The 72,089-nt window shown below is 34.6% G+C and overlaps 2 protein-coding genes and 1 long non-coding RNA gene across 3 annotated transcripts; all 3 read left to right on the top strand.

The window, feature by feature from the left end:
- Positions 1-5,218: 5,218 nt before the first annotated feature.
- On the top strand, positions 5,219-8,252 carry LOC139429386 (uncharacterized). The gene is made up of 4 exons (XR_011640028.1): positions 5,219-5,405; positions 5,461-5,595; positions 6,158-6,235; positions 6,304-8,252. It is a non-coding gene; the product is annotated as an uncharacterized lncRNA (long non-coding RNA).
- Positions 8,253-40,674: 32,422 nt separating this feature from the next.
- LOC111413160 (Toll-like receptor 6) lies at positions 40,675-66,031 on the top strand. The gene is made up of 2 exons (XM_023044043.2): positions 40,675-44,654; positions 65,266-66,031. Exon 1 carries the CDS (start codon positions 40,798-40,800, stop codon positions 44,635-44,637), a length of 3,840 nt encoding a protein of 1,279 aa, XP_022899811.1. The 5' UTR covers positions 40,675-40,797; the 3' UTR covers positions 44,638-44,654; positions 65,266-66,031.
- LOC139429338 (uncharacterized) lies at positions 56,922-69,174 on the top strand. The gene is made up of 4 exons (XM_071195022.1): positions 56,922-57,101; positions 57,707-58,088; positions 68,590-68,730; positions 68,822-69,174. Exons 1-4 carry the CDS (start codon positions 56,922-56,924, stop codon positions 69,172-69,174), a joined length of 1,056 nt encoding a protein of 351 aa, XP_071051123.1.
- Positions 69,175-72,089: the final 2,915 nt, after the last annotated feature.

The following is a 72,089-nucleotide window of genomic DNA, read 5'->3' as shown; positions in this document are numbered from 1 at the left end:
ATTAAATCTATTTTTGAAAATATCTTACATCCATGCAAGTGCAGATTGAAATCTTGAATATGAGGCAATGAATATCGGTCAGACACCGTAACTAAATTCATGTGGCGATAATCACCACAAGGTCGCCAATCATTGGAGTCTTTCTCTGGTACCATATGAAGTGGGGACGCTGTTGAAGATGATGAAGGTCTGCAAATACAAAGCGAGACCATCAGTTCAAATTATTTTTTGACAATCACAAATTTTGAGCTATCTAAACGTCGAGGACGGGAAAATGGTAAAGGAGGATTTGTTATTATACGATGTTTAACGTTTGTAATTGTTGTTCATTCTTCTTAACATCGTGAGTAATGGATATGAGGTCAAATTATTTTCTTTGTACTTATCGCTGTTATTTATTTTTTGTATTTTCTATATGTTTCGAGGAATCTGAGCCCTCCTTCCTGATGATGAGCACTCAGATTCCTCAAAACATAGTTTTAATATTTTATTGTTTAATGTTTTATCCATTAGCTGCTGAAAGAAATGGAGTTGAATCTCTTTTTAAGGATGAGAAAAGTTTAAATGGAAAAACTGAAATGTCAGCACCTGTATCAATAAGAAAATTTAGTTTGTTGACAAAAAATAGTTGTGAAAATTAGTTCGTAGACAAAAAGACGATGACTAATAAGATTAATTGATGGTTGAAGTCAATTACGTTTAGTTATTAAAACAAAATTGCTACTTGAAGAACTTTTTTCTATTACAACTCTATTCAATTTTTTGAACTTCGATTTGGATTGGATGATTTCGTTCTTTCATTGAAGGAATTAAAGAATTTGCACCAGGAACCTAGACAATTGATAGCTTTATCGCAAAACTTTGTATGGTATGTACAAATGGAAAATGACAATGTGACAAGAATTAGAAAAATCTTGCAATGTCTTAAGAATTTCTGAATTATTATTTATAGTAGAATTTGAAAATGGCGATGTTGATGGGTTATTAACAAAGGAGTTGAGAGGTTAGAAGATAATGATTCCCAAATTTTATCAGCAATCGCTAAAAGGTCATTAACTTCCTCCTTGCCTGAGGCAAGCAAAACAATTGAAATAATTCGTGGTAACCTTCTCTGCCAGAGTTTGAGTAACAAACTCTGCCGTACTATTGATGAACCACCAACTGTTGATAATATGCCCCTGTAGTAGTCAGATGGGCGTTGGTCACACATCTGAGTGGCAGACAGGGATCATCGAGAGGTTTCCCTTCTGAAAGAAGAAGTCTTTCCAACAAAACTCCTTTCAAAAAAGAATATAAATCTCTTTCTGGTGGATTATTTATCACATCATAAATAATTGACGGTATTTCAGGAAGCATCTGAGCAATAACTAAATTATATTTACTTCTGTCGCTCGTGACTCTTGACATAGCGAATTGTGCCTCTACTTGTTTAAACCAAATCGCTGGTTGAGATTCCAGAATGCCGGTAATCGGATATGACTGAAATTTTCCAACGATTGATTATTGTTATTTACGTTCTCACCGTTTATTTTAATATAAAATTTATATCATAAATGACTAATGACAATAAAATGGGTCACATTACGTAATTACCCCATGTTGTGAGGTAATTACGGATACCAAATTTTATTTTTTTGTTAATATGTGATTTCTATTGAAAATTTATTTGCGTTGTTTATGAGAAATTAAGATTGATTAGTTTAAGTAAAGTCTCAGTACTAAGTAACATTCGTAACTTTATCAGGTTATGTTTTATTTCAATTTTCCCTTAAGTGTTCGCAATTACCCCACTTTCCCTTCTACATTTAGTTCAATAGTAATATGCAACAATCTAGCACTGAGTAACAACTAAAACTGGAACGAACACTAGACCTATAACTAGAAAGTTTCAGGTTTAGCCGTGAGTCTTTAGACGCAGGTCTAGTATTGGTTCTAGTGATAGTGCTAGTGTTAGATCACAAGACTTAGAAGTTCTACTTTTTAAGACATATACAACAATCTATTTGCGTTAATAATGCTTGTTCTTTAATGAAAAATGATGTAGCATTTGGGATAATACACCAAGATCAACACATACATACATTTACAGTACTAACCCATGTCGAATGATATTTGTCCATTATACGAACATAAATACAGATTATATTTGCTCAGCATCGTCAATTTAGCAGCCGAGAGAGCACATCGGCCTCAGTATTCCAAGGGTCGAGAACGCACAATACGTGAAATCGAAGGGTACACGATAAACATACCATTAATTAATTGTGGCTGTTGAGTTTCTAAACGAAGTTAAAAAAAAAACTTGAAACAATCGAGACGGTATTTGTTTCCTTTCTGGTAATTCCGAGGACATCATAAGCCTGAACTTCGCAAATTAAAAGAACCGCGTGGTCAGGGAGAGCACCTGACATCAGATCGCATTGTCTCGAGTTACGTGCCGACAGGACAAACTGCTTTCGGCCGTCTGATAATCAGATAAGCGCCGGTCTTGTAGCGACCGCCGCGATTTTAATTGATCGTAGAGATACGACCATCTCGTCGGTTGTCGGCAAAGTTCCTTTTGCAAAAACCGTACGCGATCCGACTTCGCTAATTCGACAAGCTGTGAGAGAAAAGAAGTCTGGACCGCCCTTTAAAGGCGGAGACGTACTAACCCGCGCGCGGATCGCCTTCCGCGGTAATTCTTTCGGATAAACGACTTTTATTGGGGCGCGATTTATTATGAACCGACGGAATTTATACGGCGAAGCGCGATGCATTTAAATGGGGGCATTAGAAGGAAAAAAAGGGTGAAAAAATCCGGTCGTGATATATAGCCAATGAAATCCTCTTTATCGCAACCAACACGACATCCCTTAATTTTACGTTATTTCAGAAGAAAAAGCATTGTCTAAATACTTTTATTTTAAGTTTATGAAATTATTTACAGCTGGAAAATTTGTTATAGTCCATTTAATAGTAATTTCATGAGTCGTTTGATGAGATCTGATCGTTAGAAATAAGCCTAGTTTGATGGTATCTGTGTCGCAACGTCGGTTCGTGGTATCCCTGGAGGCGGCGTCGTCAGCAAATTTACCGGAAACTGTTAACCGTGGTAAATGGACCGGTGAGGCGTGGAGGCAGCCTATATCGAGCTGCTCTTTCGCCTTCATCCCAAGTTTGCAGAACCGAATATTCTAGTTTAAACTTTAATTTATGAACGAAAAAAATGATCAATCATTATTTTAACACTTCAGAACTAACATCGGTCTGACAGACCGACTCTTCACTACTATACCGGAATAATGACGAATCCGGCGTTAGTGTTAAGCTGGTCTAGTTAGGTTAATTTCACTTAATTACCAATCAATTTTCTTGATTTACACTGTGTAACACTTAAGCAAAAAAGAATAGTCTTAAAAGTATGAATCGACTCTGTTTAACACTTAACGGTGTTAAAAACTAATTTCGAGGAGGAACGGCTATAAAAAGGAAGGAAAAGAAGTAAATAAGTCAGTTATAGTTTAATATTTACCCCTTTTTGATAATTGTGTTATATTTTGATAAAACGTTTACATAATAATACTAAATTAGAGTTTGTTAGAGATGAGTTATGAAAAAGATCAACAATTGAGGAGAGTTTGGGAACAATTAGAAGAGGAGGAAAATGAAAATAGTGTTCAAGATGAGTAAGATGATTCTAGGGAGGAAGATAATGTAGAGGAGCGCGAAGAAGATTTTGAGTCGGAGTATGAACTTCAATCAGAATTGGAGGATAACACTTCTTATGATTGTCCTGCACCAGTGTTGCTACAGAGAGGACGCTGTAGTACCGTACATGAAAACGAAAATTACCGTATTTTATGTAAAAATACCGTACATGTAGTTACTAAAAATTGTTGTGACAAAGAAAGGTTTTGCGAAATAAATGAACTGTGCAAAAATATAGGTGCAAACAAACCAGTCTTCCTCTGAATCAACAAGCTCTGAAATATCTTCTATTTTATATAAATTGACGCAAGTCATTCTGCGTAACGTCTTTATCGGATGTAAAGTTAATACAATTTTCATTTTGTGCCACACATTCTTTTGTTAATAAGCAGCCATTTATAGTTTATAATTATAATAGTTACAATTAATTTATTTTGTGATTTTGTCTTTATATTATTAACTCTACTAAACAACAGATATGTTGATGACATTTTTATAGTTTACACGGGGAACCCAGCTAAGCTTAAAGCTTTGTTCAACGTGTTCAACACCATCAATAATCTAGAATTTACCATGGAAAAGGAATGTAATAACCGTATACATTTTTTGGATCTTACCCTCATAAAAAATAATAAGGATGGTTTTGTCAATTTCGACATTTACAGAAAACCGACAACTACAGACTGTATCATACCCAGGAACTCTTGCAATTGTACTGCTCATAAAAAAGCTGCATTTAATTTTTTGTTCAACAGATTATACAACACCCCCCTTAATAAAAATAACTTTCAAACAGAACTAAAAAATATTATAAAAATAGTGATTAATAACGGTTATAACATCACCTTTATGCAGGATATCATTAACAATATACATGACAATAATATTAGAAAATTAGTTTACCCAAGTTTCCAAACCAAAAAACAATACTTAACTTTACCCTACAGCCACAACATGAATAAACTTAACAAAAACGTTAGAAAATATAACATCATCCCAGCGTTCTTATCGGGTACAAAAATCAGCCAGATAATTACCAACAATAAACATAAATTCGATGAAATGTAAAAGAGCGGTGTATATCTGATACAATGTGAGGAATGCAATTGTAAATACGTGGGACAAACGGGAAGGAATTTAGCATCTAGACTAAAAGAACATAAAACGAAACAAACATCTAACGTGTATAAACACTTACATACACACAACCATTCAATCAGCAGTAATAATATCTCACTCCTTAAAAATATTAATAAATCTAAAAAGCTTGATCTCTATGAGGAATATTTCATAAACAAATATAAAAAAGATAATGTAGAAAACCTACTCAAGGACATCTCCGAATTTAATAACCAGAGGTTTTTTCTAAAAATGTTACAATAGCTGTGTTTATCTCAAATATTCAGGTTCAATTAGGGAACTACATTTCGAATTTTCCTAACGTTCAACTTTCCTTAACCTACAACCAGTTTCAACTACGCATCCTCAGTCCGCTCAAAGATGTCGTGAAGAAGAGTGTGACTCAAGTTAAAGTTTTTGTTTTTCGTTCAATAATTTTATATTTTGTAAAATTAAGTTGATCACCCAAATTTAATTTTTATTCCACATCGTTTCAACTTAATTCTGTTGTAAATTTCATGTTTTTCTAAACATTTTTTGGCTTAACCTATGCATAATATAACTTTGAGGTTATACAAGACGTGGATGACTTGGAGGTAATACGTAGATAACAATACTTTAATTTGAGATGTTTACTTTAATATTTTGCAGTTTTAACGTCAATAATACAAAACAATCTGTTTCAAAAACCTAAATTTAATCGTACAACGAATATTCACTTCTACATTCGGAAGGTATTTCTCATATGTCCACTCTCTCGTTATGTACATCAATTGTCCGATGACGGTAATTATAGAAACTTTTTATAATTTTTTATGATAATTAACTTAAATTGTTATACTGATCTCTCTATTTTTGTTTTGTATGCCAGTCGTGCCCGTAGATGCCTCAACGGCGAAACACGTGTCTTACCGAACTTAATAAATAAAGAAAAAATACATCGTTCAAGCCAAACATAAGCTTTTATTTCATACTGAAACACGATGAATCTGGAAAAACCCTTTCATTACTACTAAACAACGTTTGAATAGTAAACACAACACATTTACCACAAAGGTCACCAAATTTCTAAACAAATACTCATTTCCAACATTTCTATAATTATGTAGTGTAATCCAAAAGACATCGATATCTACGTTAATGTGAATTTTGTCATCATCATAAAATGTATAGTTTGCCAATAGCCGCCACTCATCATCTACACACTGTTCCGTACTTTTTTCCACTAATCTTTTTAATTTTTGTAGAATTGACTGTAATGACATTATTTCACGTGTTTGGTTTGAAAATGTGTAGATTAGGTAATATATCATCGTTAAAATCATATCGTTTTCTTATTTCTTTACAGAGATTTATATAGAATTGAAGACAACCTTAAAAATAATTTAGCAACCAACAACTGACAACCATCTCGTTTAGCTTGGATGTAAGATTTTGTGAATATCAACTTAAAAAACTTGTAAATATTTCTCGCCAAATCGTCACATGTTCTAGGCAATTTCTTGCAAGCTTCACAAAGCTACACAAATGTAATGAGTGGCAAATACATTTCATTATGAAGATGCCTGGGCAAGATTTTTTAAATCTAGATGACACCGAATTGTGTTGCCCCATCATCAAATTGCAACCATCAGATGCAAACCCGATGATATTATCATTGGGAATATCTGTTTTAGCAAAACTATTCATTATAAAATTGTACAAATGGTTTGCCGTTCTATCTGCTTCTTCATTCCCATACAAAGGAATTAATTCCCATAAGGTACTTTCTATGGTACAATTAATGGAATTGTAGTACCTTACTATAATACAAACAGTTTTTACAGATGATCTATCAGTCGATTCATCTGTTAGATCTACAAAACAATCACTCATTAAACTCACACCATGCTGCCTATAGTACGTATTTTCTTAAATTAAATTACAGATTTCAAAATTACCGTACATTTTTGTACGGTATTCAGCTTTGGACCGTACACCGTACATGTATTACGGTAATTACCATACGTATGGCAACACTGTCCTGCACCTAACAATTGGTTATCCTTCTTTATCAGAAAAGACAAGCTAACAAAATAGAACAAGCATCCATCTAATAAGAAGATAAAAATTCGAGCTAAAAATATAATTACAACCTCAGCAGGCGTAAAAGAACCAGCACATAATTCATCAAATATTTTGGATATTTGATCATGGTTACCGATCAGATTATAAATCTTCTTGTTGAATATACTAACTTATCCATTAATCAACATTAGTGTTCTAGTGAATATCAAACAGCAACTACTACCAATATAATTTAAATAAAAACATTGTTAGGGCTCGCCGTGCGTAAAGTCAATCATTTGAACGTAGAAGATTTATTGAAAACTAACGGCACATCAATAGAAATGTTCAGACTAACGATGTCGTTAGAAAGATTTCGATTTTTATTAAAACGTTCGAGGTTTGATTATAAAAATACTCGATCTGAGAGTATTGATTTGAGAGATGTTTTCGAATTGTTTATTTATAACTGCAAGAAAAATTATACGCCATCAGAGTATACTACTGCCGACGAAATGCTCCTGGGCTTTCGTGGAAAATGTAATTTTCGGTAGTATATTCCAAGTAAACCTGAGAGATACGACATCAAAATATTTGCTTTAGTTGATACTAAAGTTTTTTATACAATGAATATGGAGGTTTACATTGAAAAGCAACCCTCTGGACCCTTTTGTCTCGAGAACAGCGGAAAAGCAGTTATTGAGCGTCTTGTACAACCAATAGCGGACTGTGGGAGAAACATCACCATAGATAACTGGTTCACTAGAATACCATTATGCGAAAGTCTGCTGAAAAAAACGTTAACTGTAGTGGGCACCATAAAAAAGAACAAGCGAGAACTACCACGTGAGTTCATAATTGATGTAAGACCAGTATATATGGATTTGTAGAAAATTGTACATTAGTGTCGTACATTCTAAAAAAAGGAAAAAATGTTCTGCTCATATCCACTATGCATGACGATGATAGCATAGAGGAAATTACTATTATTGGTAATTTTCGTGTATTGAACATAGCTGCCATAAACGCTTTTTTGGTGTTCAATTCAAAAAATTCTAGTTCAAATAACCTTCGAAGAGTTTTTCTGGAAAAACTTTCCTTTGATTTGGTAACAGATCATCTGAAGAGGCGTGTTCTCAACTCAACAAGTGCCATATTTAACCCGAATGCGCATAAAAGAAATCTGCAACATGGGACCTGAAACTGTTGCCCAAGAGCAAAACACAGAGTATAGTAGATGTTAAAGATGGTAGAAATATAAGTGCACTGTATGTAAAAAATTTTATATTTAGAACATGTTACTGCAATGTGCAGTGATTGTGTTAGACATTAATATATGTATCATTGAGTTTGAAAAACATTTACATTAAGTTTATTTAATAAAATGTTACGTTTTTTAAAATGTCTTAATAAATAGTTATTACAGAACCTAATTATTTTATGGACCACTTTAGATCTACTGACTATATATTAAATATCAATCAATCATTTATTTCAATAAAGTACAGTAGTACAATACATTCATCAAAACAAAAAAGTAAAATTTCAGTAAAAAGAAATGACTATACCAAAATACATCAACGATTATTTACATACATATTTGTAAAATATTTATTACTCCTGTAATCTAGTACACTATAAAATTCACCATCTAAGAATTGCTTTTTATTTCGGTTAATTTTTTTATATGATATGTATACCATATCATTAATGTATGTCAAAAACAAAGGTGGCTCAAGCACAGAACCTTAAGGAACACCAATAGCAATTTCCTTCCTCGTCGATACTGATTCTCTCCAATGTACGTGTTAATTAGTTTTAAAGCCGTAGAGCTTATACTGTAGTTGTCTAATTTTCTTAATAATATCTCATGACTAACTAATATTCGCGCTGATCCAATCCTTTTATTATTTCTTCAAACCTTCAAGAATTGCAGTTATTATCGATCTCCTGGGTTGATACCCATTTTGACAATACATACATTGAATACACCAAAATACATCAACAATTATTTACATACATATTTGTAAGATATTTATTAATCCTATAATCTAGTACACTATAAAATTCACCATCTAAGAGTTGCTTTTTATTTCGGTTAATTTTTTTTATTACTCAATGAGTTACAACATCAATTTTATTTTCTATCCTATGAAAGGGAAGAGTAAAGTCATCTCTGTGCCTTGTGTTATACATATGAATGTACTTCTGAATTTTTTGTGTAAGTATGGACACTTCTATGTTAGTACTCCAGACATGTTAATATAAAACAGCACGGTAGTGTTAATATGTTTAGTCTTTTAAAATATGTTCTACAACAGTCCCTATGTTGCAGCGCTGCCAATATCCTCACCGCATTTTTCTGTAGCTTAAAAGTGGTTTCCATTTCACTAAAAGTTCCCTATCCTATTATTCCAAACGTTGTGTTACTATGAAAATAAGCGAAATAAATGTTTCTCGCATCTATGTAAATCGCATCTATAAAAGTACACATAAAGGACACATTGAAAGTATATCCACATTTAGACCATATCATTAATGTATGTCAAAAACAAAGGTGGCTCAAGCACAGAACCTTAAGGAACACCAATAGCAATTTCCTTCCTCGTCGATACTGATTCTCTCCAATGTACGTGTTAATCAGTTTTAAAGCCGTAGAGCTTATACCGTAATTGTCTAATTTTCTTAATAATATCTCATGACTAACTAATATTCGCGCTGATCCAATCCTTTAATTATTTCTTCAAACCTTCAAGAATTGCAGTTATTATCGATCTCCTGGGTTGATACCCATTTTGACATTTATTTAGTAAATTATTTTTGCATAGATACTGCATCAATTTATTGCATATTGCCACTTCAAACATTTGTTACTGGGATCATTGACGTTCCCTTTTTTCTTCACAGGCATAACTTTCGCACACTTTAATTCAGATGGAAAAATACGATGTTGTAGACTTTTGTTTATTAAAAAACATAAATGTTTCTCTATCACTTCCAGCAGTATTCTAGCAGTAATTTTACAAAGGTCCATACACATCTTTCGAATTTTTCACTTATAATTTCTTAACTATATTTTCAAAATCATTTCTCTCTAAGTGACTAAAGGTCGTTAATTGGACATTAGCAGGAGTTAATTTGTTCACATAGTTCGTTACATCAATATTGACTATTGAATTGCTTATATTGCTGAAGAAAGTATTTAACTCATTTGCATTCAGCCGTCCTTCAATTTGTTCACATTTCTTTGCCTTGCCTCTCCTTTTTTACTATATTCCAAGCCGCTCTAATTTTATTCTCAGCTTTATTTATAAATTTAGAATAAGCTTTTTATTACCTTCATCATTTTTCGCTTTATAAAACACTCTTAGTTCTTTATAAGTTTGTATGAGGTTCTTTTCCTTAGTTACTTCAATAACGGTATGCCAGATAATTTTTTACTGCTTGTAGGTACTTCGTATTCCAGTTTAGGTGAAGGTCATTTATTGGTCTTTTTGTTGTGACTTCTGAAAAAGCATCATTATAGTATCTCATTAGTAGATCATGAAAAGCAGTATAACACAACTGTGTATTCATAGTCTGATCATATATCACCGACTAATCACACTCACTTAGCTTCGTTTTAAAATCATTTATTGTTTTCTTATTAAGTTCCGTATGTTTTATTAATTTATCTATTTTATTTTCAGATTTCACGAAAAAAGTAGACAGTCCCTAGACAGTTTTAAATTCCATCACATCAATAAAAGAAGTCTACAAACATATACACGCAACGGTGTCCATTAATTCTTGAAGGATCAGTAAAAATAAGATGTAACCCATATTCCCTCATTAATCTCAAGAAATTCTCATTAATGCTTGCTTGTTCTTGTATACAGATATTGAAATCCTCATTTATAAATAACTCAGAAAAAAGAAAAATCTGTTTCAATCTGCTTCAAGTAAGGTGATATACCACTATGATTCAATGTTTTGTTTCCGAAAAACGACTCCACATATTTCTAGATATCTCTCTTTGTTAAATTCAGTAACATCTAGTTCCGCAGTTGCAATTGAATTTTTAACCGCAATTAGAACACCACCACGTGTATTTCTTTTAGGTTCTCTACTACTACAAGCGGCAACGTTGTAGTTTGGAATCCAGTGTTCGGTTATGCACAATACATCCATGATCGCATCATTTATTAAGTGATTTTACAAAAATCATGTTAGTACTGGAGGGTTAAGAATAATAACGATGTAAACAGCTTTAGAACATTTATTTTCATCCTTATTGCTTTAACATCGGGAAGTTTACGAGTGATAAATTCTCAACACAGCGAATTGTAGTCGGTAGTCAGTTGGATTGTGCAAAATAGAAGGAGGAGTAATTGATGGCCATTGTCCGGGGCGTCTTGTGGTTTGATCTATCCCTTAGTCGACTTAACAAGGACGTAAATCGTGTTGCGACGGCGGTGTCGCGAAATATATTATGGGGCAGATCCTCGCCGACAAATTGTGTCAATACCAAAGAAATTAGCATGAAAATTGCGGTCTGCCCATCAATCCTGCTGCCGCACCGGACCCGATTGTCCTGACAGAACAGCGCCGGCCGTTAATTACGCTCGTACGCGTTTCGGCACTGCGCGGCCCCTCCTCAGGGTCGTTGTTCATTATTTATGTTTTCTTGCGTGCAAACCGGTCGTTTATTCGGCGTTTTATCGTTTAAAATCGGCAAAACGCTAGACAACCCGAAAACGGTTGGGGTATTTAATTCCGGGGGCCATTGTCCTGCGGCCACGGTATAGTTTTCCGTTAATTAAAAATTCCTAGTCGCCGTCAATTAAGTCCGAATTGGGCGATTGGACAGTTTTTGCTCGCATCTGGCGTGCGGCAACCGCACCAGCTAGCGCCCGATTTTCAGTAATTATATTTCCAATTACTGACCGAGTATTTATCGGGCACTTCACCATTTCGAAAAACCAGCATTCGCGACCCCTCTCGAACGTGCGGCAACTGCACGCTTATTTTGGCATGCTGCTTCGGTCGGAATTAAAATTTGCCGATAGTCATTGCTGATTGGGCATGGATTTGTTTGGGTTGTTCTGCTGTAATCAACTTTTGGCGTGCCAATACACTCGTATCTGTCGATGGATTTTTAAAGAGCACATGACTAATTATCTGGCTTTACATGCACTGTTTTGATTTAACTCTAATCACATATTTTAACCCAAATATCAAACCATAAATTTCAATGGAAATTCCTAATTGTTCTTATTACTTTCCTAAAGATAAAATTAAACTGGTTTTGATTTAAAGCCATAAAATAAGGGAAAAAATGGGTATAGCCATAAATCGTCCAATTAGACACATTTCTGGACCGATCCAATTACCGTAAAGGCGCGTAAAGCGCCCCCTAGAGAATTATCTCTAATTTCTCGTTCGAACGAACCGGGGGCAGGTGTTTTAATGGGGCCCCACGCGGCCAGCCTTTTAATTTTGCCCCATTTCGTTCCCACCCGTTCAAATTAAAAGCCACTGAAACAATGCGATTCGAATGAGCTTCGATAAGCTTCCCTAAAATTAATAGTACAACTCTCATTTTGAATGTGGTACAATTTGGAATAGAAAATCCATGATATTTTAAGTCTTCGGGTGAAGTAAAATTATTCTCGGTCTACATTCGGTTGGGTACAAGAACGAGGGATGAAAAGGGCGAAAGGAAAGGTGGAGTTGGTTGTGGAAAAATGGCCGGAAATTACGTACACGCTCGCGGGCATTGCGAAATGAGGTCGGTGACGTTGAGATCCGCCCCCTCTGGCTGTTTTCTGCACGAGGGCGTCCGGTGCGACCGTGGACAATAAAGGAACAGTAAAGCGAAGCTGCTGAGACTCTCTTCCGGGGGGAACCGAAAGAAATTCGCCGGATTAATTAAAAGTTAAACAGATGTGCGGGTTTGCTGGAACGAAGGATTAATGGCGGTTTTATGGTGATGGAAACCTTCGCTTACCAATAAGGTTTAAGAAAATAAACTTTTACAACTAGAACTTAATCAAGTTTTATTTTTGATATTCGAAATAATTTAGTTTTAAAACTATATTTGTATAACACGACCACCAGTTAGATGGTATAATCTTTAAAACGTTAAATTTAAAAGGATCCTTAAGAGCGCACTTCATGGCATCCTTAAAAACGACAAGTTGGTCTTAAATCTTGAAGATAAAGACGAAAAGAGCCCGAGTTCGGACCTTAAGTGGACCGTAATGAAATTAATTAACGCCCCGATTAGATAGAACCAACCGACCGGTACCAATTTACGACACCCGATGTAAACACACCGCAGAAGAACTCTACAAACGAAGACGCACACACCTGAAGCGTGCTGAATCAAAACTCCAGCTGCCCTCGAAAAAATTGTAATTGTTTGGACGCGTGATCAACAAACCTGGTAGCCTTTTGGGATCCTGTAATTGAAGTGGAGCCGCTAATGATTCAACGGGGGCGAAGCCTAAATGCGCGAGATGGGTTTTTGATTGGTGTTACAGCTGTCTTGAAAGGGTCTAACAAAAAAAGGCGCCTGTCGTTGAGGTTTTTAAAGAAGGAAATTGCCTGATTCCGATTGTAATAATTATTTTCGTCTTAAATTTTTTTTTAGATCAAATCGCCTGGTAGATTTTAGGCACGAGTTTATAAAATATATTCTAAAGATGGTCCTAGAGGTGTTAAAAAACCTTTTACCTTAAATCTCGTAACTGGGTGGGCGTAAAAACGAGATGTGAAAACCCTAATGCGGTTTTGTCATTAACCTCGTTATATATTTTTATTATTATTATTTTCACAAAAAAAAACGAAAACCTTTTTTCTCTTCGGTTATTTTTATAAATTTATTTTATTTAATATGAGAGAAAGGATGGGTTTCACGTCTCCGGGGTGTTAGCAAATCTGATACGCAAATTCAGTCATTAGCCCGTCTTATCTCCCAATTAACTTTATTGTGGATTTAGTAACATTTCAGCTCGACATTAATCTAAGGGGTCCCATTGTCGCGAGCAGGTAATTAGAGATAACGGCCTCGCTGTGGCAATTTTCTTAAATCAAGACAACGAACGGGTTTTGATTTAGAGTAATCGAAATTTTAATCTAAACTTATTACTTTATTATGTATTTTGATATAATAACCAGATCAATTTACTGATTTATTTAGGTTGCGTTTTAAATAATGTTCATAAGCGATTTACTCATTTCTGTAACATTATTAACATTGTAATACAAAGAATAAATTTTCTAATGAAAGAAACGGTTTTTCAAAATATCTTTTAATTTTTATGATATTAATTCTTAAACACAAGGCATTTATTAGTTTTTGGGTTAATATTGGGCAAATATCTTCACACATTTTCAAAAAATCAAAACAAATTGGAATTACCACAAATTATTATGAAATTGTCACATTTTGTAGTACCTATAAATTATAAGGTTTTCATTGCAAAAAAACAATTTTCAAGATATGTTTTAGTTTTTGAGATATTAATGTTTAAACACAACAAAGCATTTTCTCATTTATCGAGTCAATCAATTATTTTCAGTCATTTTCAAAAAATCATAACAAATTGGAACTACAATAAATTATTATGACATTATCAGCATTTATACTATAAATTACAAACTTTCCAATGAAGGAAACTGTTATTCAAAATATGCTTTAGTTTTTAAGATATTAATGTTTAAACACAATAAAGCACTTTCTCATTTATCGGGTCAATCAATTATTTTCACTCATTTTCAAAAAATCATAATAAATTTAAATTACAATAAATCATTGTGAGTATATGAGCATTTATACTACAAATTATAAACTTTCCATTGAAAGAAACTGTTATTCAAAATATGTCTTAGTTTTTAAGATATTAATTCTTAAACACAAGATATTTTGAGTTAAGCAAATATTTTCACAAATTTTCCAAAAATTATAACAAATCGGAATTTCAATAAATAGTTATAAAATTATTAGCATTTGTAGTACAAATTATAAGCTTTCCACCCGAAGAAACAGATTTTCAAAATATGCTTCAGTTTTTGAGATATTAATGTTTAAACAGAATAATGCATTTTCTCATTTATCGGGGAAATCAATTATTTTCACTCATTTTCAAAAATTCATAACAAATTGGAATTACAATAAATCATTATAAAATTGTTAGCATTTATACTACAAATTATAAACTTTCCAATGAAAGAAACTGTTTTTCAAAATATATCTTAGTTTTTAAGATTGGTATTAAATCTTAAACACAAGATATTTTGAGTTAAGCAAATATTTTCACTCATTTTCAAAAAATCATAACAAATTGGAATTACAATAAATCATTATAAAATTATTAGCATTTATTCTACAAATTATAAACTTTTCAATGAACGAAACTGTTTTTCAAAATATATCTTAGTTTTTAAGATTGGCATTAAATCTTAAACACAAGATATTTTGAGTTAAGCAAATATTTTCACTCATTTTCAAAAAAACATAACAAATTGGAATTACAATAAATCATTATAAAATTATTAGCATTTATTCTACAAATTATAACCTTTCCAATGAAGGAAACTGTTTTTCAAAATATATCTTAGTTTTTAAGATTGGTTTTAAATCTTAAACACAAGACATTTTGAGTTAAGCAAATATTTTCACTCATTTTCCAAAAACCATAACAAATCGGAATTTCAATAAATCATTATTAAATTAATAGCATTTGTTGTACAAATTATAACCTTTCCATTGGAAGAAACTGATTTTCAAAATATGCTTTAGTTTTTGAGATATTAATCTTTAAAGACAATAAAGCATTTTCTCATTTTTCGGGTCAATCAATTATTTTCAGTCATTTTCAAAAAATCATAACAAATTGGAATTACAATAAATCATTATGACATTATCAGCATTTATACTACAAATTATAAACTTTTCAATGAACGAAACTGTTTTTCAAAATATATCTTAGTTCTTAAGATTGGTATTAAATCTTAAACATAAGATATTTTGATTTAAGCAAATATTTTCTCTTATTTTCAAAAAATCATAACAAATCGGAATTTCAATAAATCATTATGAAGTTATCGGCATTTGTAGTACAAATTATAAGCTTTCCATTGCATGAAACCAATTTTCAAAATATGCTTTAGTTTTTGAGATATTAATCTTTAAAGACAATAAAGCATTTTCTCATTTTTCGGGTCAATCAATTATTTTCACTCATTTTCAAAAAATCATAACAAATTGGAATTACAATAAATCATTATAAAATTATTAACATTTATACTACAAATTATAAACTTTTCAATAAAAGAAACTGTTATTCAAAATTATATGAATGATATGAATTCTTAAACACAAGATATTTTGAGTTAAGCAAATATTTTCACTCATTTTCCAAAAATCATAACAAATCGGAATTTCAATAAACCATTATGAAATTATTAGCATTTGTAGTACAAATTATAAGCTTTCCATTGCATGAAACCAATTTTCAAAATATGCTTGAGTTTTTGAAATATTAATGTTTAAAGACAATAAAGCATTTTCTCATCTTTCGAGTCAATCAATTATTTTCACTCATTTTAAAAAAATCATAACAAATTGGAATTACAATAAATCATTATAAAATTATTAGCATTTATACTACAAATTATAAACTTTCCAATAAAAGAAACTGTTATTCAAAATTTGTCTTAGTTTTTAAGATATGAATTCTTAAACACAAGATATTTTGAGTTAAGCAAATATTTTCACTCATTTTCCAAAAATCATAACAAATCGGAATTTCAATAAACCATTATGAAATTATTAGCATTTGTAGTATTTCCATTGAAAGAAACAGATTTTCAAAATATGCCTTAGTTTTTGAGATATTAATGTTTAAAGACAATAAACCATTTGCTCATTTTTCGGGTCAATCAATTATTTTCACTCATTTTCAAAAAATCATAACAAATTGGAATTCCACTAAATCATTATGAAATTATCAGCATTTATAGTATAAATTATAATCTTTCCAATGAAAGAAACCGATTTTAAAAATATCTTTTAGTTTTTGAGATATTAATCTTCAAATATATCGTGGATTTTTTTTCATTTTACTAGAGATCAATTATTTCCACTAAAGGTTCAAAAAATCATCTAGCCATCATTATGAAATTATCACCACATCTAGTTCAAATTATGCTCTTTCCAATGAAACAAGCAACGAATTCCTTTTTAATTCTTGAGATACATCTAAATACGTCTAAATAAGGTTTGCTGCTTTCGCATAGGTACTCTCTAGGTTGGATGTATGAGTGGGTTATGGTTATAGAGATTAATTTGATCTCTCCAGATTTGATACAAGTTGTATTCAAACCTGATTATTCACCTGATGATGGGTTTAAGACTCGAAACGGGTAAATAATACCGTATTTAATTTGATGTATGATGTTAATGACGATTATATTAAAACTTTTTGATTTTGATAACTTTTCTCGTTACTTGTATTCAATTTGTAAAAGATGTATCGATAGCGATTTTCTTTACGAATGTTTTTCCACGTTATTTGGATAGCGGTTCGTCGTTTTACCATTTATTTCCTTCCATGAACGGTGGGAGCGTTTAATTACGACCGGTCACGTTGTCGGAGGCTTCGACGCGCGTCCAAAAACAACGGAAAAAAAACAGAGCCCCCAGGGCACATAAATCAAAGGGACGGACTCTTGTTAAAAATTCACAGGCCGGCCTCGTTATTAATCTTTTTTCGTGTCCGGGTACAAAAGCGACTGCCATCAATCTTCCGGTTCAACCTCGTATGCACATCTTCGTAGGATCCGGAAGTATTGTTCCGGCAGATGATAAAAAAGGAGACTTGAAAACTTTTGCTTTTAGTTATTTTTACTTTTGCTTTCGTGCTTTTCCCCCGAGGCTTCGTTTCGATGCGACGATAGCGCCTTGCAAAGGTGTTATAACGAGCACTAAGCAGGTGTCGAAAGAGACCCCGGTCATTCTGCCGGTCCGCTTATTATCTCCTCGACCGACCGTCATTATGTTGTTGCGTCGGGCAGCTCTTCGGTGCCTTCTTCGCCTTTCTGACACGCCTTCACCTCCTCTTTCCGCCTTCCTCCTTGTTTGATGTCTACTGATTGGAGACCTCGACAGGACGAACTCTTCTCTTTCCACCGACATCAACCACTTATCCTTTTACCCTTTTGGGCTTTCAACTTATTTTTCTATCACACTTTATTTCGCGTTTGTCCAAAACATTTTTTCTAATTCTTTTCATTCTTTTTGCTGTTTTTTTTTTGCATTATCTCTCGTTCCCGATAATTACATTGCGTTGGTCGCTAATTGCTAGTTTTTCAGTGCAATAATCTTAATTAACCGGCGCGGCGTTATTATAGGACGCCTGTGCAAAATTCCTAAGGAGCTGGGTACTCGGCCAATTACGGCGACTGGTGCGGATTAATTCCTGGGGTCTACTCCACCACGTTCGACTCCATAATTAAAGCACTTAGGCGCGCAATTAATGCGCCGCAGCTGGGTCCCCACGACGACGCCTATTGCGTTTTGTTTCGCGGTGGCAATAAAGTTTAAATAATATCCACTTGATTTATAAATTCTACAACCACCGCCGCGGCTAAAGATAATTTAATTAAACCTAATTAGCAATCTCTTCCATCTTGAATCATTATTATTTTAAGCAGAGGAAGCTTTAAATAATTAATTTTGATTCAATAAATTTAATTAGAATATATTTTATAATAGCCATTCACTGGACATACCCTTACAGAGAAGAGATTTTCATGGAAGCGCTCAATTTGCTGCTCATTTCTGTTGGTTGAGAAGAGCTGAGGGACTTTGGAGTGGTTTTTGCGAAATCAGCCGTTCGTTAAAGGGCCATATTCAAAGCGAAGAGAGAAGGGTGAGATAGCCTCGTAGGCTCTCGACCGTTGAAAACTCGCCCCTTAGACGCTTGGGTCCGATTACGAGCTCGGTATTCATCGGTAAATTGACTTGGAAGAGTGAAGGACGACGAATTCGTTTGGAAAATTGAGCGAAAAGATCGGAAAAAAAAATATTGAAACGCCTTTAAGGTTGCAATATATCACCGGTCGTTTGGCAATTGGTCCCCCTGGTAATTTTTACTGCCGCAATCCTGCAGCGACCCCGCGGCATCGCGCAGTAAATAATACAACACCTGTGGCTGGTGAACGAGGCGAAAGAAAGAGATGGAATTATGGTGTAATGACTCGGTTGCGAGAGAGATATCATCTCGGAACGATAAATAATCGTTTGCCGCGGTCCTCAGGTTTAACTTTTTTAATTAATTGCCCCTGGCAGGTTTTAATCAGTCGCTAAACCGTTCTAATTCGCATTAATTAATGTTGAACGGTTTTTAATAAAAGATAACTTCCTTTTTTATATCGCGAATTTTATATAACTCGCAATGTATGAATACAGTAACCATTATTATTATTATTGCTGCCGGGCTGAGAGAAGCGGCCCCTCTCGTTACCGCGACTTATAAGATCTATTGTAACTTTCGCCCTCCAAAAGTTTAGGGCAAATGTAGGTCCTTGATGAACCTTACTCTTGCCCTGAGGTCTTGAACCTTTATGTCACTAGGTGTTAAGCGAGTTTTAACGAAAATTTTATATGTTCAGCTGTTTCTGACTCGTCGTTGCAAAGTCGACAACTTCGATCCTCAGCTTGTTCGATGTGGAAGAGGTGGTAATTTAGGGGCGCATGGTCGGTCAGGTAAACTGAGACCGTAGTTAGATCCCCTTTGCTGAGGCATAAAACCTCTTTGGTTTTGTTTTGCGACGAAATTATCATACTCTTCGCTTGTCTGTGACCTAGAAGTTCTTTCCAGCGTAAAGGTGGCTACACACGTAACTGCAAACTTGACAAGCATGCATGATCAATCTTTTTGTACAAGCATGTAAAATTTCCCTTCGACACCACACGATACAAGTATGCTTGAACAAGCGCCAATATGCGCTTGGACTATGTCGAGCTCGGACGACGATGCGCTCGCACTGGCTGCTTTTTGCCTTGTCCATAAGAGGAAAAGGCGGAACAAGAAACGTGATATATGGTGTAAAGAGTGGTTATTGAAAAGAAAAACCTACTCCCATATTAATTTACTGGGTGAATTGAAGATAGATCATGCATACTCGTCAAGTTTGCAGTTATGTGTGTAGCCACCTTAAAGCTACCTTTGAGACCTCCCAACTGTTGATTATTTTGTTAGGTTCAAAAATTTAAAATTTGGTTTGTTTTGTTATGTGTTATTTATTGTCTTGGATTGTTGTGGAGAATTATGGGTTGCATAATTACGGAATTATTAAATTTATTTTTATTTTTCGCGTTATTTACATTTTATTATGTTATTAATTTTTTCTGTTACAGCAGCATACTTCTGGTATTCCCAAATTTTTTTTCTTTCCTTGTTCTTTTAACAGTTCCCTAATTTTTTTTTAATCCAACTTGTATAAAAGTGTTTTCCAAAGTCTTCGAGCTCTCTCTTTTTTAGAAACCAGATGGAGAATACTAATCACGAGTGATTTTTGGAAATTGTCGTTGAATCGCCATTTTTGGAATATTGTCTTTGAGAAAAGAGATTTTATTTTCTCATAATTTTCGGTATATCCGGATCTCAAAGTATTTTCCACGTTTTCTTCTGGTTAAAACCTCGAACACCGGAGGTAAGTTCTTCCACATTTCTTTTAATTCACACGCCCTTTCACCTTTCAACTAATCAACCTTTCAACAACCATTCAACCATCTTTCGCCTATTCATTCGTTCTAACTCCTAAAATCTTAAATGTTTAAAAAAATTAAAAAAAACTAACACCATCCAAAAATCTAATTTTCTAAGTATCTTTTCTTATTCTTCTTAATTCTCTATCCAGGTTTTATTGTGGGGAGCAAATTTGGCATCCTATTTTGTTTTGGGGATTAAATCCATTCCAAACATTCTCTTCGGAGAACCATATCCACATGGAACGGATTATTTTGAGACGATCTGCTCCTCCCAAACATACTGGAAATATCCTGACCATTACCAGAGGTGCTGCTGTGGAACTCCACCATCAAATCAGTTAAGAAGTGTCAACTATCTTAAAGGTCAGATAAATATTTTATTTTGTGAGAGAACCGTACACCAATTTGGTTCTCAGCCAGAAGTTTTCTTATAGTTCAGTATCGTTTTTGTTTCGATATATTTTTCTTTAGTTGAAGTTAGATTTTAGGTTGAGCTCAACTCTACGGAGTCTAGGCGCGGTAATTTAATTTCCCTTTTCATTTCATTTTGGCAAATTTGTCTTTTTTCCCTGGTTATTTTAATTAGAGTCCTTTCATTTTGTTTTGTTACTCGCTAACATTAATAGTCCTGGTCAAATCTTTGTTTTAACAAAAAAAAAAGAATTTATTGAGTTTTGATCGTATTTATATACTTAATTTTTTTTTACTTACCTTTTTTTATTTCATTTGAATACTTTTATATTTTTTTTTATTTTAATAAATTATTGCAACTCATAATTCCGTTGTGTTGTGTTGTGTATGTTTGCATCTTACCATTTCACTATCACACGTCACAGTTCGTGAACCACGCGAGGTTAACTGTGTGGCGTCTAAAACAAATAACCTCTCCATTCGCCGATGAGCTGGTCGAGGACTCGCGTAGGTACTTTTAGGTGTAAACATTGTCCTTTAATTGTTTCAATTTTGGTTTTGCGAAATTTTTGAGAATTAGGTGTCACAATTTGTTTTAGACGGCTTTTTTGTAGTCCACAACTAGGTTGGGGTATAATGAAGGGCGTGTTCGCTGCCTCTCTGGCCAGCTTGTCCGCCTTTTCATTGCCCTCAATGTTGCTGTGACCTCGAACCCACCATAGTAGAGATGTGTAACACTGCGCTGGGCGACGCAATTGAGTTAACTCAGTACAGTATGTTACGTGCGCTGATACCCAACTTTAAAATGAGTCAACTCAATTGCGCCACCGTTGGCATAGTAGCGTACGCTGGTGTGGCTCACTAGATAGGTGCAACACACTCGTAGACCCAAAGTTTAACGCACAACTGCTATGGTGCAGGCGGCATAAGACTTAGAGCTGGTATTTTCAACTATCTATAAAGTCTTCAATAGGTATGCAACAGATCTGTCAGATTTATCACCCTATTATAGCCCTTCAAATGAGCAAATATAATGGCGACATTGTGCGCCGGCGCAGCTAGCCGATAGATATGATGCATCAGCAACTGCGTTATGGCGCAATTGAGTTGATACATTGCGCTAACTCACTTAGGTGCGCCAGTATCAGTTTGTCAGCGCAGCAAATTTTGCTGAGTTACCATAGGGTAACATCATTACCCCTAGCAAGTTCTCTCAGGTTGCTCTGATCAGTGCGGAGTCACACAGTGTAGGCCTGAATTGCCTTTAAGGCGGCCCGACGGTCTGTGAAAATGTTTATGTTGTAACCATAGTTACGAAACTACTGTGCACTTGCATTGTCCCACATAGAATGCAACATAGCTTAATAGTGTATTTGTCGCAGGCAAATGGTTCTGTCAGGTAAATAGCTTTTTCCTACTCAGATACTATCTACCTAGGCAAAATAGTTTTATTCCATTTATTCCACTTTCCTAGGCAAATAGCATATGGCTAAAATATTTTCAGGTAAATAGCTCTTTATACCAACCCTACCCAACCCAACATCAGGAATGCTTTATTTCTTTAAGAGAGGCCTACACTTCACAGTCACTGTTTTCTGGGCAAGGGATGTCAAAATGCCAGTACCAGCCTTCGAAATTTCAGTGCAGTACAAAAAGGTATACTTGTTTCAAAAATAAGGTGATGTGCATAGTAGATGCCATTCCAACAACAATTGCCAAGACAAGCAAGTATATTTTAGTATTTAAGTCTTCAAGAAATAAATCGTTTATTTGTATTTTTATTAAACTTAATAAAAGTATATGAAACTGATATGCATTTTTTGAAAATGATACGCGAATAATTTGAATCGTTTGACACTCATTACTGACTTTAATTTAAGAAAAGTAGGTTGATAACAATAGGAACTGCTTTATTTTATTGTGAACAGGTACCTACCCGCAGTGTTGTATCGAAAAAATTCTATTTGCCTAAAATAGGCACAGAGAGGTATAATAAGCAGACAGTATCTGACTAGGAAAAAGCTATCTACCTGAAATAACCAATTGCCTGCGACATATACATAAAGCGATTTATACTGAGGTGACCGATTTATTTATTTATTTGTCTGAACCTGATTTCGGGTCATGCCCTTCTTTAGTAGACCCTAAAAACTTATAAAGAAGATTCTTAGATGATGTTAATGCAAACTAAAACTAAACTTACGTCTAATTCAAAACACTAAAACATACAATCCAAATCTCAAAATAATTTCATGAACATATATTTAATTACATGTTTCAGTACACTAACAATTTCATTTATCTAAATTAAGCAAAGGATTAAAAATAAAACAACCAGAAGCCATAAATCGATGAAAGAACAAAGCAGGAGCAAAAAAGAGAAAAGAAAAGCAACGTGCGAATAGAGAACTTCTAGAGAACTGCTTAGGAATTAAGAACTTGCGACGCAACAGCATGGAAATCTAATCGAACAGTTACACGGTCAAACGGTTAAATGACTGGAGGTAGCGCTAAATTCAGACAATAAATGTCTCTAACAATATTACGCTAGCACCAAATAATGGGATAGAGAAGGTAAGAGATAATGTGTTGTACAAAATAAGGACTTTAACAAGAAGGGAACTTTTTCTAAGTTCCGTGGTACAGTAAGGAACACTGAATAGATTTTTGCATCGTCCACAAAACGCAGGCACATACAGACCGATCCTTCCCAAGATTAAAGGGGCGCCTACATTATTATTAAATATTTTGAACAGGAAACAGAGCGATAGTATTTTCCTTCTAATTGATAGTTTAGTCAGATCAAACAATACATACGATCTAAACCCAATGAAAACATGATATTTTTGTAATATAGATATTTAAAAAACTTGTTCTGAACAGCCTCCAATAAATTTGAGTAATGAGTCGTCCCAGGATCCCATACGTCCATAAAGCAATGAGCATTTCTAATGACGAAGCCTAACAATCCTTCTTAGCAACAACTGAATTTAGATTGACATTGTTAATTTTATATATAAAATGTATTGGTTCTCTTCTTAATGCGTATGTCATAGACTCACATTTAGAGATATTAAAATGTTTGTTTACCTGTCACCAATTAAATACATTATCCAGATCAGTCTGCAAAGAATGGCAGTCCTTCAAACTACGTATAGTTGTAAAAATTTTCAGATCATCGGCAAAAAGCAAGCATCTTGATGAATCAATGACCAACGGCAGATTATTTATAAATAGCAAAAACAATAATGGTCCCAAGTTACTACCCCGCGGAACCCCCGAATCAATTCCTAGCTTATCCGATACTGCATTTTTATAAATTACATAAAATAATCTATAGGACAAGTAAGAGACAAAGAACTTAAGGGTTTCCACAAAAAAACCATACAGTGCCAGCTTGCGTAAGAGCACGTCATGATCCACCCGATCGAACGCCTTTGCAAAATCCGTATAAACTACATCAACTTGCCCCTTACAATCAAGCACTCATACAGCCCTTCACAATATAAGACGGGATACCATCAGGCCCCTCAGTGCGTTTAGATTTTAATTTATCGATAGGATCACCAATCTCATCCATTGAAATAGTGTGCAAACTAAACAGGTCTAAAGTACTATTCTTAATTGCTGCATCATAAGACGATAGCGAATAACAAGATGCAGGGCTATATGCGGATTTAAAATAGTTATCAAAAGTGGAACTTATTTCATCCGCAGATGTAAGAGAATAGTAGAAATCTACTTCCAAAATTTACCATAACATTCAAATAAATCACATTCATCGAGCTAAAATCAATTTCAAATATAGAAAATTAAAAGTACAATACTACCAGAATGTAAAAAATAAATGAAGCGCTTGACAAAAAGCCAAAACAATGAAAACAAAACATAACCCAAATTAAATAGAGCTATGTAGGGGCTTTTTAGGGCATCGCGTGCAAATGGTGCAGGTTTTGAGCTGCCTCCAAACTCAATCTTCTCTTCCACTTGCACTTCCAAAATATATATTATTTTTATTTCCATTTCTTTTTGGGGAATATCTCCCTTAGCGCGCTGTACAAAGGTGTAGATGTGGGAATTACTTGTTCATTCAAGCTGATTAAGTCTGTGTTGTTCTTAATAAAATTGTTAATCTCATATGTCTGAATTAGTTTCATAAAATTACTCTTCTTTAGTTGGCGAAGAAGTTTAACGTTTTTAGCTTCATCGAATATGTGATCATTAAAATTTAAGTGTCTTATTAAGTATCCAAAATTGTGTTTTTATTTTTGAATGAGACCATTAAATTGTTTTTTTGGAAGATTTTCTTAATCTTGTATGACAGCTTCCCTAAAAAAATTATTGATCTAGACGTAGTATTTAAAAGATTTTTCGTCCCGTTATGTAAAGAAGTTGTGTTTTCCATATCAAATTTATTTTGGATTCTTGAAATTAGGCTCTGTATTTGGTATTGTGGAAATAAATTTTCATTTACTATTTGTTGGATAATTTGTATTTCCTTTTCCAGTTCTTTTTGTTCTAAGTTTGATTCAAAGGCTCTATGCAAGTAGGTTCGAAATGCTGCAAATTTATGGGTGTTGTCATGGTATGAGTCGAATGGAATTATTGTGTTTGTCTGTGTAGGCTCTCTGTATATGGCGAACTTTATTTTATTATTGGAACATTGCAGTGTGAAGTCCAGAAAATTTCTTTTATTACCTACCATTTTTTATCTCAGCTGTGAAGTTTATTTTGGGGTGCAATTCGTTAATGTATTTGTGAAGATTGTCGATTTGTTGTTCATTTCTAATAAAAACTATTTTGGTTGTTATCATTAATTATATTATGACTATTATAATGATAGATCAGCCATTATTCCGCTCAATGGGGAACCCATTGGCAATCCATCTGTACATTGGTAATATTTTCCATTAAATAGACAAACATTCTCTTCTAAGTAAAGCTTAAATAAATTGTGGATAGTGTTAGTTTTACTGTCGTCCTTTAGTTCGGTTTTAATTAATTTTTCCAGGAACTTTTCGCAACTAATAAACCGCCTTCAAGGTAAAGCTACCACAAGTGGTATAAAGCTGGCAGATTTTAAAGCTACAAATGAGCAATTCTTAAATATTCTGACGGAAATAAATGACTATCTGTCAGGGAGGTTACAATGTGTTGCCCAGTGTACAAGGAACAGAAATAAGATCAGCTTGACTTACCACGTGTAACGAACAACATTACTATAATATTTGCGGATGACACAACGACCGTGGCGAGGTGTAGCACTGATTATGAAATCCAGAAACCACTTACTGTGGATCTGAATAAACTTGCGGATTGGTTTGAAGCGTACAAAATAAAATTAAATACAAAAAATACGAAAATTGTTAATTATCACTTATGCTCTGACCAGATCAAGGCGAGGTATCGGGATACTGAGATTGCCAATGTTGAAGTGATCAGTCATTTCTCATATGCCATTCGGATTGTTTCCAGATCAGCTGGCATTGAAGCAACATTAAATGCCTTTTATGCATAGGTTCATTCCTTGCTAAGATATGGAGTTGTCTTTTGGGGCCATGGTGTTGATATAGATAGAATCTTCATACTACAGAAGAGGTGTGTAAGAGCAATATTAGGTCTAAAAAATACTTATAGCTGTAGATGTTACTTTAAAGACTATAAAATACCTACCTTGTATGGAATTTATATTCTGGAATGTATCGTATTGGTTAGGAAGAATTACTTTGAATGTTTCAAAAAATATGAAATATCACATACTCAAGATACACGCGTAAAGGTGAACTACTATCTGGTGCCACCAAAAACGCCCCTTACTAAGATTCAGAAGACGGCTCTGTACCAGAGTATCAAGATCTACAATCACATTTCGGAGGGTACAAGAATCCTGCCAGTTCCAATATTCCGAAGAAGACTGAGAGCTGGTGTCACGGAAAATCCGATATATACCATTGACATGTTTTTCCATTTAATGTTTGAATTCAATTTATATTATATTACAATACAATTATTGTTAAATTGACGCACTCTACACTTTTTTGGCAAAATGGAGTAATAAAGTATTATTATCATTATAAATCGCTTTATGTATATATTATTTAATGATTACATGGATAGAAACAATTTCAATAATAGCTTAATAGTACAGGCATTGGGTAGTTTTGCAAAGGAAAGGTGTTGCTTGGAAAAGGTGACGTCCTTATTATCTCTCCTTATGATAACGGCTAAACCCAAATGTTTCTGATTCTAGGTCTAGTTTTACTTCTACTTTTCGTGCAATAAAAATATACCACAAACTAACGCTGAATAATAATTAAAGCTGGAACCAACACTAGACCTACAGATCTAGAAACATTCAGATTTCGTCGTACGTCTCTCAAAACGGTTAAACCCGAATGATTCTAATTCTAGGTCTTGTGTTAGTTCTAGTGATAGTGCTAGTGTAAAGCCAGAGCTAACATTAGACCTAAAACTAGAAAGTATCGGGTTTAGCCGTGCGTCTTCAGACAGAATGTTTCTAGTTCGATGTCTAGTGTTAGTTCTAGTTTTAGTGCAATAAAAATATGCAACATGGTGATATCTTATGCTCTCTAGCTCTACCCATCACTGTCAGTAGAACTAACATTAGACCTAGAACTAGAAATATTCAGGTTTAGCCGTCTTAAGAGACGCACGGCCAAACGGAACGTTTCTTCTAGTTCTAGGTCTACTGTTAGTTTTAGTGCTAGTTTTAGTATAGTTTTATTTGTTATTCAGCACTAGATTGTTGTATATTTTTATTGAGTTATAACGGACACTGTCTTTCCCGTATTAATCCGTTATATCGAGGTTTTACTGTAATGTCAAATTAGCCAGGTTTCTATGGAAATATATTTTGGTATGTTGCATCTTAAGTGAAATTCACTGTATAAGTAAAAAAGTTATATTTTTCTTCTGGTGGATAAAAATAAGTTTACATCTCGAGGAGCATCAAAATAATCAAAACCGAAACGGGTAAATCCGGGTTAAATCAAATAAGACTCGACACGACCCGACCAAAGCAAGAAATCAAACTAAATAAAGTTGCCCCGCCGCCTCCAGACGCCACCGAAGCTCTAATTCCACTTGAAACGAATTCAAACTAATTACTTTTCCCGGGGAGTGCGTCTCCTCTGATGCCCGACGAGAGTTCCGTGCTGTGTAGGGGAACCCTAGCTCTTCACTTCGTCTTTCTTTACACAGCTAGTTTAGTAATTACATTTCGGTTTATTAAAAATCTTCGAAACATCGAAAAGGATTTCCGTGTAAACTCGCTTCCCAGCTTCTTCTCCCCAAGGGGAAAAACCACTTCCTGTATCGACGACTATAATAGACGTTCATTTTTGTCAACGCCATCAAGCTATTAAACGTGTCAACACGATATTCTTCTTTTACCACACACATGACAACACATCTGTTTACCAACGATGAAAACTTAGTAGGAAATAATTTTTTTAATCTCCGATTCGTTTTACATCCGTGAATATTTAAATTAAAATCTTGTGTGTGTGGCAGCGGATAACGATCCGGAACAGTTATTAAATTTAACTGGCGATAATCACCGCAAGGACGGCAATCTTTTCTAAGTACCATGTGTAATGGAGATACAGCAGAAGAAGATGAAGGACTGCAAATTCCAAGAAAGATCATTTGATCGAATTCTTTCTTAGCTATTGTGAATTTTGTGGCATCCAAACGTCTTGGTCTATAAAATGGTAAATGAGAATTTGTAACAATGTTATGTCGAATACTATGGTTAACAGATAGGTTTGGATACTTTTTTAAAAAGCATGAATATTTAGTTTCAATGGAAAACAATTTAGGAGATGGTATATTTGCTTTAATTAAAGAATCAGAAGAGACTACTTTTGTTGACTATTTTGTCCTAAATTAAGAAGAAGAAGAGAGAAATTATTGAACGTTATTTACTTTAAATGATGAAGTATGCAACGACATTTGCATCTTTCTGGTTGTCATAAGCAGTAAAACCTGCGTTATTGAAGTAACACTCTCTTCATAGTGATCGTTGATGTCATTCCCGGTCCGTCTCCGAATCCTACTTTCTTAATCATCTCCTTCGTTTTCCGAACTCCAAAATGACTATTTCCATATAATCTTCTGATGATATCCCCTTGTAAAATCTTCGGTATCACTATCAAATTAGATCCGTCTACATTTTTACATAAAAGTGAACAGTCAATAACATAATTGTCATAATCTAAGTCCTTTACTTAGCAAACTGAAGATTCATTTTAAGTTTTCATCCCTGTCTTGTGCCAAACAAATATTTGCAATATTAATCCGTCTTCTATAATCATTACTGGGTATCTTGACATGGCGAGTAGTCACACAGAGTAGTCAAAATCTTCTAGACTCAGCGCCCATCGAGCAATTCTTGTACTCAATTCCTTCTTGCTCATAGTTAGTTACTAACTCATAGAGTTAGTTTGAAACCTGCACAATCGATTCTCTTGCAAATAAACGCTAAACATTGCTAAAACCTTGATAATAGTGAGAACTTCTAATTCGTATCTACAGAATTTTTGATCAGTGTGAACTGCGGTTTCAGCACCTTGTTGAAAAATCTTTAACACCGGTGGATTCTTTAACGACAATTTTAGCTTTTGAAATGCCTTACGTTCTACTTCGCCCACTTCAAATGGTACATCTTTCATAAGTAGTCTGTGCAGTGCAGAAACCTGCAGCTCACTAGTAGCTCACTTAGTGAATCATATTCGCTGATTCGTTGCTTGAGTGTTGCAATTCGTCAATAGTTACTATGAATCATGTTGTGTGCTGTTCTTTCTTAAGTTACTGTATTGTCGATTCCGAGACCTGCAACGAATGGCTCACATGTCGAATCATATTAATCAATTCGCTGTTACTATTTTTTTTTTTCATTCGTCAATAGAACCGTAATAATTCTCCCCTTAAGCCTAAAATTGAACCATAAAGCAATGAATAAATTCTATGGTACTCATATTATGAGGCCGATGGAAATTACAACAAAATTATAATATTATACAATAAGATAACTAAATTTGAAAGCAAATTATTAACCCTAGGTTACTCACGTGAATGAGGATAACGCGGGGGACAGGTGTCACCCATTTTTCACTAGCTATAATTTTAATTGTTATATTCTGTTTAATGTATTTTTGCATGGTTATATCATAGGACAATGTATTTGATAAAACAAAATAAGAAAAATAATCAAAATAAACTTTATTCTTAATAAATAACTTAATAAACAACTAATTTGTATTGCAGTTAATGCATATCTCTTTCAGGTGCTCACCACATACCCATTTTCCACATTTTTCGCAAAATTTTCTAGTTGTTTTATCACGAACTCTTCCACATACGTAACACCTCCCACGAGAGCCTGTTCTATCTTCACGTAGTGGTACAGGTTCTTCAATCCCAAGAAGCAACCTTGCGCGTCGTCGTAGTTCTACTGGAAGGTTTGTAAGTTGGGATCTCCGTTCTATTAAATTCCATCTGAGATTTTGCAAAAACGTAGCTCGTGACATTTTTTCGTTTATGTCATGGTGCTTATAAATACATAAGGCATTTATTCCTGTTATATTTACGAGATTATAAAAAAGAACCATAGGCCAACGCCGAGTATTGCGTGCAACGTTATTGTGTTGATAAAGTTGGTCAACGAGGTCAACACCTACTTTAGTCATATTATAAAACGTTATAGCCTCTGGTTTATTTTTATCTTCAGTAGACTTGTCTATGGCATCCGTATAATGCATCGTTGATAAAAGTAGCACTGCTTTGTTTTTTTTAGGACAGTAAGATACTAAAGAGCAGTCTTCGTGAAACCCAAACACTGAAGAATTTTCTGTTCTATTTTTGTTCGGTAAAAATTCCTTTGGTATCTCGCGTTTATTTTTTCGTATGGTCTCTACATATGTTAGCTTCTTTTCCGTCCGAAGCTTTTTCGCCAGTGAACCAGTTATCGCCAGTAATATTTCTGTTGGATCCTGAAATTGGTGCCACCAAACGCAAAACAATGTCTTCCGCTGAGTTGCTTACTTGGTATGGCCCCTCAGGCTGTTTACCCACGTATACCTCTAAATTAGAAGTGTAAGCAGTTTTACTGTCGACTAACGCCAATACCTTCAGACCGTATTTAGCAGGCTTGCTTGGGATGTATTGTTTGAAGGCACATCGGCCCCTGAATGCTACAAGTTGCTCGTCTACTGTCAGGTATTCACTTGACGAAAAGTATTTTTGAAAATTATTTACTAGTAGCTCTGATAGGGTCTATCCAGAATACTGTCAAATCGAAAACATCTGATCAAAAATCGAAATCTGACTTCGCTCATTGTAAGGTAGCAAGATTCAAGGCCGTTGCCTCTTGAATTATCCCAGAGTAAATGTAAGTTTTTGCGAGACGATCTCAAAGATCCAATCAAGTATAATAAACCTATAAAAGCACGTACTTCAATAGCATCTGTATGTCTAGCATCTTGAGAACGTTGAAAATTATCCTGAATCCTGTCTATGTAAATGTTAGTACAACTAACAATAGTGTTTATTACTAAATCGTCAAAAAAAAGATTCCAAATTTCAATTTCTGTCTTAGTTTCCCGAGCAAATCCTTTCGGTCCTGGCAAGTGTATTTTTTTTATTATGTTACGATTACGAGTTCGTAAATTTCTAGAACATATTGAAGTCCATTTTGTTCCGTCTTTACCTATGTAGTCGTTTATTGATTTGCTTGTAATTGCAACACTTTCATCAACATCTTCTTCAATTTCATTGATAGCCTGATTCACTTCTTGTTCTGAATCGGTATCATGCTCACTTTCTGACACATGATCTTCCTCTCCTGGTTCGCTTTCATCTTCGTTAGTAAGTCTGTCATCATCAGCACATAGTTCCTCATACCATTTCAACCAAATATCTGGATCCTTACTGTATTCAATCTTGCGTCTTTTTGAATTGTCCATTTCAGTCTAAAAGATCTAATTGACTAAATTTAGATTCGTAAATGGTTTATGAAAAAAATCGCTTGCATTTCTGACCAATTTTTATATTATTTTTAAAAAGTAGATTTCAAATTTTATTTTTCTTACTAAATAATTTACTAAAAATATATTATTTTTACTGATAAACTATAAATCTTTACTTAGATTTCAATTTTTAGTTACATAACATACAATTATTTCTACGGTGCAGATAAATTGATCACAAAAAACTTACCTTTACAATGACACACAATGACGTTATTACTCACGCGGGGGACAGTTGCCAACTAACGAAATTTGATACGAATATAGAAGAGAACCAAAACACCTTATCTTACGGAAACTATTGCCAATTGTTTATGGTACATTACTGGTAAGGTATTAAATTCGACAGCGTGGTATACCCCGTCTGTTTGGAGTTGCGTACATAAACAGACCAGCGGGTGACGTATGTCTCCCATGTGACTAACGTAGGGTTAATAAAAGTGAAAACAGAAAATGACCACAAGCAAATAATCAACACACGAGATCATATTGATGCTGAAAGTCCATTATTTTGTTTTGCGTTCGCGACCGCAGATTTTTTCGTTTGTCTTCCACCAAAGGCGTCGGATCTCTCATAGCCTTTAAATCCTCAAGGTCGCTTTGGAAGAGTATGGTATGGAAACTTGTACCAGCTTTAACAAAAATTCTCCCATTATTAGTCCAGACATTCGTATTACCGAATAATTCTCTAGCTTTTTTAAAAACCTCCTGGATAACGGCTCAGTTTATTTGACCATATAATGTGTCTATACCGGTATAAAACAAATTTAACTATAACAGCCCGGTTGACCCCTCCATTCTTTGTACGTTTGCCCAAGCGATGGCATCGGTCGATCATGTCGATAGTAGGGGAAAAATTTTGGATTTTCATAGAAGAAATAACCTCAAGGACTATGCTTTCCAACTCGTCAACAGAGTCACCCTTATCTTCTCCCTCAATGATTCCGTGAAACACGAGATACGATAATTTTCAAGAATATCAATCTCCTTATTTATTATATTAGTTATTATTTATATATTGATGTACAAATTTGTTTTAAAAACATTAAAAAAATAGTTTTCCAACACATCGTCATACTCTCCAAAACTTACCGTAAACATAAATTAATTGTAAATATCAAATGTCTAATTAATCATGGTGTCCACCTATTTATATTTAATATGACCGGTGTTGTTTGGTTTCGATTCCATGAGAGAAATAATCAACCCGAAAACAGGCAAAGTAACAAACCAAATATTTACGCTTTCCGACAAACAACGGGAATGTATAGCAAATAACCGGCCGATATATCCGCATATGTAATTAGTTCGCGTATTATATCGAACTGATTCTGTATGTTACTAAAAAGGGTTTGAATGCGTCCCGTGAATTTACTACGTTTGTGGCATTTCTAAAACTGTTATATAATAGGCTTTTGACCAAAATCCTCTATAACTAATACAAGTTCGATACTAAAAAATAATACCGTTCGGGAATTGAAAACCAATCTAAAAAATAAAAGCAAATCCGCAAAATGAAACATTTTTTTTTATTCCGTTTTTGGTTTTAGAGTTGACTTTTTATTGATGTCTGATCCGCTGTGGAAGCTGTGACATCCAATCCACGTTATTATTGCAGGATTGTACAAAGAGAAGTTCCTCGATTATTAAAGTTTTCCAAACACACACTAAAAAGGAATTTTGTTTAATCAAAATTTTAATTTAAATTTAAATTTTAATATTAACATTAAATTTTTATCGTAGTTAATTTTATATATTTATATTTTAATCAATTTTTAAATAAAATTTGAGTCCGCTCCTGTTATTCGCAAGTAGATTCAGTCACGAAAACCGTCCTGTTGAGCTCACGATCCGCAGAGGGAATCGTGATTCATGCATGACGTAGCGGACGCAATTGAAACAGGCCCTTAACTACGGTAGATCACGGCCTGTAGAGGAAGTCTTGCGATCCACACGTCGAAAATCGTTATACCAACCTTCTTCAGTCTTCTTCGTTCGACGTCGTTTCGAACATGATCCCACGTTTTCGCCTTTATCAATAATTTAATTAAGGAGCCCCCCTTCGATCTTTTTAATTAATGAAACACAATGGACTTTTCAAGACCGCCGAATCGAATCTCCTCTAAAGAAATAATAGCTTCTCTCCGTCTTAATCGTATCCTTATTAAAAATATCATTTTGGTTCGTATACTGTTTAGTTTTATTGTGGTAATATAACGTCGTTTTGGTGATCGTTGGACGTTAATAACTAGAGTTAGATGAGCTAGCAAATATTTGTTGTGCAAATTAGAACGTCGTCGGGGGCATCGTTGCTACTGCGTTACTATTTATACGTCGCGACGCCCTACGGCAATACACCGTAATTACTGCTCCGTTGCTACGAGTTGTTATGTTTGTCTTTTACAGGTTTGTGCTAGTTCCGCATTACCTACCTCTCGTTCCACCTTACCCTTTACTTCGTATATACAAAAACTGACTCATTAATCGAAGTGTGGATACTGAACTAATTAATGTCTACATGAACAGATATTTATAAAAACATCTTTCTCTCCGTAATTGCTCTTCAAAATAAATTGATCAAAAATCTGCTTGAAAGGACAATGTTGCTATTTAGAATTCATTAGGAATGCAAACTAAATTTATCAGAAATTCTGCACGAACTTAAATCTAGAGAAATTCAAGAAAAACAAGTAAAAAAGGAAGTGGCAACAAATTTTCTTTCGTATTTGCTGCTATAACTTACGAAAAATAAGAAACATATCTAATTAAGTTGGTCAGAAATTCTGCACAGTTCCAAATTTGTGAATATTTAAGAAAATCGATTTTTTAACAAATAGGTAGTAAATAAAGTTTTTTCCATATTTGCTACTTTTGGTGATGAACAATACAATATAAAATTCAACCTAAGTTGACCAAGAATTTTGCACAAACCCTAAATTTACAGAAGTTCAAGAAAATCCTGTTTTTCAGCCAAAAATAATTTTCTTTCTGTATTAGTAGCTACTATTGTTGAAAAATTGGATGTAATTGAAGCTGAAGTGATCATTAATTCTGTACAACCCGAAATTTGCATTCTAGCATTGGCCAAGTTCTTTCACAGTATATTTTGGATGGAGTACATTTCCTCCACCATATTTGACGTATAGTGCACCCCGTGTCTCGGAAAGCTAGAGTAGTAGTGCTTGAGGAAAGTCAGAGCTGTGGCTACCCTAGATGCACACTCAACACTTTTGTGATTTTCTGTAGGCTATCAAGTTAGGGATGAACCGTGGAGTGTGGTGAGCGTGCTTGTTTTCTGGAGTGATGTGATAGATTAATAGAAATGGGAGGTGCTTAACGAGGAAGGAGATCTTCAATTCTAGATGAACCTTTGTTAAGTAATCACAGAATGATCGCGGAAAGATTGGTAAGATTGGAAAGACTGGTATATGAGGAAAAAGAAGGTCACCTGCAATAAGGGCTCAGTCGAATGTGCAGTTAAACCATGTCAAGATGATCACCCACACTAGACTTCACTACTGTCGTCACTAAAAATATTTGTTCCAATCAACCAAAGACAATAATTGATATATTTAATATCAACACCTCACCTTCGAGATCTCAAAGTTTTCCAAAGTCAATTAATATCAAGCTCCATAGATCTTCTTTTTCAAATTACCATTCAAAACAGACAAACCAAAGTTGGGTCAGTCTTATTCCCAAGCTGGCAGACGATTTTTATCTCTTGAAAGAAGAATTATCAAACATTCAAGGGTATATGAGGAATATAAAAAAATATGATTAATTACCTGGAAAAGGGGCACATGTGACCTATTCCTCTGCAAGATTATAATACTTCGCTTTCCTATTATATCCCACATCATCCTGTACTACGTAATGATTCTTCTAAACTAAGAGTGGTTTTCGACGCATCCTCCAAAACAAGTAATACTAACAGGTCTCAAATTGAGTTAGATTCTATTCTTCTCAGTTTTCGGTTTATGCCAGTGGTCTTTATCTGTGACATCAAGCAGATGTATCGTCAAATGTTAATCGATCCACACCAACGTAATCACCAGCGCATCATCTGGAGAAATTGTCCAAACGAAAGTCTAAATGAATACTACTTAAACACAGTAACTTACGGTATTTCTTCCTCTCCTTATCTGGCACCATGAACCATCAGACAACTCGCTGAAACATATGAAGAATATGTTATTAAATCACAAAACAGGTTATATCATAGCTGTAACGCTCCAAGTATCACCAAGATGATGGGTTCATCAAGGTCCTGGGTCTTCATTGGGATCCGCAAGATGATTCATTTGGATTTTTTATGTTCCTCGTGAAACGATCTGCATGAAAAGATCATCAGTTTTATCACTCCTCGTATCCTTTCTGCGAAATGTATCCTGCAAAAACTGAGGTTGGATATATTGGGTTGGGATGAAACTCCGTCTATGGATATTCAGAAATACTTGGACCAATTAATTCAAACTTCAACTGCCGCAACTATCGCAAGTGAAGATTCCACGATTAATCCTGCCAAGAAATTGTAAAACAATGGAACTCACGGCAATCACTGAACCGGAAATCTTCGCATGGTGGTGTTAAATTGGATTAAGTAGCAAGCAGCCTGCGTAGCAAAGAACGAGTCATATCCAAGAAGTCATACCTGAACGATATATTTCCTGCTATGATCCTGGATCCCAAGGACTGCTTCCATCCGAAATCTTTCATTGTAACTTGTGGTGGAATGGAGCTGCGTGGTTGTCGCATCCATGTGCATCCACCTAATGGCCCGCTCAACTATTATCAAGCTGTGACGAAAAGTTGACTGAAGAGAAACGAACACATTGGATGAACTGGTAGGAAAATTGAGAGACTGTGTTTAATGTTGAAAAAAATGAGCCCCGTTATCTTATATGTACAATAGATGGATAGGAGTGTGAATGTGATTTCAGAGCTCTTAATGTTTTTTTATTTCAAATTTAAAAGTATTGTATATAAGTGTTTTAATTGTCAACAAAAAGTTTACAATTTTTTAGTTTACAAGTATATGTGGACATTCTACGTCAACATCTTGAGCTTCCTTAAAAACTTTAAAAGAGGGATATGATGAATCCAGTGAATCTATTACAATACGTGAAAGTGCGTCTGGCACAGTATTTAACTCACCTTTTACATAATGTATATTAGAAGTACATTCTACAATATAATTTATGAACGAGTTTGGTGTGGAGATTTTTCTGATTATGAAAAAAATTGGACTAATTAAAGGTTTATGATCTGTAAACACTTGAAATTGGTTGCCATGTAAAAAATGTTTAAAATGTTTGATGGCAGAATAAATTTCCATAAGCTCCCTATCAAAAGGTAAATACTTCGACTGGACTTTTGTACAATTTTTTCAAACAAATGCTAAAGAACATTGCCTTGATACGTTGTTGTTAGTCTGAGATTCCTGCTTTGTTACATCAAGGAAGGTCACTGTTGTTGCCTATTTTGGTAAACATTTTCAGAGCAAATGTCGCTTGGAAATATCACAACGCCAACTCTAGCAATGGAGGTTCTGCTTGGCCTATCTCCTCTGCATTTGCATATAGAAAAAGTGGCTAGAACAACCAAATGGTAAATACAGATTTAAGCAATATGCTCAATGAGCAGGAGTATACTGCCAGACACCTCGGATTAAGCAAGCTTACAGCCTGTACAGTACGTTACTGTATTCCAGGCGGAAGTATTTGCTATTGACATGGGTGCTAAAATCCTTCTTGAGAGAGGGGTGAAGAACATGACAGTACGATTTTTCTCAGACAGTCAAGTCTCTCTCCAGGCGCTGCAGGCCGTGAAAACGGTGTCGGCTCTGGTTAATGATTGCAAGAGCACATTAAACACACTGAGTTGTGATAACAGAGATTCTCTGATCTGGGTCCCGGGTCATTCTGGGGTTGCTGGCAATGAAGTGGCAGATGAGCTAGCACGAGAGGGTAGCGCTAAAGTGTTTGTGGGGCCGGAACCAGCAGTTGGTGTATCATTTGCGATTGCCAAATATAGGATTGGACTGTGGGCTGAAGAGAGAGTTCGCCTACTGTGGACCAGTTCTTCTGGAATGAGACATGCTAAGGTGTTTATTAACATCGCCACTGTCAAACCCGGGAATATTTTAGGACTTGCTCGTAGCAGCATAAAAGTTCTAAGGGGTGTCTTTAATGGGCACTGCCGATTAAAAGCACATCTCAACTTGTTGGGTTTAGCCGACGATGTTGAATGCCGACTATGTGCGGAGGAAGCAGAGACGTTTTATGCCACTACCTTAGTATCTGCGTTAATCGTATCAGATTCTCGATTTTTGGGTCGCAGTTTACCTCCTCAAAGGATCTGAATGACCTTCCACCGAGCAAGGTATTAATGTTCGTTAAGAGCATTGGACTGCACGGTGAAATTTGATAACGATATCTATCGGGGTACAATATATCCTTAGAGTCAAGGTGCAAGATTGGTTGGTCCGCCTACCCGATATGTTGTCTATGTAATTTAGTCTGAGATATGACAGCACCTATTGAAGTATCTGAGGCGTTTGTATATAGTGAAAGTAAGTCTTTTGATGAGTTAAAATTGTACATTTAGACAATAAATCCTTTGCTTTAGTGAAGGGGATTCTTGTTCATCTGTCCAAGAAGCAACAATTTTGTTTTTTGTGACTGAAGATTATTTACTATATTATATAACGAAATAAGTACTTCAGAAATTTTGGGAATAAAATGGTAATAAAAATTTAAGATTCCCAAAAAACGATGAAGACCTTTAAATGTTGTAAAAAATATATCGTAGTACATTTGGATTTCAGGGAGTAGATTTTGTAGACAAGACGCTACAATATAAATCACCTTTAAAATGATGACATCAAGTTTTTGTTAAGTTTTCAATCTTCACATTCACCACCAAGCAAACATATGAAATTTACGAACGATTACCAGAAAAAAGATGGACCAAATAGGCCTATACTCAAGCACAATGGGTCGGACTCGGTTCGATTTAATTTATTACGTCCCGTCCGAGGGACAAAGTCTACAAGGACTAGACGAGACAATGGTTGCGGCAGCGAACGTTTTTCGATATCCTGCTACAAAGGGCGCAATAATTTCTGCGCGATCTACGAATAGATTCAAAAGAAACCGCCCGCCGGACGAACGAACGGTTCGGTTGCGGCGGGGGCCCTTTTTCGCTTTGTTCGTCTTTTTTTTTTTTTGAGGATTGGAAAGGTCGCCATGGAGCGCCTTGTCAGCAGCCTGACGATTCATAAATTATTTTTGTCGTTCTCGCCAAATTGTAAAAATCTTAGTATTTGGACGAATTAATTTTAAAGACGCTATGCGGTCAAATCGATTTTTGTGGTCGTTTTCTTTGCGACGACCAACGCTTCGATCGTCTCCACTACGACCCAGCCAACAAACAAGAGGAGCTTCCTTTTGTTGCACGAAGCCTTCCACTAACCCTTGACCCACAAACAAATCCTTTATTCGCGCTTGCAATTACAGAAGAGAAAAACTACAAACGCGACTTTTCTTCTTTTTCATCTTTGGACGTTCAAATAAAAAACCGTTTGATCGTAGAAAATTAAAAGATAATCTTAAGATTTACCTCAAATATTTATTGGTAAACAATATCAAAGCTCGTAAATCAATAAAGCTATATTGGTTCGGCCGCGAATATCGACACCGAATTACCCGGTCAAGGTGTTTGCGTTCCGGTCAAAATCACTTCCGGAGGCACCACCTGGTGTTTTGGAAGAGGGGGATGGTGGTGGTGGTGGCGGGCGTCGGAACGGCGTTAATAGTGACAAACGACCGGGCTACTCGAAGGCGTCCGCGTCGGGTTCACTCGATTACGGTGGGACGACGACGACGCCGACGCCCTTTTTTTTCGATAGTTTCGCTTAGCGACGTCGCGGAGGTTCTTTTTCGACGGCATTCCGCTTTTATTTATAGCCGCGAAATCGATACTACCCATCCCAGAAGGCAACCCAAGCTTCTTCTTCGCGAAAATTGACACCGGCGGGTGGTCACCGTTTTAATTTCTGCCGGCTCATTTGATCCTCGATCGTTCGAGTATTGTATACCATACAATTTTCAGCCTTGATTTCATTCCTTCCGCGAAACCCATTAGCTTGATGGTATTTTAATCGAATTGAAAATGTTGGAATATATTTTTAATTTATATTAATTCAAAATCTAATTGTGTGACAAATTATTATACCAAGAATTTTTATTACACTTACAAATGTAATTATTCATTCATTGCTATTTACGTTCAACTTTATCAACTGACTCATATGATGTGCGTTGTTATTAAACGATGCGATAAAAGACAACGCAAGTTGGCTTCAATTATACTAACAACGTTGTCGATAATCAGCCGCCGGTTATTATTAATCAAAACGTTAATTGCGCTTTTATCTTCAGCAAACAAGAGGTAGTAGAGAGTAGCCTGCGCGTGTAAATCGGTATTTTCTTCTTCGCCGCGGCTGAAACAGGCGGGGCAAAGCTCGTGTTTCGTCGGCGAAGTTCGTTTCAGCACACATAACCTTCTCGTGGTCCGCATCGGAACCTTCAGTTAACGTTCGCCCCCGGTGGTGAACGGGTCAGATCGGCCCTTATCATAAAATATAGAACATTCGGTTCTGAAAATCGCGCGAAGTGATGCCATAAGTAGTGGTTGATAAAAAAGGCAGTAATAAATATGGCATTCTTTTTATTTGTGTGTGTTTGTGCTCAATTAGTATTTTTTGGGAGGACTTCTTGGTCATTGGATTCATCCCCCACGGATTCGGTGCCTCAGCAAATTAGATACGAGGCGCCCGATGATTGTCAATGGTGGATCAGAGATTCTCCTGCTGAAGTTTCATTAACATGCAAGTTAAGGACTATCAACAGCGAATTTGATACGACCAATTTTAGCGTGATCCCCTCGGAGCACACAACAGCCCTTAGGATCGAGTGTGATGAGGATATAATGTCTAGGAGTAGCTTGGACGATAGGAGCTTCTTCCATTTGAATAAGTTAAGGGAACTAGATTTGGAACACTGCAAGTTGGGGAGGTGGCCTTCGGGAACATTAACCGGATTAAGGGATTTAAGAAACTTAACGGTTCGAACTCACAACACGGATTGGCCTGCAATGAGTTTGGATTTTTCTCAGGAAAGCTTTAATCCGGTACGTCAATTGGAACGTCTCGATTTAAGTTGTAACAACATTTGGTCGTTTCCTGAAAACATTTTTTGCCCTTTAACCAACATGGTGTTTTTAAATGTCAGCGAAAATCGACTCCAGGATATTAGCGATTTGGGATTTCGAGAAAAAGCGCCCAAACCACCACAACCGTTAATGTCGCCGCAAGAAGATGAACATCTTTTACATTCACCCACTACACCGCAAACGTTCACTCATCCATGCAGTTTAGATATTCAGATTTTAGACACGTCTTATAACCACTTTGTCTTAATACCGGCGAATGGTTTCAGCGTGTTGCGAAGACTTAGAGAACTTTACGTTCACCATAATGAGATTAGTATGGTTGCGGATAAAGCACTTGCAGGTTTGAAAACTTTACAAATCTTTGATTTATCGCATAATAAAGTTGTCGCGCTCCCATCGGAGTTATTTAAAGATTCGTCGTATTCTATTAAAGAAATTTACCTTCAAAATAACTCGATTAGCGTTTTAGCGCCGGGTTTATTCTCGAATCTTGAACAATTGTTAGCTTTAGATTTATCGAGGAACCATTTAACGAGTGCTTGGATAAATGGTGATACATTTTCGGGGTTAATTCGTTTGGTATTGCTAAATTTATCAAATAATCGAATTACCAAGTTAGATCCTACCTTTTTCCGCGATCTTTACACCTTACAAATACTCCATTTAGACCATAACCAATTAGAAACAATCCCCGCCGATACTTTCGCTCCTATGAATAACCTCCATACATTATTACTTTCCTACAATAGAATAACTTACCTCGATGCTTATTCTTTAAATGGACTGTATGTTTTATCTTTATTGGCCCTGGATAGTAATATGTTAAAAGGAATACATCCGGAAGCTTTTCGAAACTGTTCTAGTCTCCAAGATTTAAATTTAAATGGTAATTTATTAGGAGCGGTCCCATTAGCATTAAAAGACATGAGATTAATGCGAACTGTTGATTTGGGCGAAAATTCTCTCACTTCTTTGGAAGAACCCGGTTTTAGAGGGATGACGAATTTATATGGCTTAAGATTAATGGGGAATCAGATTGAAACGATTACAAAACGTGTTTTTTCGGATTTACCAGCTTTGCAAATTTTAAATTTAGCTAGAAATCGATTGAGAAGAATCGAACCGGGAGCTTTCGAACATAGTTCTAATATGCAAGCTGTTCGATTAGACCATAACGAATTAACCGATATAACCGGTTTATTTTCCGACGTTCCGAGTTTATTATGGCTTAACGTTTCCGATAATAAAATAGAATGGTTCGATTATGCGATGATTCCGAAAAATTTGCAATGGTTAGATTTGCATAAGAATAACGTTGGGCAATTGGGGAATCATTATGCTTTAGAAAATGAAATTAAACTGCAAACTTTGGACGCAAGCTTCAATAAATTAACCTCTATGAATGCGGCTGCCGTTCCAAATAGCATTGAATTATTGTTCTTGAACGATAACTTGATTTCGATGGTTGAGCCACATACTTTTGCGAAGAAATTAAATTTAACCCGAGTTGATCTTTACGCCAATCAGATAACAAGAATGGATTTGAACGCTTTGAGATTAACTCCTGTTGATCCGGAGAAACCGCTTCCGGAATTCTACATCGGGGGTAATCCATTCCAATGCGATTGCACAATGGAATGGTTACAAAGAATCAATAAACTGGATCATTTAAGACAACATCCAAGAGTTATGGATTTAGAAAGTATTTATTGTAAACTATTATATAACAGGGATAGTAATTATCTTCCGCTAATTAACGCGGAATCATCCCAATTTCTTTGTACGTACAAAACGCATTGTTTTGCTCTTTGTCACTGTTGTGATTTTGATGCTTGCGATTGTGAGATGACGTGTCCCACTAATTGTACTTGTTATAACGATCAAAGTTGGTCCGCTAACGTAGTGGAATGTTCCGGCGTTGGATATACTGAGATGCCAAGTAGAATACCAATGGACGCTACAGAAGTTTATTTAGACGGTAATAACTTTGGAGAATTATCTAGTCATTCTTTCATTGGAAGAAAAAATCTTAAAGTTTTATACGCTAATAACTCGAATATAGCAGCGATTTATAACCACACTTTTAGCGGATTAAGACGTCTAACAATTCTTCATTTAGAAAATAATAAAATTAAAGAGTTGTTAGGATTTGAATTGGCAACTTTGGAAAATTTGCGAGAACTTTATTTGCATGGTAACTTAATTCACCACATCGATAACAGAACATTTTTGGAATTAAAACATTTGGAGGTGCTAAGATTAGATGGGAATAGATTAAGACTTTTTGAAGTTTGGCAATTTTCTTTAAATCCTTACTTGGTTGATATCGGATTGGGCGATAATCAATGGTCTTGTGATTGCCAATACGTTCAAAATTATCGCAAATGGTTACAAGTTAATCAAGGAAAAGTTTTAGATTCAAACAAAATTATTTGTATGTACAACAACGTCACGAAAACTTTTGGGCCTCACCTAAACGATTTTAACTCAACTACTTGCTCTGCATACACAAGCGATACAAGAGCCATAATTGAAAATCAAGTTGTTAATGATTATTTACCATTACTTCTTGCAACGATGTGTATTTTTATTGTCAGCGTTGTTCTGGTTTGCGGAGCTTTTTATTATAGAAGAGAATTAAGAGTTTGGATTTATTCCCGATGTGGTTTAAGAATGTGCTACAAAACCACAGCTTTCGAAGAGCAACAAGATAAAGATCGACTTTTTGACGCTTACGTTAGTTATAGCGTTAAAGACGAAGGTTTTATAACCCAAGTTTTAGCTCCTGGTCTTGAAGGAGCCGACCCGCAATATCGTCTTTGCCTTCACTATCGAGATTTTAACGTTTCCGCCTACGTCGCCGATACCATCATCGAAGCAGTCGAATCTTCAAGAAGAACTATCGTGGTTCTAAGCAAAAATTTTTTACACAACGAATGGTGTCGATTTGAATTTAAATCGGCTCTTCACGAAGTTTTGAAGGACAGAAAAAGGAAATTGATATTTATTGTTACCGGGGAGCTCCCCCAAAGAGATTTAGATCCCGATTTGAGACTTTATTTAAAGACGAATACGGTTATTGAATGGGGGGATAGACAGTTTTGGCAAAAACTGCAATTTGCCATGCCGGATATAAAAAGAAGTTGCGTTCATCAAAGGGGTTCAATTAATATTTATGCCACGGCCACGCCTACTCATTTAGAAAGATCCAGAAGTCCTGGGTTACCTCCACCACCTCCCCCTGGAAAATTACCACCATTCTTGCAACACCCACCTAGTTTACCAAGAGATGGAAGGCCGATTCCACATCCTTTGTGGGCGTAGCGCTTGTTTAACAACAGGTAAGTTTTAAAAATTTTAATTGAAGGTACTATATAAGCTTTAAAATAAAATATTAAGTGAGAGAGGAAATTTGCATTACTTTTGCGACCTAGTTAACGTCTAATTGGCCACTTTAAACCGATTGCTGCCTTTAAATTGGTTTATGTTAACGGTGTTGAGTAAGAGTCAACTTTTTCACTTTGAATCGTTGATTAACGTTTGAAATGTAAAACAAGAAAATGTGAAAGGTTAAGTTTTTATTGAAATTGATCGTTCTCGTCGCTGCAATACAACTTTGCTCTTTGAGTGCCGAAGCTTTGTTTCTACGAAAAACGAGAAGTTCACCCGGAAGGAAGTTTGGAGAGCTTTTCTCTTAAAAGCCGACCTCTCAATCCCGGTTCTTGTTCGTTTTCTTTATATCGATATCTTCGTGCACCTTTTATTTCAACCCCCCAATTCGTAAAGATATAAAATTTATATAACCCAACTCCCCCCATTTAATTAGTATCAGAGATTTTTTTAAACGAAATTAATTACCGAAGTTTTACTCCCCGTATTTATTTTAGTATTTACTTTAGTATTCACTTTACGACTTGGGATGGCCGTTAAAGTCGCTTTAAAAAGAGCTTTCGGATCGCTATTTTACAGGGGCGGTAACTGCCTGATGATGTCACTCGCGTTAAAACGAGGCGAGAAGAAGCCGGCGCGACGTCTGCATTCCGAGTTAACGCTAATTAAACCCGACTCGAAATTACGCGTATGTTAATTATTGTCGTTGTCTTGTGGAGGTTTAGAATCGTGATCTCATGCGGTTTTTTAAATAAACCGATTCCGGGGTAATGCAAGCGATTAATTAAGCGCTGGCTGTTGACCTAATTAGGGGAATAATCAATAAACGCGAATAATTACCCAATTAATTTCCATATATAATGGTTAATTACAGTTGGACACTAGGGGGCGGATTTCGGTTAAAAATGAAACAGATTCGTTTTTGTTAGAGGGAAAATCGCAAAATCGATTGGAAATTATTCTAAAACCAATTATAGCTAACTGGTTTACTTTATATATACATATATTATATATACATAGATTCTTCTTTATGCAAATACGACGTATTCTTATCAATACTTTTAATACAAGTTAACGTTTATAACAAGAAGTATTTTAAAATCCATCACAACTTATAACCTAAACTCGATGTTGAGCACAAAATTTGTTGATAACGATTCAAAATAACATAATCTATAAACACTTCTTGTTTAACTTGGAGCAATTTCTGGAGATAAAGTGAAAAACCACAAAATGTTAAAATATATGGTTTTTATTTAAAAAACCATCATAACGCCATGGACGAAAAAGTTGTGTACAAAGAGTATTCATAATAAACCAAGAAAAATATTATTCCTAGTTAGTTTTAGCCTAGCTATCATAGTTTTCTAGATATAAAGCGAATATCAAAAATTGATGATTTCTGTTTAAGAATCTATCATGACTCATAAACTAAACCTGATAGAGAAAAATGTTTAGCACGAAAATTGTAGATAATGATTCATAATAATATAATCTATAATTAGTGCTAGTGCAGCTTTCAGGAATTTCTGAAGATAAAGTTAAAAGCTCCAAAATGTCAAAATATATGATTTTTATTTAAAAAGCCATTATAACGCAAAAACTCAAAGCGTTAGTGGCAGATATTATATAAAAAAACATTTATACTTAACCAAGAAAAATATAATCCCTAACTAGTGTCATCCTAGTTATCATAATTTTCTAGATATAAAGTGAATATCACCAAAATTCAAATATTGAGGATTTTTTTTATAAGAATCTATCATGACACATAAACTAAACCCGATAGAGAAAAATGTTTAGTACGAAAATTGTTGATAATGATTCATAATAACATAATCTATAATAAGTTCTTGTTCAGCTTTTAGGAATTTCTGGAGATAAAGTCAAAAGCTCCAAAATGTCAAAATATCTGATTTTTATTTAAAAAGCCATCATAACGCAAAAACTAAAAGCGTTAGAGGAAGATATTATATAAAAAAACGTTCATCATTAACCAAGAAAAATATAATCTCTAACTAGTATCAGCCTAGTTATCATAATTTCCTAGATATAAAGCGAATATCACCAAAATGCAAAAATTGAGGATTTGTTTTATAAGAATCTATCATGACACATAAACTAAACGCGGTAGACAAAAATGTTTAGTACGAAAATTGTTGATAATAATTCATAATAATATAATCCATAATAGGTTGTCGTTCAGCTTTCAGGAATTTCTGAAGATGAAGTCAAAAGCTCCAAAATATATGATTTTTATTTAAAAAACCATCATAACGCAAAAACCACAAGCGTTAGAGGAAGATATTATAAACAAAAAACGTTCATAATTAACCAAGAAAAATATAACCCCTAACTAGTATCAGTCTAGTTATCATAATTTCCTAGATATAAAGAGAATATCACCAAAATGCAAAAATTGAGGTTTTGTTTTATAAGAATCTATCATGACACATAAACTAAATCCGATAGAGAAAAATGTTTAGCACGAAAATTGTTGGTAATGATTCATAATAATATAATCTATAATTGGTACTGGTGCAGCTTTCAGGAATTTCTGGAGATAAAGTCAAAAGCTCCAAAATGTCAAAATATATGATTTTTATTTAAAAAGCCATCATAACGCAAAAACTCAAAGCGTTAGAGGAAGATATTATATAAAAAAACGTTCATAATTAACCAAGAAAAATATAATTCCTAACTAGTATCAGCCTAGTTATCATAATTTCCTGGATATAAAGCGAATATCACCAAAATGCAAAAATTGAGGATTTGTGTACTAAAAATCCATCATGACTCATAAACTAAACTCGATAGAGAAAAATGTTAAGTACGAAAATTGTTGATAATGATTCATAATAATATAATCTATAAGAAGTTCTTGTTCAGATTTCCGGGATATCTGGAGATAAAGTCAAAAGCTCCAAAATGTCAAAATATATAGTTTTTTACATAAAGAGCCCTCATAACGCAAAAACTAAAAGCGTTAGAGGAAGATATTATAGAAAAAAACGTTCATAGTTAACGAAGAAAAATATAATCCCTAACTAGTATCAGCCTAGTTATCATAATTTCCTAGATATAAAGCGAATATCACCAAAATGCAAAAATTGAGGATTTGTTTTATAAGAATCTATCATGATCCATAAACTAAACCCGATAGAGAAAAATATTTAGTACGAAATTTGTTGATAATAATTCATAATAATATAATCCATAATAAGTTCTTGTTCAGTTTTCACGAATTTCTGGAGATAAAGTCAAAAGCTCCAAAATGTCAAAATATATAACTTTTATTTAAAAAACCATCATAATGCAAAAACTAAAAGCGTTAGAGGAAGATATTATATAAAACAACGTTCATAATTAATCAAGAAAAATATAATTCCTAACTAGTATCAACCTAGTTATCATAATTTCCTAGATATAAAGCGAATACCACCAAAATGCAAAAATTGAGGATTTGTGTCATAAGAATCTATCATGATCCATAAACTAAACCCGATGGAGAAAAATGTTTAGTTCGAAAATTGTTGATATTAATTCATTATAGTATAATCTATAAGAAGTTCTTGTTTAGTTTTAAGAATTTCTGGAGATAAAGTCAAAAGCTCCAAAATGTTAAAATATATGTGTAATTTTTATTTAAAAAGCCATCATAACGCAAAAACTAAAAGCGATGGAGGAAAATATTATATACAAAAAACGTTCATAATTAACTAAGAAAAATATAATCCCTAACTAATATCAGCCTAGTTATCATAATTTCCTAGATATAAAGCGAATATCACCAAAATGCAAAAATTGATGATTTGTGTCATAAGAATCTATCAACACTCATAAACTAAACCCGATACAAAAAAATATTTAGTACGAAAATTGTTGATAATGATTTATAATAATATAATCTGTAATCAGTTCTTGTTCAACTTTCAGGAATTTATGGAGATAAAGTCAAAAGCTTCAAAATGTCAAAATATATGATTTTTATTTAAAGAGCCATCATAACGCAAAAACTAAAAGCGATGGAGGAAAATATTAAATTTAAAAATGTTTATACTTAACCAAAAAAAAATATAATCCCTGACTAGTATCAGCCTAGTTATCATAATTTTCTAGATATAAAGCGAATATCACTAAAATGCAAAAATTGACGATTTGTGTTCTACAAATCTATCATGACTCATAAACTAAACCCGATAGAAAAAAATGTTTAGTACGAAAATTGTTGATAATGATTCATAATAATATAATTTATAATCAGTTCTGGCTCAACTTTCAGGAATTTCTGGAGATAAAGTTAAAAACTTCAAAATGTGACAATATATGGTTCTTTTAATGTTGGAAAAAAGCTAAATCGTTAAATTTATTTTCATAAAAGGTTTCCCGCAGGGTGAGAAACATTCCAACATTGACCGAGATTCCTTCCACGAAGTTAAATCTGACACGAGACTATTTCCTATTAACCTAATTTAACAAAAAGGAACTTTTTGTTAGTAGCATTCTTTAAGAAAATTTCTCTAATTCCCTTTCTATAGCTACACAGGAGCTTGGTCCAGATTAGCGCAGCTCTAATCAGAGCCCTTATTTCCGTCGACAAAGGCCTTCCTTACCCAGGTATAAATGTATACGTAATGGGAGAGAGAGCCGGTTGACAATTTCATGGACCAGGTGATCCCCTTTGGTTACAAAGGGCACTAAAGAAATGTCCCCTGCACCGTCGAGTCTTTTCTTTCGTTCTCCAGACAGTTTGCGCTCTTAACCAAAGCAAATAAAGCCTGTCAATTCGATTCATCCAAAGCATTGTCGCCGCAAATAAGATATCTTTGGATTTTCGAGCTTTTGAATGCCGTTTGAGGTTTCTTTTCGACGGGGTTCACTTCCTCAACGGCCGGCAACAAATTGTCGCACGTAGTTTAATGGGGTACTATTATATCACGGACAGTTTGGCTTCCGCATAGCGGTAAATATCACAATAGGTTCTAATCGAAACCATAAAACACCATTCCAGATTGAAATCATTTCCTACTAAATGACTATCTGGTATTTCCTAGTAATATGAGATGGAAAAAAGGGGAAAAGATAATTGACGGTGTTGGCCCAAATTTCGCAACCGCTTAAAAACGAGTTTGCGCGAGAAAACGACTGCGAAATGCGTTTATAATGGCCGGGCGCGTTCCTACCTGACGACGACGTCGAGTTCCCCTAGCTGCCCCTCTTTCTCTGTCTCCCGGGGCTGCCAAGTTTTCGTTCGTGTGGTGGGCCTTCGTAAAGCCATTGTCGCAGTAAGTGGTAGATTATTCAACTGGCTCTCCGTCCAAGCAACACCTGGCGTATGATCGACGACTCGTTATCCTCTCCTCGTGGAAAACGTTTTTCAAATTAAGGATACCAAAATTACTACCTTGAATATGTAAATAGTAATCTGAAATAATATGAAACATTCCTTTAGAATTTGTATTTACATAAAGTTTTAGTTATTGAATAAATAATTTACCTTGAATAACTTAGGGGTAATGGGAGGGTTGGAAAACCTTCAACTAGAAAACTAAAGACCGCAAAGTGGAAAGTCTTGTTTATAATTACTAAAGCTCTAGAAACGTGCGATATTAACGCAATCCGGTGAAATTAAGGTTCAAAGCAGGGCTTCGTAGATACCCCATTAACCCACCAGGGACCGATATGCCGTCGTCGATTCCGTTTCATCCCAACGTAATCCGGGCCCCATCCGACATCAATAGTCGTCTCCCTCGAGGCGTGCCCATGAAATCATCGAAAATTACTCCAAAGGGTTGTCTCCAACCACCCTCCGGATCACGCATTCGGTTCTCATTTCCCCGATGTCGCTTCATGTAACATTCATCTTTGCGGAAAATTTCGTTGATGATCAAACATATATTATGTATTTAATAAATCGTTTTGGTCTAAGTTGGAAGACTATTCGAATTGAGGCGAAAGAGAATCCTTGCGTTAAAGGAAAATATATACCAAAAATTTTCGTAATGAATTAAGGAGAATAGAATCCCTAATTGTTGTCAGCCTAGATATAAAGTGAATATCTCCAAAATTCAAAAATTTATGATTTGTGTTATAAAAATCTATATGACTCATTAACTAAACTTCAGAGAGAAGAATATTTACTACGAAAATTGTTGACAATAATTCATAATAATATAATCCATCATCAGTTGTTGTTCAGTTTTCAGGAATTTCTGCATATAAAGTCAAAAGCTCCAAAATGCCAAAATATATGGGTTTTTACTTAACAAGCCATCATAACGTAAAAACTAAAAGTGGTGGAGGAAAATATTATATACAAAGAAGGTTCACAATTAACCAAGAAAAATATAATCCCTAACTAGTATCATCCTAGTTATCACAATTTCCTAGATATAAAGCGAATATCACAAAAATGTAAAAAGTGATGATTTGTATTATAAGAATCTATCATGACTCATAAACTAAACCGGATAGAGAAAAATGTTTAGTACGAAAATTGTTAATAATGATTCATAACAATATAATCTATAATCAGTTCTTTTTCGACTTTCAGGAATTTCTGGAGATAAAGTCAAAAGCTCCAAAATGTCAAAATATATGGTTTCTTTACATGAAAAGCCATCATAACGCAAAAACTAAAAGTGATGGAGGAAAATATTATATACAAAAAATGTTCACAATTAACCAAGAAAAATATAATCCCTAACTAATATCATATTAGTTATCACAATTTCCTAGATATAAAGCGAATATCACAAAAATGTAAAAAGTGATGATTTGTATTATAAGAATCTATCATGACTCATAAACTAAACCGGATAGAGAAAAATGTTTAGCACGAAAATTGTTAATAATGATTCATAACAATATAATCTATAATCAGTTCTTTTTCGACTTTCAGGAATTTCTGGAGATAAAGTCAAAAGCTCCAAAATGTCAAAATATATGGTTTCTTTACATGAAAAGCCATCATAACGCAAAAACTAAAAGTGATGGAGGAAAATATTATATACAATAATGTTCATAATTAACCAAGAAAAATATAATCCCTGGCTGGTGTTAACCTAGCTATCATAATTTCCTAGATATAAAGTGAATATCCCCAAAAATTGATGATTTGTGTTATAAAAATCTATTATGACTTATTAACTAAACTCGATAGAGAAAAATGTTTAGTACGAAAATGGTTAATAACGATTAATAGCAATATAATCCATCATCAGTTCTTATTCAGTTTTCAGGAATTTCTGGAAATAAAGTCAAAAGCTCCAAAATGTCAAAATATATGGTTTTTTACTTAAAATGCCACAATAACGAAAAAACTGAAAGCGATGGAGGAAAATATTACATACAAAGAATGTTCATACTGAACCAAGAAAAATATAATCCCCAACTAGTATCATCCTAGTTATCATAATTTCCTAGATATGAAGCGAATATCACAAAAATGCAAAAAGTGATGATTTGTATTATAAGAATCTACCATGACACATAAACTAAACCCGATAGAGAAAAATGTTTAGTACGAAAATTGTTAATAATGATTCATAACAATATAATCTTTAATCAGTTCTTGTTCGACTTTCAAAAATTTCTGGAGATAAAGTCAAAAGCTCCAAAATGTCAAAATATATGGTTTCTTTACTTGAAAAGCCATCATAACGAAAAAACTAAAAGTGATGGAGAAAAATATTATATACAAAAAATGTTCATAATTAACCAAGAAAGATATAATCCCTAACTAGTATCATCCTAGTTATCATAATTTCCTAAATATAAAGCGAATATCACAAAAATGTAAAAAGTGATGATTTGTATTATAAGAATCTATCATGACACATAAACTAAACCCGATAGAGTAAAATGTTTAGTACGAAGATTGTTAATAATGGTTCATAACAATATAATCTATAATCAGTTCTTGTTCGACTTTCAGGAATTTCTGGAGATGAAGTCAAAACCTCCAACATGTCAAAATATATGTTTTTTTTACATGAAAAGCCATCATAACGCATAAACTAAAAGTGATGGAGGAAAATATATACAAAAAATGTTCATAATTAACCAAAAAAAATATAATCCCTAACTAGTATCATCCTAGTTATCATAATTTCCTAGCAATGAAGCGAATATCGCAAAAATGTAAAAAGTGATGATTTGTATTATAAGAATCGATCATGAGTCATAAACTAAATCCGATAGAGAAAAATGTTTAGTGCGAGAATTGGTAATAATGATTAATAGTAATATAATCCACCATCAGTTCTTGTTCAGTTTTCAGCAATTTCTGGAGATAAAATCAAAAGCTGCAAAATGTCAAAACATATGGTTTTGTTACTTGAAAAGCCATCATAACGCAAAAACTAAAAGTGATGGGGGAAAATATTATATATAAAAATGTTCATAATTAACCAAGAAAGATATAATCCCTAACTGGTGTCAACCTAGCTATTATAATTTCCTAGATATAAAGCGAATATCTCCAAAATTCAAAAATTGATGTTTTGTGTTATAAAAGTCTATTATGACTCATTATCTAAACTCGGTAGAGAAAAATGTTTAATATGAAAATTGTTAATAATGATTCATAATAATATAATTTATAATCAGTTCTTGTTCAGCTTTGAGGAATTTCTGGAGATAAAGTCAAAAGCTCCAAAATGTCAAAATATACATCTGGTTGTTTACTTAGAAAGCCATCATAACGCAAGAACTAAAAACCATGGAGGAAAATGTTGTATACAAAAAGTATTCATAATATCAAGAAAAAATATATTCATTTAACATTCACTTTGCAGAAAATTTTATTGATGATCAAACATATACAGTGAAATTCCCCTAACTCGAACTTCTATATCTCGAATTATCCTCCAAGTCGAATAATTTTCGTAAGCTCAAGCGTTCTGTAAGTAATTTTAACTACAGAATCAAACCACATAGACTCTGGCTCAGAAACTACCGACTCTTGAACCAAAACAAACCTAATGTTCTTATTGTTTCATAATCAGATGAGGGTGATGATAATCTTGAAAATGAAATACTTATTGCTGTGCCTACATTTGATGAAGCTTATTCCTCTCTTAGAAAGCTTGAAACCTTTGTATTATCAAGAGAGAATGTTCCAGATAATATTCACAATTCTTTACATTTAATAGAAGTTTTTTTCGACAAAGAGCGGTTGTCCACTTTAAGTCAAAAGAAAATTACGGATTACTTTAAAAAACTTGATTAATTTTCTGCTTACAGCAGTATTAAGGTTTCTGTTTTAAATATACGTATTAAAAAAGCACATCTCTAATTTTTTTCTTTAGAGCTAAAATTCTACTAATTTTTCTCTAACTCGAATTCTCCATAACTCGAAGTTTTCTTCCGCTCCCTTATTGATTCAAGTTAGGTGAATTTCACTGTATTATGTATTTGATAAATCTTTTTGGTTTAAGTTAACAATTGGAATTGAGGTGAAAGAGAATCGTTGCGTTAAAAGGTAGCTGAAGGGACTAGAGCCCGAAGGGGAGCTTGGAGTGGTCTGTCAACAGTGTCCCACGGACCTCAAGAGCATACCACCCGTTAGCTGCGTAAACATTTACTCGAAAGAGTGCTAGGATTTATGAATATGGATACCGTCAGGACACTCTGTATATCGTGTTTCCCCCTTTTGGAAACTAAATGGGAACTGATTGACGTTTGATATTTAATATTTATTTCTATTTCGAGGGTTGAAAAAAAAACATCTGCTTGTGCTTGGTTTTATTTATGTCGTGTTTGTTTTTTTTGTGGTTTTTATTAGTTTTCGTGCGAGTTTTCGTTCTCGAGTAAAGGAGAGACGAAAGAACGGGAGTGTAATAAAGGAAAAACGGGGAAAAGTGTGACCCATATACGAGTTTTCCCTCGCTTTGTTTTTTCCGGTTAATTTAGAGATGTTTTTCGCATTGTCCTACGCCGCCCCTGGTGTCCTCTCGTTTTCGTCGTTTTGTCTACGACCGTCCAACGGATGGAATTCTCCCCGTCCGAGCTGCGACAAATTGCAATTTAAGTTATTTGTTGCTTGTCGTTTGTCCAGCAAGCTTTCTCCTCCACACAATGAAAATTCCCCTCGGGAAGAAAAACTTTTGAAAAATCTACTCTTTTCTTAAAAGAAAAATATTAAGAAAATAGCAACGCACGAAAAGGGTATGATTATAAATTTAACACTCTTTAAATTTACAAAAAAAAATTATTTTTAATAAACCATGAAACTTATCTGACACATCTTTATTATAAGTAAAAGTGAAACAAAAGGGAAACAACCAGAGGCGATGAAACCCGGCGTGCGAATAACACCACAAAGAATAAGAAACGATAAAAAAATTATATACGCGCCTCTTGAAATGCAAATCACTTCTTTGTGTTATTCGCCTTCAAGAAAATTCGAATTTATTTTATTTACATGTAAATCTTTTCGAAATTTATACGACACGATGAATTATCCTGGCGGTAGATTTTCTGGAGAGAAAGAATTTCATTAAGCGGAACAGACCGCGTCGCGGACACTCGCGCGGCCGGAAAACTATAAGGAAAATTGTTTTTCCAAAAGCGGGGGATCTCGCAGACGCTTTTATTGCCGCCCCCGGCGCCATCCATGTAATCTATATTCCCAGTTTGTTACGCGTCTACAAGATAGGGGTTGTTGCCAAAAGAAAAAAATGTATTAAATAAAACAAAAAAAAACGAATATTTTATTCGAAATTACCCGTTTTTTATCTTCACCAGACCATGTCGTTTACTAACTAGAAAACTAGAACCGGATGTTTTGGATTAACGCCTAAAAAAAATTGTTTCTTCCATTTATCTTGTCAAAATTTTTGGTCATTTCAAATTTTACGCTCCCCACGAAACAATCTAAATTACTGTCTCGATCGGAAGGTCGTTAGAGATAATTGCGATCATTAAAACGTTATTTGGACGAACCCTCCAACGTTTTATAATATCGTCGTTGTTGACTCATTCGATGGGGGAAAATGGATAATAATATGAACACGTCAACGACGCACGCTATCAACTAAATTTACTCTTAACAAAAAAAGTAAAGTAAAGGCTCAGGAAGCAATGTGATGTCTTCGTTTACTCGAGGGTGATAAGTGTTGATGACAAAACGAAAATTAGTTTATACCCAAGTCATAATGATAATCACCCTAAATGCTTTAAATTAGGTATAACCTAAGCAAAAGAAATAGCACATTCTATAAAGCAAATATAACTCACTCTGACGCTATTATTGTTATGGCTAAAATATTGGATCTGCAATTCCTCAGATAAAACTCGTTGGTACACGGGAAACAACCAACCGCAATCCAATTCACCTTACACTAACTTCTGTAATAACTTGATACACTGGTCATCTCTTCTTACGTCTAGTGCAGAAAAGTTGTGATTCCATTTTGGACAATACAAAGGTTAAATACAGGGACTTGTACACACCGATGTCGGAAAAGGCACGCAAGGTGCGTAAAACGAAACCAAGCATCCTCGCTGTAAAAGATGCAATATCTTCAATGTGTGGTACAATTTGCGGTCAAAAGTAACTCCCAGATTACTGTTTGTAGATACTTTCTAAAAAACACCTTCTATATGTTACAGTTAAAGCATTCATTCCGTGAATGCACATTGTCTAGTCAATGCATACATTAACTAATTTATCTAGTTAATGTGTATATAAAATACAAAATGTAAACTTTTACTAGTTGATGATCAATTACTAATGACGCCTAGTTAAAGCTTAAAGTACGTTTACTAGTATATTACATAACGAAACCCAATTCAACCCAACCCAAAAAATGGTTACTACTAAACTTACATGCAATCCCTTCCATTAAAAAATTTATACCGTAAATTTTCTTTGTTATAACTTTTACTAACATCTGTTAGCAGATGCATACACTGCCTAGTACACATTCACTAGTAAATGTATATGTTACGGGCAACTTGATTAACCGGGCAGTATTAATATGGACTGATCATTATGAATAATGACCAAGAGCGTCGGCCAAATTGATAAATTTATTACTTTGGCCGGCCTATATTAATAATGCCCGATGGTCCGTGGTCCATTTAAAAAATAAAGGTCTGAAATAGCTTGAAATTATCACTTGGACCGGGCAGTATGAATACATACCTTATTTATGATATTCCATTCGTATTTTTAACTCAATTTTTTTACTGAGTGGATATGAAAAGGAGAAATGGCGAAATCCATGGATATGAAAAGACGTTTTAACGAAGAAATTCATAAATTAAAATTAACGAAAGGGAAAAACACTCAGTTGTTTACTCGTGATGAGTATTATTCAATTTTAACCAAAGTGCAAGTGGCCAAAGAAAAGCTCGCAAGCAAAACTCCTGAGGAATATCAAGGAGTCGAGGTATGATATAGTAAAAATTGGAACAATCCAAAAATTAATCGTCCCGGTGAAAAATAAAAGGGAACCAATTAAATATTACTGTTATATGGAAAACATTTTTTTTGATATTATTCACGAAATTCACATTTCTATCGGGCATGGAGGTAGAAATAGAATGATGAAAGAACTCAAACTGAAGTACAAAAACATTACTAAAGAATTTGTGTCTCTTTTTAAACCATGTTAAAAAAAAATTTACCAAAGAAAGGGCTAGTGGTTAAACCAATGATGCCAAGTCGACTTGATCGACATACAAACACAAGCAGACGGTGATTTTAAGTTCATCATGGTGTATCAAGACCATCTCACCAAGTTTGTGATTCTCAGATCACTAAAAACAAAGCGAGCCGAAGAAGTCGCGTATCATTTGCTGCATATCTTCACAATATTTGGAGCGCCATGCATTTTGCACAGTGACAATGGTAGAGAATTCGTAAATAAAGTTATTGTCGAACTATGCCAAATGTGGGAAGAATCCAAAATTGTACATGGCAAACCCCGTCATAACCAATCTCAAGGCTCAGTAGAAAGAGCAAATCAAGAAAATATAGTTTTTACATGGTTAGGGACAAATAAAACCACAAAATGGTCGCAATCGCAGTCCTTACGATGCTATGTTTGGCTCCAAACCCAAAGTAGGTTTAAAATCAGTCTTGCCATCATTTGACGGATTGCCGGAAATAGTAAGTGAAGAAGACCTTGAGACAATGTTAAATGATGATGATTCCGATAAAGGTCAAAACATAATTTTAGACAGAGCGGATGATAATATTAGCACAGATGAAAACTTAACCGTTGTTACTCATTCTAGTTCTGTTACGATTGAACCTCAACCTCGTCCTGAACCGGGACAACCTTCTGCCGATACAATAAATGACGAACCTCAGCCAGAAAATCAACAACATACTGTGGACACAATAAATGAAACCCTCGACCAGACGATCAACTGCCTGTTTCTGTCGATATGATCAATGAAGAGGAAAATACTTATAAAGCAAAATTCGAGAGGCTCGTGACGCAGCTAAAGTATCATTTGAGCAGCAAGCTAAAAAATGTTGGTGCATTCAAATGTAAAATTTCCTGTTGCAGAAATAGGCTAAAGTGTTCGAATAAGGGTATTAGATGTAGATCGGGCCAAAACGGATAGTCGTAATATAATTGCTATCATTATTTCTGTGGAAAAAGAAAACCTTTACAAACTAGGAACGAAACACGGTATTTTAAATTAACTGTACTCTAAAAATGAATTTACTGTATGTAAAAAAAAGTTCATTTTTATTGACGATGTTCCAAAAGTTGATATCACTCTTCGCGAATGTGCTCGAAAAGACTCTCATTTTGATGGACAAGGCTTACATCACTGTAATTGTACTAGTGACTGCAGTTGAAAACGTTGAAAACAGCAATCACGAATGAAAAATGCAGGAAGATCATCATCACCAGCAGTAAATTTATTAGGAAATGAAGAACCTGTTCTTCAGTAACATCAGCAATAAATACTGGAGGATACGTAGTGTACATCAAGAGACACCAGTATATACTTTAGAAAATTGATCTACAAAAGCATTAAGTATTTTATCAGGATCATTGTAGGTGGACTTATGACACATCATTTTGCCAGGAAGTCGAGAAATCGTTGTTTTCTGTCTTATATAACTCCAAAAGTTACGGGGATCAGAACTAAGCGATTGTTCAGCACTAATAGTAAAGAAAGTATACGCATCAGAAATTTTCTGTTTAGTCAAACACCTCAGTCTTTTATATTCCGCTGAATAGAAAGCACTATTGCTTCTACTCCAATTCTTCCTATAATACTCTTTCAACTTTAATAGCCGCTTAATTTCTGGGGTATACCAAAAAGGGTATGAGGAATTTGGAAAATGATACAACTTTTTTGATGCTGATTTAACTAACGAAGCAACTCTAAAATACTTTAATTAATAACTGGTGATATTTCCACAAGAATCCTTCAAGAAGTTAATTTTATAACGAATTTTGTAAATTATCGATGAAAATTGTAACATCGAAAATGTTATCAAAACTTCAAATATTTTTTATTCAAATATTTAATTATTTCTCAAAAACTAAAAGTTACTTTTCAAAACGTGTTGGTTCATTGGAAGGAGGACACTTTTATTTCCCAAAGTGTAGGGAAATTTCATACTCATATTCAAAGAAGTGGATTTTATACGAATTTTTAAAACTTAATCGGCGAAAATTGCAAGATTCGAAAAAATTGCCGATCATTTCAAAAATTTACTTTTCAAGAACTAACAGCGATTTTTCAAAACGGTTTGTTGCATTAAAAAGAGGATACTTTAATTATTAATTGATGATATTTCCACAAGGATCCTTCAAGAAATGAATTTTATAGCGAATTTTGAATATTATCGATGAAAATTGCAACATCGAAAATTTGATCAAAACTTCAAATATTGTTTTCTCAAAAACTAAAAGTTATTTTTCAAGACGGGTTGGTTCATTAGAAAGAGGACACTTTTATTAACACTTTGGGAAATGTTCATACTCATATTCCAAGAAATGGATTTTATACGAATTATTAAAACTTAATCGGCGAAAATTGCAAAATTTCGAAAAAATTATCGATTACTTTAAAAATTTATTTCTCAAGAACTAAAACTGATTTTTCAAAACGGCTTATTGCATTAAAAAGAATATACTTTAATTAATAATTGGTGATATTTCCACAAGAATCCTTTAAGAAATTAATTTTATAACGAATTTTGAAAATTATCGATAAAAATTTCAACATCGAAAATTTTATCAAAACTTCAAATATTGTTTTCTCAAAAACTAAAAGTTATTTTTCAAAACGGGTTGGTTCATTGGAAAGAGGACACTTTTATTAACACTTTGGGAAATTTTCATACTCATATTCCAAGAAGTAGATTTTATACGAGTTTTTAAACCTTAATCGGCGAAAATTGCAAAATTCGAGAAAATTGTCAATTATTTCAAAAATTTATTTCTCAAGAACTAAAAGAGATTTTTCAAAGCGGCTTCTTGCATTAAGAAGAGGATACTTTAATTAATAATCGAAAGTGATGAGAGCGACAGTTCTGTTAGTGATGAATGTGATGATGAATTACAAGCGAAAAGAAGGAAACTAAACGAAACTGCAACAAGAGATTTTATATATCGTGTTGGGATTGTTACAATGAGCTTACTAAAGACAAACCTCATTTTACACCTCATTTGATGTAAATAAAGTTATATTCAATGAAAAGAGTCCTATTGGGGTTGAACTTGATTATTATCTGCAGTGTCCATTATATTATTTATCAGAACCAAATCCAATAGATCTTAAAAAATCCATGATTTAGAGGTATAATTTAATAATAAAGACTAAAAGCCTCTTCTTCTCTAAATAATATATTTATTATATTTTATTTACTTGGTACCGGTTTCGACATGTTCACATGTCATCATCAGCCAAATAGTCGTAAAAAAAGGTCACAGCGAAGGGACATACAAAATCACATGTAAAATGAAAGTAAAACTGTAAAACTTTACAATAAAATAAACAAATTAAAACTTTTTATAAATTAAGAAGAACATTCATGAAAGCATACTCGATACAACTGTAGTATCGAACAGTTGATCTTTTTTACGACTATTTGGCTGATGATGACATGTGAACATGTCGAAACCGGTACCAAGTTAATAAAATATAATAAATATATTATAAATATATTTAGTCTTTATTATTAAATCCAATAGACGTTTATCACAAAAAGCAAACACGTCCAGAAAGTCACAAAAATTACGAAATAACTCCGTTTTTCCACATTTGATTGATATGCCAGGTGCCTTAATATATTCAGGCAAATTAAAATCACCAAGGATAAAGACAGGATAATTCAAAACTTTATGTTCTAAGGCGTCCAAGAAACATAGCAAATTAGGTTGCTGAATCAGGTCACTGACCATAAAGAGCACTTGCAAATCAACACATTGACAAGTGGTACTAAAGACTAGCTACAGCAAGCAGAACTCCTCCACCTCCATAGATATGGAAATTAAGCAAGATTTGCCCGGTTTACAAGAAGGGCATCAACAATAACTTTGCAAAGCTATTTGAACAAATTATACCATCCAAAATTGAATTCTATACTAAGGTTTTTGTACTGCATGTATTACTTTAATTTTTCTGCATGCATTTCACTTTCAAAACATTAGGTTTAACTAATGTTATTCAACTTTGGGAACAATGTACTTCCGTGTGGGATAAAAAGATAATTATTATTTTGAAGAAAAAGTAGTATTTCAAGTTATTTTGTATCTAAGTTTATCCAACCAACGCACGGCTTATCCTGTACAACATCGGTTTAAACTCGGGGGCATCTGATTAAATTATTCAGACCGGACACTTCGAGGGGGTTGGTTCCGTGATGCAATTAGACCTAGTAGAGAGAATCGTGCGAGAGAGACTCGAGAACTATACCATGATCCAAAACTTTCCTGGTGGTTGTACAGTAAGCTTACGGTACGGGACAATCGTCGACTAACGAACCCCGGTTGTACAGGGTGTGTCGAATTAATACACGTGAAGGGAGAGCCGAAAATCCAACATTGAGGGTTGATATCGTTTGGTCTGGTGGGAATGTTAGGATTTGTTTGGTCGAGCGACTGTCACATTAAAAGGATTACGTAGTTTTTTTATGTGTTTGCGTTTATTTTGTCCGAAGAGGATTACAGTCACTGATACCCCCATATCAGGGGGTTGAAAAAAAAGGCGATTTAAACTTTTATTTATTTATTTTTATAGCTAAACAAAAATATGGTTTTATGTATATTTTCACTTTTCGAAACAATGCTTTTTCATAGGTTATCACACAGGTTATCACATAGACCATAGCTATAACTATAAAGTACGTTGGAAAATCTATGCAAATCCCCGGCTAACGGTGCAGGATGCGTCCAGGGGAAATTGTAAATTTTTACGAGCTACGAAGTCAGGGTACAGCGGCCTTAATTGCTAGGAAAACGACCGACTGCAGGTATTCTAACTATTAAAACAACCCACCTCCTGGCTGATGCTCTGATGCTCTCACTCCACTCTCTTCCTCGTTTCCATTTCGTAATTTGGTCCTCTCATTCACTCGTCCTTTCGTCCTGCAAGTGCGCCAATAATGAGAAAGAAAACCAAAAACTAAAAGGAGATGGAATAAAGATCGTGCAGTAGATGATTCGAAAATAGAAACGTTACTGCTTAAATTTCGACCGTTAAGCCACTTGATTCTTTTGTGTTTCTCACAAAAGAGGTGCCACCACTCGAGAATCGTGCTGCAAAACAAACCTTTGCGTCCTTATAACCAGCTGTCGTATCCATTGTTCTAAGAGGAGATCCCCGGCAACGATAGAAGGTCCATTTTCTGTAATTTAAAATGTGGCCCTTCTCTTAATTGGACGCGTTCGTTCGCCGTCTGTCGCTACCTGAAACCGAATTTCAACCTTGTTTTTACTCTAAAATCGGTAATTGACGTCTACTCTTCTCAGCTCAAAGAAATCACCGCCACGGAATCATTTACCGAGACGAAACTTACGAAGGTCGAAAAGGTTAAACTAACATTAAAAATTAAATAGATAATGTAGGGGGAACATTCAAAGGCATCCCGCGGAGTTGGGTTAATTAAATCTAGATGAGGGCACTCGATAAAACTACGGGAAAAGTAACGAATTTGATGGTACAATAGATCCCCCATTGAGTAAGGTGCAGGTAGGAACCCCATTTTGCAACAACCCTATTTTTAAAACATCTGTCGTTTTAATAATATTAAAAAAAAAATTCTGAAGTTTGAAGACGCACGTAAATCTGAAACTTTCGAGTTATAGATCTAATGTTAACTGTTGTTTTAATTGTTATTCAGTGTTAGATTGTTGTATATTTTTTATTGAACTAAAAATGGAACCGCACGTCTCTTAAGACGGCTAAACCCTAATGTTTTTAGTTCTAGGTCTAGTGTTTGTTCTAGTGATAGTGCTAGTGTTACATTTTTAGAATCAACACTAGATCTAGAATAGAACAAGAAGCATTCGGGTTTAGCCGCACGTCTCTTAAGACGGCTAAACCAGAATGTTTCTAGTTTTAGGTCTAGTGTTGGTTCTAGTGAGAGTGCTAGTGTTAGATTACTAGAACCAACAGTGGATCTAGAACTGGAAACGTTCAGGTTTAGCCGTCTTAAGAAACGTGCGTCTCAACCCGAATGTTTCTGATTCTAGGTCTAGCGTTTATCCTAATGCCACTATTAGTTCTAATTTTAGTTGTTATTCAGCATTAGATTGTTGTACAGTTTATATTGAACTAAAATTAGAACTAACACTAGACCGAAAACTAGAAACATTCGGATTTAGCCTCACGTCTCTCAAGACGGCTAAATCCGAATGATTCTAGTTCTAGGTCTTGTGTTAGTTCTAGTTTTGCACTAGACCGAACACTAGAAACATTCGGATTTAGCCTCACGTCTCTCAAGACGGCTAAATCCGAATGATTCTAGTTCTAGGTCTTGTGTTAGTTCTAATGACAGTGCTTGTGTAAAACTAGAACTAACACTAGACCTAGAACTAGAAACATTCGGATTTAGCCGCACGTCTCTCAAGACGGCTAAACCCGAATGATTCTAGTTCTAGGTCTTGTGTTAGTTCTAATGACAGTGCTAGTGTAAAACAAGAACTAACACTAGACCTAGAACTAGAAACATTCGGATTTAGCCGCACGTCTCTCAAGACGGCTAAACCCGAATGATTCTAGTTCTAGGTCTTGTGTTAGTTCTAATGACAGTGCTAGTGTAAAACAAGAACTAACACTAGACCTAGAACTAGAAACATTCGGATTTAGCCGCACGTGTCTCAAGGCGGCTAAACCCGAATGATTCTAGTTCTAGGTCTTGTGTTAGTTCTAATGACAGTGCTTGTGTAAAACTAGAACTAACACTAGACCTAGAAACATTCGGATTTAGCCGCACGTCTCTCAAGACGGCTAAACCCGCATGATTCTAGTTGTAGGTTTTGTGTTCGTTCTAATGACAGTGCTAGTATTAGTTCTAGTTTTAATTGTTATTCAGCGCCAGATTGTTGTATATTTTTATTGAACTAAAAGCAGAACTAACACTAGACCTAGAACTAAAATCATTCGGGTTTGGCCGTCTTAAGAGATGTGCGGCTAAACCCAAATATTTCTAGTTCTAGGTCTAGTGTTCATTCTAGTGATAGTGCTAGTGTTAGACAACTAGAACTAACACTAGACCTATAACTAGAAGCATTCCAATGCTAGTGTTTATTCTAGTTTTAGTTATTATTCAGTGTTAGATTGTTGTATATTTCGCTTTGAACTAGAACTAACACTAGGTAATCACTTCAGAGTCTTTAAAGTGCGAATTAAAAATTTTTCGAGTTATATTGAGATTTTAATGTAATAAAAAAATTGAAATATATAAATTTAAATTCGTAAAACTTTGAACACCATCGATACAAATCCAAGCGAACGATTTCAAAGTGTAGGTAACAAAAACGAGTAAATCTCCCTATTGAAAGGAACTAGCGAAGGGGTGGAAAAAGCACGCTAAAGTCGATATACCGATTTGAAGGCGGAAAAGTAGGCCGTAGAGTTTCCCAATCTCGCGGCGGAGCTTTTAAGGGGAGCTTTACGGGCGAGGTTCGAGAGAAACGACGGCGAAGAAAAAAAACCGGTGGAAAATTAACGAAATTACTTCGCTCGCTTTTCTTTCTCGGCTGCCTCTCCCGTTTAGGGCGGTGGAAAAAATCCTCGAATACGAAAAGGTGAAAATGTCCCCCTTTTGTTAACGGGGTACTATTTTTGATGGTGGTTGCGGATCGAATCTGTCGCTTTTAAAATTTATTTACGGGTTTGTCGTTAAAGCCCACATGGCCCTTATAAATAGGCTTTATCTGTTAACGATCTTTTCGGTTGGCGCGTTAGGGGGTAGGTTACCCCCTCTGGGTGCTTTTGTTTAACATCAAATGATTCGTAGAGCTTATATAGTACCGTTAAATGTATCCCTAGTCGATATTTCGTTACTGAATATAAAAAATTTATTATCGCTTGTTTTATTTTAGATTTTTGAAAATTTTTTATTTGTTTCAGTGCACCAAACCGGTTAAACCTACTTCATTCCTACGACTGAAGATGCCGTCAACTTCATTTGCAGTGATATGTGATATTTTTTCAAAATGATTCTAAATCGCCACATTACGGACTTAAAAAACGGTTGCTTGCCAAGAAAGTGTAACCAGTGTTTTAAAAATCCGGAAGTGAAATAATGTAAATAATAAAATTCTCATAAATATAAATTAAAAAGATATAAACTGTGTAAATAGTAATCGAAACTTGTCATATCGCGTTGAAATGATGATGGGTTTTTTTGTAGGTGTTAATTTTCTTTTGAAATCATTGATGAGATGAAATGATTTTTATTCGAAAAACAAAAAATCGTCCATATTTTAATAATTGTAATTCCACCGTTTTCTCACGAAGAAACTTTAAGTTAGGTTTAAAAAAGGTTGTGATTCACGATGATTTATTAATTAAGAGATTTACAGAGTGAAGATTTTGATGGTTTCCGAGTAAAAAAACGGTGGTTATTTTTTCATACAACGATTTCTTGCTGTTCGAGATTTAATGAAGGTGTTAATAGAATCGTACTTATTTCAAAACGTATACTCGGACATTCCTACTTAATTAAAAAAAACTATTATTATAGAATTGTTTGTAAATAATGTACAGAGGCGATTTTAAGATTATATTTTGAAACCGATTCCAAAGCAACTCTATGTATATATTTAATTAATTAATTAATTTTTGAAAAGTAATTGCTTAAGTGACGTCATAAATAAAATTTATTTAATTTTAATTATAATCGTTTTTTATTACCCTGAACACACAACTTTTTTGAAACTCATTCTTTTATAACCACATTAGTCTTAATCAGAAAGAAATAAACACGAGTACAGTATATCGTAGTGTACGAAACGATGTCTAATTGAGATAAGATGTTCCTTTATCGGTGCTGACACTGACATATTGAGTCGTTACTCTTCTTTGCATTCTCGAGTGGCCGCTTGTCATCTGCTCGAACTCGGGACGTTTACAAATCGACTGTGTTCAGCTCATTTGGATTAATGCCGCGACGTCGGCTTGAACTTCTTTTATCTCATTGACACGTATAAATTCTTGCCGTTGCTTGATTTAGTGTGTAAGTATAAAATGGGATGGGATGGGAAAAGAATACCCCTATCAGTATTAAGGAAGGAAAGAGAGTTGTTATCCGGAACAGTACAATCTCTCGAAAAGGAAATAATCAGGATGAAACGTTATGGCATCCTTCTTAGTATTGATTTTTCGCCAGCTTAGAAGGAGGAGGCGAATTCGTTCTTTTACTTTTTCGTTTTAGTCGTAAGTATTTAGAGGTTTTTACGTTGGACCGCAAAACGACAGCCCCTAAACTTTTACGAGGTGCAAAACGACCCCGGAAATTTTAAACTATAAGGCGTCGCCCGGCGGCCCAAAAATTCTAATACCACCGATAAATTTCATCCGATATTCCCCGCTATGAAAATCGAGCATAAAACCGAGCTGGTTTCATCGATTCTACTTCCCGGCCTTTTCCTAAGGGCCGTTGGTCAGCAGAAGCTTTACCCGATTCCCGTCACGTCCGATATTAACTTTTGTGCTAAAATAAAAAAAGGCACACGTTTCAAATCTCTCAATAACCGCCGTCGTCCTGAGGTCAGGGCACTAAGCGTTTTCCTCGATATCGCATACGATTTCGCAGGATAAGCTCCTAACCTTTTTTTTGCACCACATTTCTATATCAGATCGTGGATAAAATATCGATGTGGAACATCAAAAAATTCTTGTCTAGATTTCAACTATTTATAACAACCATGTGTTCTTTGCTACATCAAAAGTTGTCTTATAATTCATTTTCCCATTAATTCCCAAATTTGCAATTCTGCCGCTTCATGGAGAAGTATAATACTCCAATAATTCATCAAAATTTAGCTGAGTAATCCTTGACTAAATAGATTTTTGAATATCCTGAATTTTTTCATAGACTCAAATGTTCAAAAAGTAACATATCCTCCAGCTGCTCTACGTAGAAACTGATCGAGTAGAAACAAAATCTGTATAAAGCTCTTTTCAGATTAGCGAAATCGTGTAGCGTCTTCATATCGGTCCATATCTTTATAACGATTTGCTATAAATCAACCCCATTCCTTGGTCTTTCTCCAAAGGCGTATCGCTTAATTTTGCTATTGGATGTCATGGGGAAGATGATGAAGATGAGGAGAAGTATGATGAAAGAAAGGGAAAGAGACGATGTATGCGCTGGCGGCCATGCAGAAACTTGCCAATGAGGCGGAAGATAATACATCCTGGCTATATTTATGGATATAGCAGTGATGTTTGACAACTTAAGCGTTATCCTGAAAAGACTGCAGGAATTGTGAGTTTCTGGGGGATTGTATGAAATGATTGAGGATTACTTAAAGAAGTCAATAAAGTCCAGAACAGGAAGAATGGTGTGGGGGATGATGAAGGAATGCCCCCAGTCCTCAATTTTGGAACCAAGATTCTAGATCCTCGGTTTTGACGGGATTTTGACTGAAACGAAAGGTCTAAAGCTGGTGAGTTATACGGAAGGTTATAAAGTGCTAAAGGTTTGGATAATAGATTCAAGGGTTAATGATCCGGTAGTAAGGTATGGAACAGTGTATATGGCATACAAAGGATGATTTTGCTGGCGATAGTGTCTATTGGTTGAATTGTGTCAAAAGATGCTTTACACGTTTTGAATGTGAACCTGCAATAGCTCAGACGTGGTAACCATTTGAAATGTAGATAGATTAGAAGTAGAGCAGGAAACTCTCCATAAAAATCATTAGAATCGTCTGACTTAATTTCATGAATATCCTAAACACTTTGAGTAAAAAACGAAGGATCCTGCAATTGTTCAGGTAATTGGCTACAATTATTATTATTATTATTCTATGATTGAATTTGTAAATGCTTTATCTCTTTTTAGAATCTCGTTCACTCGGGATGTACTTAAAAGAGGCTCTTTTTTGTTTTTAATAACATTGGTAGTGAAGTTACGCAAGTCTTTATAATAGTTCCAGTGGGAAATATTGACTGTTTTTCTGAATTTTGATTTCGCCTGGTCTCTTAAGCGCATCATGAATTTAATGTTATCCATTAGCCAAGGAGCATAAGGCATTGTGAACTTACGTAACCTGAAAGGAGATGAACGTCAAACAGATTAACTATCCGTTGAGTAAAATACTAAATTTTATAATTTACATCGTGCACATAAAATATTTTATTGAAAGTTAAATTACCCAAATGAGAAATGAAAGACAATTGATCGATATTCTTCAATGATCTAACAAATTTAAACATTGGTTCAAGTACTTGGCGACCATATTTACAGTCACAAAATACCAGATCATCTGAAAAATCACAAGGTAAAAATAGTGGAGGATAAAGATAACATTTTGGCTAGTTTGGATTCTGTTAGACATGCTGAATGGATATCGGAATTAGATAATTGTAAGCTAATTAAAACCAAAATTTTGATAGTTAAGATAATTCTTTATCAGCAATGTTTATTTGGTTTTGAATTAAATTTTTTTTTCTACAGTTGAGCAAGACGAAACGCAACGTTATATAAATAGAATCATTGATCGTTGTTTAACAGTAGATATAAAAATTCACACACAAAGAGATCAACTTCAAGAAGAGGCATTACATCAAGTAAATCATTTAATAGATTCTTTAGTAATTACATTGAAAACTGATGATGAACAAGCAAGAGAACGGTGTATTTCCTACATGAACGCATGCGCTTCTCATAATCTTTATGAAATAACTGATAAAAAATTTGAAAATGCTTTACTCGGATGCACATTGGATGATCAAAAGCGGGTAAAAAAACGACTTCATGGATTATTGAGTTATCTGGAAAAGCTGGATGTTACTTGCGAAGGTGATTGAGTTCACCACTACAATCTACCATGGACAAGACAAACGCAAAAATAAGATCTAAAAGTGTTGATGTTGGTATTGTAACTCTGGTGGGATCATCTATTAACTGAATGCCTCCTAAAGACTCAAAAAAATACAAAATATAGTCTGTAACTTTACTTTCGGATTTCAACAAATTAATATTAAAATCACCACAGCATAACACTTTGTCTGTCAACATTAATATGTCGGACAAAGAGTTTTCAAGCTCATCTAAAAAAGTTTTATAATATTCGTAACACACACATATAGGCACAACCCACGCATACATTCTCAAACCCAGCGGCTGTATCGAAATGTATTCATCGAAATGTAGTCCCTAACTAAGTGAATTCTTTAACATCTCAAATTTTTCCATGGACACAAATGTTCAAAATGTAACATATGCGAGCGACCACGCAGACTTGCCAATGAGGCGGATGATTGTTTTATTCCATTTTGACTATATTTATGGATATAGCCGTGGTGTTTGACAACTTAAGCGTTCTCCTGAAAAGACTGCAGAAATTGGAAGTTTCTGATTGAGGATTCCTTAAAGTAAAGGATAGGGTGGAGTCAATAGAGTTCAGAACAGGAAGAGTGGTGTGTGGGATGATGAAGGAATGCCCCCAATCTTCAATTTTGGGACAAAAATTCTAGAACCTCGTTTTTGACTGAAATGGAAAGTCTAAAGCTGGTGGGTTATGCGGAAGGTTTAAACTGCTAATGGTTTTGGTGAGGGATTCCAGGGTTATTCAGCCGGTAGTAAGGTATGGAAAGGTGTCTATGGCATACAGAGGATGATTTTGCTGACGATAGTATCTATTTGTAGAACTGTGTCGAATGAAGCATTATACGTTTTGAATGGAAGGCTTTTGATGAACTTGATAGTTGTGAGGGCGTACCTGGGTTGTTGGTCTGGTTCGTGGTTACAGAAGGAAGCTGTGCAGTGTAGAAGAGAGTATAGGTATGACCCCTGAGTGACGAAGTAGGGAAGCGGGCGATTTAACGAAGAGGTTGGGTTGGGTTGATTTGGATTGAAGGATCTAACGAGATGGTTGGGTTGAAAGATCTAATGGGTGAAGGATCTAATAAGGAGGTTGTGGCAGAAAAGGTGAACAGAATCTGATAGGGAAAGAGTGACATTCGGTTACATCAGTCCGTGGTGTGTGTTGCTAATGTTACCAATCTAGATTTTCCAGCAGCTTTTTTCCCGTAATAGGCTCTCTATGCTTTCCAAGTATTCTCTTCTTCGATATTTTCAAGCCCTTGTATTTATATGAGATAATATTAATAATAACAATAATCACATTTACTTACTAAGAAATATCAATATTACACTTTAAAAATTCATCGAGGGAATAAAACGCATTCGAAACTAAGAAATGTGTCAGTTTACGTTTATGGTAAGAAATGGGAGACCTCTGACATTAAACGGCAATTTCTTAAATAGCTTTTGACACATGTATGTTGGACCCTGTTGCGTTACACTCAATCTACACATATCAACATACACATTACAACGATTACGAGTTGCGTATTTGTTAACATCAGCATGATTTAAAAGCTTATCGTAATTGTTCAGAGCATACGATATACAGTTTAGTATATAAATAAGTGGCAGGGTTAGAACGCTTAAACGCACGAACATGTGTCGACAGTCCTCACTATATCCCAGGTCTTCCACAACTCTTAGAGCCCTACGCTGTAAGTTAGTCTGTGAGTTATTCTGACTATTTCCTTATTATTCAAACACAACTCATTCGTGATGCACCATTTACGTGCTCTATCTAGAACCAATTCTGATCTTTGAATGACTTCTTCAGCTTCATTTCTTCAGATAATCAAAATCGCATATAATAAACAGTCAATGGCACTAAAATAGTACGGAAAGTCATTAAAAAAGATCAAAAATAGAAGAGGATTAAGGATAGAACACCCCGAGTCAAAGTGACTCTTTCCGATGTCACTTGACCACAAGTCACCTGTTGCGTTTTGCCGGACAAATAAGATTGGATTAGAACACTTTTGTCGTAAAAATTATAAACATTGCGAAGTTTATCAATTATAGTTGGATGAGATACTGTATCGAATGTACGAGACAAGTCCAAAAACAATGACATACAGTATTCACGGGTTTCAAAGCTGTCCAGACAAATTCGAAAGCCAAACTGATGAGGGTGCAATAAATTATTTCGGTCCATATATGTGATGATTCTGTTGAAAAGGGCAATTTCAAATATTTTGGAAAAGGTGGGCAGATATTTTTAATAAGTCAGGAAATACGCCAGATGATAATGAAAGGTTCACTAATTTGGTAAAGAGCGCCACATATAGGCCGGTGTTACTTCTCACAAAGTTTGCAGAAATGCCATAAATGTATTTAGAGTTACTGGATTTTAAACTGCAAAGCAGATCACGAACTTCAATCGACATAACATCAGAACACGAAAAGTACTCGCCTTCTGGAGGCAGCGTATGACAAACGTTCAGAGTGCAAACCTCGTCAACAATGCCAATAAAAAATAATTTAATTTATTAGAGTTTAAATGAGAAGTGTTATCATTCATACCACTACGCCTAATAACATCATTCGAAGCCTTCTTTTTTGCATCACAAATCGTCTTTCTATATTGAATTCCAAGTTTATTTCTAGCATGAAGTAAGTCATCCATCTTAAATTTTCTATAAAGCTCGCAAGAAGAGTTATACATTTCCTTTATGTGTTGCAAATCATTGCTAAACCAATTGGGGCCGTCATCTACATTAGCAACATTCTACATGCCAAGATTCGTTGTTGTTTCTTCTGCTTGGTTCGCCGTCTAGAATTATTCATCCTTGTGCGAGGCTCTTATTTCACGTTTTTTTTCGAGTATAAAAGAGTTAGTCCGATGACTCAACCTTCA

Source organism: Onthophagus taurus, chromosome 3 (assembly GCF_036711975.1).
Source record: "Onthophagus taurus isolate NC chromosome 3, IU_Otau_3.0, whole genome shotgun sequence".
Taxonomy (NCBI): Eukaryota; Metazoa; Arthropoda; class Insecta; order Coleoptera; family Scarabaeidae; genus Onthophagus; species Onthophagus taurus.
Note: the sequence above shows the minus strand (reverse complement) of the source record. Positions and strands in the feature narration are given on the sequence as shown.

Excerpts from the sequence above, each read along its gene's own strand:
- LOC111413160 (XM_023044043.2), top strand. The coding sequence starts at position 40,798 with ATGGCATTCTTTTTATTTGTGTGTGTTTGTGCTCAATTAGTATTTTTT.
- LOC139429338 (XM_071195022.1), top strand. The coding sequence starts at position 56,922 with ATGGCGAAATCCATGGATATGAAAAGACGTTTTAACGAAGAAATTCAT. Across the intron at positions 57,102-57,706 it reads AGGAATATCAAGGAGTCGAG|GGACAAATAAAACCACAAAA; the intron begins GTATGATATAGT and ends TTACATGGTTAG. Across the intron at positions 58,089-68,589 it reads CCTCGACCAGACGATCAACT|TACTTGGCGACCATATTTAC; the intron begins GCCTGTTTCTGT and ends CATTGGTTCAAG.